At 37.0% G+C, this 72,089-nt stretch overlaps 3 protein-coding genes across 3 annotated transcripts; 2 read left to right on the top strand and 1 right to left on the bottom strand.

The window, feature by feature from the left end:
- Positions 1–59,685: 59,685 nt before the first annotated feature.
- Positions 59,686–62,974, top strand: LOC150037573 (Pentatricopeptide repeat (PPR) superfamily protein). Its single transcript, XM_090310950.1, has one exon. The coding sequence runs from the start codon at positions 59,907–59,909 to the stop codon at positions 62,856–62,858; it is 2,952 nt and encodes a 983-aa protein (XP_090167076.1). The 5' UTR covers positions 59,686–59,906; the 3' UTR covers positions 62,859–62,974.
- Positions 62,478–65,827, top strand: LOC120071753 (uncharacterized). The gene is made up of 5 exons (XM_039024128.2): positions 62,478–63,401; positions 63,483–63,556; positions 64,860–64,963; positions 65,180–65,234; positions 65,320–65,827. Exons 1-5 carry the CDS (start codon positions 63,312–63,314, stop codon positions 65,450–65,452), a joined length of 456 nt encoding a protein of 151 aa, XP_038880056.2. The 5' UTR covers positions 62,478–63,311; the 3' UTR covers positions 65,453–65,827.
- Positions 65,828–66,545: 718 nt separating this feature from the next.
- On the bottom strand, positions 66,546–71,789 carry LOC120070802 (transducin family protein / WD-40 repeat family protein). The gene is made up of 12 exons (XM_039022685.2): positions 71,324–71,789; positions 69,972–71,080; positions 69,635–69,811; positions 69,383–69,496; positions 68,914–69,018; positions 68,532–68,666; positions 68,385–68,440; positions 68,190–68,292; positions 67,996–68,112; positions 67,654–67,780; positions 67,394–67,524; positions 66,546–67,279 (listed from the first exon to the last, which is right to left on the bottom strand). The coding sequence occupies exons 1-12, from the start codon at positions 71,601–71,603 to the stop codon at positions 66,830–66,832; spliced, it is 2,904 nt and encodes a 967-aa protein (XP_038878613.1). The 5' UTR covers positions 71,604–71,789; the 3' UTR covers positions 66,546–66,829.
- Between the last annotated feature and the right edge of the window lie 300 nt (positions 71,790–72,089).

The raw sequence follows: 72,089 nt of genomic DNA, 5'->3' as shown, positions 1-72,089 counted from the left end.
ACACTTCAAATATACAAGATTAAATTTGAGAAAGGAAGAAGTACGAATTAGTTTCCACCCGACCTAACAACACATGAAAGAAAAGATTTTAAATCTACCAACCATAGAAATAAACAAGAAGGACACAAAAGAAAAGAAAATTGAGACAAAGAAGAGTACCACTTTACGGAAGTGTGAAGCTTCACTTGTTCTCTAATAAGTTGAACACTATGACAATCAATAAACAGATGCTTTAGTAATAATATAAAGAAAAAAATGAAAGTGACTTAAAGGAGATATGATAAACAACACAAAAGAGAGGGAGGGGGAAGGGACTTACCAACAATGGTGTGGTAAAGATGGGGTTGTCCTCGTGGTTGTAAGGAAAAGGTCTCATTTATAAAGAAGAGAAATAAAGTACACCTTGGAAATAAGTAGGTCTCATTCATGGGTAGGTCATGGGTAGGAAAAGAGGTGTACCTTGGAAATAGTTCTCATTCATGGGTAGGTCAAGTTTAGGTGTACCTATGGTAATAAATACACCTTCAAAACCCCACCTAGTGAAATAAAGTGAATAGTGTACTATTGAGATTGGGAACCAAACACTTCAATTTCATTATTGTCAATCACATCAACAACGTACTTGCAACTTACAATCAAACTAAAGTAAATCAAACAAGAACAATTTGGGAACCAAACGAGAGTTATGACATAGTTGCAATGAGATTGGAAAAAAAAAAAAAGAAAGCCAACAAACAATCAACTATCCTAGTATTATGCTTAGACAGTAAGAACTAGCTTCAGAGCAACGAAATACTTTCTTAAGTCATTCTAAATTTCAGATAATATGATGTATCATGGTAAATCAAATACATTGATCATTAGAGTCAATGAAAAAAGAGTCACTGAAATAGTAGCAAAATTATCGAAGACTGATAATAAAAGACCAATAATCAAAGATCAAGAACAGTAACAATGCAAAAAGAGTCATTGAAATAGTAGCAAAATAATCAAAGACCAAGAACAGTAGTAATGCAAAAAGAGTCATTGAAATAGGGGCAAAATAATCAAAGAACGATAATCAAAGACCAAGAACAGAAGCAATGCAAAAAGAGTTATTGAAATAGTAGCAAAGTAATCAAAGACCGACAATCAAAGACCAAAAATAGTAGCAATGCAAAAAGAGTCATCGAAATAGGGACAAAATAATCAAAGACCGATAATCAAATACCAATAATCAAATACTAAGAACAATAGCAATGCAAAAAGAGTCATTGAAATAGTGGCAAAATAATCAAAGAACGATAATCAAAGAATAATCAAATACCAAGAACAGTAGCAATGCAAAAAGAGTGACCGAAATAGGGGCAAAATAATCAAACACCGATATCAAAGACCAATAATCAAAGATAGAATAGAACATAATACTGAAATTAAGCATAGAAACCGATAATCAGACAAAAAAATTCATTGAATAGAAATACATAATACATTGATCATCAGAGACCGATAATCAAAGACCAATAGAACATTAAAATCAAGCATAGAACAAAATAAGCTTACATTTGTCAAAAAAAAAAAAAAAAAGAAGGAAAAAATACAGTGACTCATCATCGGCCGGTGAAAAGAACGAAGACTTACCATTGGATTTGGTAACCCTACCAAGATCCGAACACCATCCTCCATCCCCTACCATGCTCCAAATGAGGATCTCCATCCCCTACCAAGCAAGATCTGAGCTCCAACATGATTGTACGATTCAGACTAAGATAGATAGGAAGGACAACACAAAAGATTGGAGAACCAAAAGAAGCGGCAAGGGGAAACCCTTGTTTCGAGCAAAGAAAACCGAAAGAAGTGACAAGATAAAGGAGGAATGGGAGTGGCGTTCGAACAAGATGAAAGAGGACGAATTACGAATCTAGAGAAAAACACAGATCTAGACTACCAAACATACTACCCCAAGGAGAAGAGATGGAAGGAAATAGAGCAAAATAATCGAGCGCCAATCAGAGTAAGAAAAACGAGGGAGAGCAGAATAATCTACCCACTTCATTTATACTTAAGTGAGATTTGGGCTCCAACTCTAAATAGGGGGCCCAAATGCTCCCTTAGATTTTTGTCAAAAGAAACACTTAAATCTTTGATTTTTATGGATTTAGGGAGAGAAATTTGATTTTTTTTTTAATTGAATCTTTAATTTGTATCCATTCTAGGAAGATGAAAACAAGAGTTCATTCTCATATTCTCTCTTTGTTTCCTTATTCACACAAATCATTTGTGGAGTCATCCCGCTATTTTCTTGATTGATCGATAAGTTTTTAGTTTTTCTTGATTCAATTTTGTTTAATTTTTTAGATTTTTATCAAGAGAAACACTTCAATCTTGGATTTACTAGCCATTGAATAAAATATAGTTTGATATGTGAGATTAAGATATTTCTATGAATATTTTTTTTGGTTCCTTCAGGGGACATTTGAAAAAATTAATAAATAATTAAATATCCAGTGAATACAATCAATTGAAATTTTAAAAGGAAGATCATCAAAATCAAAATTTAAAATAAAAAAAATAAAGAGAGAGAGAGAGAAGAAAAGAAAAACTAAGATACAGTTATCACAAAATTTTAAAAATAATAAAGAAAATTTAAAACTATAAAAATTAAAAGCTAGTCGTTATCTAATTATTTGACAGATATAGATCCAAACAAAAAATTACAATTTTGTAAAAAAAAAAAAAAAAAAAAACAATAGATCTCTTTAATGGAGTAAACAGTCATGTTTTTCTTAAATTATTCAAATATTTATTTTATTTAGCATTTAATAATAGACATATATTTTTCTTCAAATTCAACTTATAAGTATGTATTTGATAGTTTGATGGATACATGGAGCAATTTTATTGTAATTGTAAGATTAAATTATTTGTAATCGATGGTTAAAATCTTGATTTTTATTATTTTTTTTAATCATTTTTAGATTTATTGTTTAATCTCCATATTTTTTTTAAATTTTTTTACTTCGACTTTACATCAATCAATTCAAAAGATTTGTCATTTGTCCATTTTATTTGATGTTATTTGAATATATGAAGTAATTTTATTTTAGTTACAAAGATTAAATCATTTGTAACTCCCCCTAATTATCATTTTAAAATCATAATTTTTATTGTTTTTCATTTTTATCATTTTTAGATTTATTTTTCAATCTTCATATTATTTTTTTATCAACCATCACATTAACCAATTTAAAAGAATGGTAGCTAGCACATTAACTCATTAAAAATATTTGATTCAAAATAAGATCAAATTAGTATTTAAAATCTAATTTGACTAAATTAAACTCATGATTTTTCATTAGCTATCTCATCTTCTTTTATTCATATAAATTAAAGTGCTATTATTAAAATCTTATAATTTTCTTTTTTAACTCTACACAAAACGTGAAATACACATATTATCAAACTAGTGTATCTAAAATTCCAAATAATACAATACCTATAAAATTATAAGGGTATTCCATTTTATTAATTCAATAAAAGTTAAAAGGAATTTAATGTTATTGTAAATTTATTGTTGAGAACAAATACATGAAAGAAGTAATGTGTTCTCAAAAATCAATAATTGGTGGCTAGATTTAAATTACTTTTAGAAAAATATTTCTTCCCCTAGATGAGACACTCCTTTCTCTTAGATTTTTTTTTTTTTTTTTAAATATATAAGGAAACAAATAAGCAATCCTAACAAATGTATTTTAAAAACATAAAATATAACTATTTTGATATTCAATTCAATTGTTTCATTTAAGTAACAAAATCAAACTTGAAGTTTAAACATCTTTTCACTAGAAGAATTTCAGGTTTTAATGTCGGTTGTCAACCGATATTAAAGATAGTGTTATTAAAGCCCTTTAATGTAGGTTGTCTTTAATGTTGGTTTTAAACTGACATTAAAGGGCTTTAATAACATTGTCTTTAATGTCGGTTGCAACTGAAGCTCAAGAATCAAATGAAGCCCTTTAAACCGACATTGAAGCCCAGAATCTGTCCTTTTATCAATTATTGTCCTTTTTTTAAATTCCGTTGTCGAATCCATTTTTTGGGTCAAAAAGTATAACATGACACATCATCATCAAACACTGTAGCTATGATATATTATTTATGTATGGATAGCAAATCTATTACATTTAATCCACAAATCCTACTATAAAATTATAATTTAAAAGGCCATACAATAATTTAGCTCTTGAAAACACAAATTACAAGTAATACAAACATTATGAGTTTACTGTCCCTCTCCACTTGATAAGTATGGATCCCTTCATAATTCTTCTTGAACAGACCCCCCCCATCTTCAGTAGTGTCTAGTTATAGACATCTTTGTCTGACTACTATTGTTCAAAGGATCACAAACAAAAAAGGTTTAAGACAAAGGATTGAAAGTGAAAATGTGATCAGAATTCATATTCAATTAACCCTGTTTATTAGGAATGTGTATAAATGGTACATTCAAGGCAAAATTCTTGTAGTGAATGTGTTGGATCTAGAGTTCCCCAAGAAAAAGCATACGAAGACGATGGAAAATTTTCGGCAGCATAACGATGAAGTTGGACTCATCAACTAAAACTTATTAAAATTGTGAGTCAAACATTCTTTTAGAGTATTTAATTAACATAATGCACATGTTCTCAAGCCAATCAATTGTTTAGTTCTTGCATCTATCGCTTAGCTCCAGCGGCCCATCGTTTACCTCCATCGTTTAGCACTGACGCCTTATCGTCTAACGCATCTGCCTATCGCTTAGTATTCTGTCTATCGTGTAGCGCGTCTGCTCATCGTCTAGTGCAGCACGACTATCGTCTAGCGCTCACGCCCATCGCGTAGAGCCATCGTGTAGTCTATCGCTTAGCGCCCGCGCATCGCTTTAATGCTCAACGCTATCGTCCAGCTTCTACACTTATCATCTAGCGCTTACACTGATCGTGCAGTACTTTGCCTATTGTATAACTCGATCGTCTAGCGCATCACTCCTCATTGTTTAATGCCGTGTGCATATCTACATGATTGTCTAGCGCATTGCTTAACTCCGCGCATCTGCTATATGATTGTCCACCTCATCGTTTAGCTCCCCCGCATTGCTACACGATCGTCCAGCGCCAACCCACACGATCGTCTACCTCATCGTTTAGCTCCCCGCATTGCTATACGATCATCCAATGCTCGCCTACACGATCGCTTACCTCATCGTTTAGCTCCCCGCATTGCTATACAATCGTCCAGTGCCCACCTGCACGATCGCCTACCTCATCGTGTAGCGTCGCTCACTTACTAGACGATCGTCTACCTCATCGTATAGCGCTGCTCATTTGCTACACGATCATCTACCCAGCGCCTTGCGCTCAACATTTCGCTTTCACTACTTTTGCTCATGCATACCCAACACATGAGCAACTCTGGGCAACGCCTCTTGCCAATACTTCAAAAAATGTATCATATACAAAAAAACCATTAATCAAATCGAATTTCAAAAGCCATAGACACATAAAAAGGCCCAAATTTAGGAGCAGAGAGACATATTGGAGTGAAACCGCAGCTAACTTCATTGAGACATTTACACAAACAGTTGAGAGGCATAAACATAAGAACAAAAATTGATGTGAGTTTAAGAGAAGAAAGAGAAGAAGAGCATACTGATCTGGACGGCAGTGCGGTGGACAAAGAAGAACGACAACAGATCTGGAGACACGTAGCGAGGGAAAATCGAATGACGAACGACGATGGGGGAAAATCGAACGACGAATGGTGGCACACACCATGTGGGAATATGAACTTCAGATCTGGAGACACATGATTAGCGTATCAAGTTTGGGTGCTTATTTATCAAACCGAGAGTATAAGACAGAAAAATAATGGAAGAGGAAGCATCAGATCCGGGCTGTGGTGCTTCGACAGAATGAGCTTCACCCACGATTAGATCCAGGCGATTGAGTGCGGTGGCGCGGGTTGCACGACGAACAGACATGCACGGAAGTCAGATCTACACCACGACAGACTCTTCACCCACGATCGACGGACGAATGGCAAGGGTTTGGAAGAGAGAAGTGAGAAAGAAGAGGGTCTGAAGAGGGAAGTGTGAGAATGAGAGGAAAAAGAAAATAGGGGGAGAGTGAAGAGGGAAAAATGAAAAAAATGGGGGGAAAATAGAAAATAGGGGGAGAATGAAGAGGGAAAAATTAAGCGGGTCTTTAATGTCGGTATAAAACCGACATTAAAGGTACCCCTACAATGTCGGTTTAAAACCGACATTAAAGATCCATTTTTTTTTTAAAACGATATTATACACCCGATTTCACTTTTTTCAACCGACATTAAAGCCGAAAATTCTTGTAGTGAAACATTGGGAAAGATATTGCTATTAACGAAGTTAAAAAAAATATATATATCTAGAACAAAATTTCTAATTTCTTGAAAGCTAAGAAGTTAAAGAGAGTTGGTTAACAATTTTTTTTTTAAAAAAAAGAAAAGAGAGAGGAGATACTGATGAAAACTTAGGTGTTGAATTTAGCTATTTATAGATAAAATTTAAATCTCAAATCATAATTTTATTTTATTCTTTTAAAAAATATCTTTATTTAATGTGAAGATATCATTAAAGGTAAAATGCAATTTAAAAAAATTCGTGAACTAGAGTAAGGGTGTTCAAAAAATCCGACAACCTAAACAACCTGGACTACCCAACCCAAACTATAAAAATTGGGTTGGGTTAGTTTTATTCAAATCGGGTTGATCCAACCCAAATTACATATACAATAATAAAATGAATATATATATTTCTCTTTGATTAAAGTTTGACTATTGTTTTAAGAATTTCTAATATTTTTTCTTTTAAAATGTTTAAAGTTTGTAATAAATATCTATGATAGTATTTGATATTTAACTTTTGAATTTTATGAGATTTTAATTATTAGTCATGTGTTGTAGATAAATTTACATATTGTAAATTAATTAAAAAAATAAGTTATAACCCGACAACCCGACTCAACTCGAATAAGGCTTGGGTTTGGTTGGAGACTTTATTTGGGTCTTTTAGATTGCCAATCCAACCAACCCGGATTTTTGGGTTGGTCCAAAAAAACACCCCCAGCCCAGCCCAACCCAACCCAACCTTGGATTTTAGGCTTTACAAGTACAATTTACATATTCAATAACATCTTTATTGAATAAACCTCAATAAAAACTTTATTGTAAATTGAATATGTTTAATTTTACAAACTGTGAGTTTTAAGACATACAACCCAACAAACTCTCACTTGAACTAAAACTCCATTGGGTTTACATATATAATGTTGAGTATGAGAGAATACAATAAACTAGGGTATCAGATACCTATTATATCTCCCACTTGCCCTAGATTTATCTATCTCATAGTCCTAGTCCAACTAGGTGACTCTCAAACACTTTAGCTGCGAGGGCCTTTGTAAATGAATTAGCTAAATTTTCTTATGAGGCTATCTGTGTGACGATTATGTCTCATCAGTGTACTATCTCCCTGATGAGATGGTCTTTGCACTCAATGTGTTTCTCGTGCTTATGGCTTCTTGGTTCTTTGGAATTTGCAACTACTCCACTATTATTACAGTAGAGGGTAATTGAGAGATGCATATTTGGAACTACTTCCAAATCGGTTAAGAACTTTCTAAGCCATACTGCTTCATTGGCTTCTTCACATATAACTACATACTTTGCTTCCATGGTGGAGTCAGCAATACAACTTTGCTTTATACTTCTTCATGCTATAGCTCATTCTTTCAGAGTGAATACCGATCCTGAAGTTGATTTTTTAGAATCTAAATCAGTCTGAAAATCAGAACCAGTGTATCCTGTAAGGATCAGATCCTAAACACCATACACAAGCATATAGTCCCTCGTTCTCCGAAGATACTCGAGGATGTTTTGAATGGCAGTCCAGTGATCATATCCTAAATTGGACTGACATCTGCTAACTATTTCAACTGCATAGCATATATCTAGGCGTGTACACAACATGACATACATCAAGCTCCCAACTGCTGATGCATAAGGAGTTCGTTTCATAACCTCAACCTCTTGAGGTGTCTTAGGATATTTTTCCTTAGACAAATGAATTCCATGCCTGAAAGGTAACAAACCTCTCTTGGAATTTTGCATTTTATATCTAGACAACATCTTATCTATATAAGATGCTTGAGATAACACTAGCGTTCTATTCTTGTGATTCTGAACTATTTGGATTCCAAGAACATTTTGTGCATCTCCCAAATATTTCATTTAGAATTGCGATGCTAGTCATCTCTTAACGTCAGCCAGAAATTCTACCTCATTTCAATGAGTAAAATATCATCAACATAAAAAAAAAAAAAAAAACTACAGTTTTGTTGACAATCTTCTTGTAAACACAAGGTTTGTCAACATTTTGTTCAAAGCCATAAGATTTAATCGCAGTGTCAAATCTTATGTTCCAGGATCTAGATGCTTGTTTCAACCCATAAATGGATATTTTAAGCTTGCAAATCTTTTGCTCTTGACTTTATTCAATGAACCCCTCTGGTTGAGACATATAAATACTCTCCTCAAGATTGCCATTCAGGAAGGTTGCCTTGACATCCATTTACCATATTTCATAATCATAAAAAGCAACAATAGATAAGATTATTCTAATAGACTTGATCATGAAAACTGGAGATAAGGTTTCTTCATAGTCCACCCTTTTGTTTGGGTAACCCTTTTGCCACAAGTCTAGCTTTGTAGGTCTATAACTTACCAGCATGGTCTCATTTTCTTTTGTAGATCCATTTGCAACCAATAGGTTTTATCTCATCTGGTTGATCTACAAGTTTCTAGGCTGAATTGACGTACATAAACTCTATTTCGAGGTCCATGGCTTTTATCCATTGCTCTCAATCCATATATTCCATTGCTTATTTAAAGGTCAATGGATCCTCTAAGCTATCATCAGGTAATATGATCTGAGTTTCTATTAAACTCATGTAACGATTAGGCTGTTGAACAACCCTCCCATTACATCGAGGCACTATCAACTGTTGAGAAGGATATAAAGAACCAATTTCATCAACAACTCTTGATGAAGGTCCAGCCTGATAAAAAACCTATATTGATTTGTCTGTAGCTTTTGTAGACATTTCACTCAATATTAGCTTGTTGCGAGGTTGATGATGCCTTATGTGGTCATCCTCTAAGAATGTAGCATTTGTTGATACAAATATTTTATCCTGTTGAGGATCATAAAATAGACCACCTTTTGTTTCTTTGGGGTTTCTTACAAATAGACATACTTTTGAATGCGTTCCAGTTTCTTCGAGTTCCGAACCAATACATGTGTTGGATATCCTCAAATTCTAAAGTTACGTAAACTACTTTACGCCCTCTCCACGTAAGGTGTTTCTGAAACACTTTTCAAGGGAACCATGTTCAAAATATACACAATAGTCTCTACTGCATGTCCCCAAAAAGAATTAGGCAACTGAGCATAACTCATCATCGAACGGACCATATCCAATAGGGTTCTATTTCTCTTTTCCATTACACCATTCTGTTGAGGTGTACCGGGTGCTGTGAGTTGAGATTGAATTCCATGTTCTATTAAATAGTCGTAAAATTTTAGGTCCATATACTCACCACTTTGATTTGATCGAAGTGTTTTAATCGTTTTACCTGATTGGTTCTCAACCTCTACCTTATGTTCCTTAAACTTTTCAAGGGTTTCAAATTTATGATGCATTAGGTAAATATAGCCATATCTGAAATAATCATTAATAAAACCGATGAAATATTCATACCCTCATCGTACTTTAACATTCATCGAACCACAAAGATCAGAATGTACGAGCTCTAAGGGTTCTTTGACTCTAAAACCTTTTCCCGTAAAAGATCTTTGGGTCATTTTATCCTCAAGATAGGATTCACATGGTGGTAGAGAGTTGTCTTCTAACTGATTTAGGAGTCCACTCTTAACCAATCTCTCAATCCTATTCAGATTAATGTGGCAAAGTCTTAAGTGCCAAAGATAGGCATTGGGAGAACTTTTTCGTTTCTTATTTTTCGTTTCAGCTGTTTTAAACATCTCTATATTTAAAACAGCTTTTACCTCAATTGGTTTTTAACACATATAAGTTATTTTCTAATTTTTCAGAACATATTTTAATACCTTTTGAAATAATGAACACTTCATTAGCTTCAAAAGAGACTTTATACTTTTATTCTAGCAAACATGAGATAAATATTAAATTCCTCCTCATGGCAGGAATGTAATAAACATTTTCAAGTAAAATGAATCTAGTTTTAATAAATAACTTCATATCTCCCACTGCTTTAGTTGAGACAACCTCTCTAGTCCCTACCTTAAAGGTAGTTTTGCCTTCTGCAAGTTGCCTCCAGGAACTAATTTCCTGAGCGAAAGCGCAAATATGATTAGTGTCACTTGAATCTAATATCCAGGTTAATTTATCATTTTTCACTAAACATGTCTCAAAGATAAGTAAATCATATTTACTTTGTTGTACTTTCTTAGTTTCCTCATCTATGACGTTCGTGTTCATTACTTTTAACATATCTAGAACATGTTCATTAATAGAGGTTCTATCCTTTATGTCATAGTTATAAACTTCTTCGAAAATATCGTTCCTGACAGTTTTTCCAAGCAACATCTGTAACGAATCCATGATTTCTTTAGCAGAAACCATGTTCTCGAATTTCTTAGCTAGTATATAGGGTATATTTTCTTGGATATGAATTTGGGCCTTTTGATTTTTCCTAATCCATCTATCATATGCATTCCAAACTCTTTGGTTTGCAGATGAGCTGGGAGAGGGAGGATGTTCCTATGTTAAAACAAACCTTAAACCATCAATTGCTAGTACTGCATTTAATATGATTTCCATATTTAAAAATTATGACCGAGTAAATTAGAAGAATTCAACATGATGAAAAAAAATAAAAAAAATTCTAATCAGTAAATTGTTTTTAAACCCAATATAATTTTAACAAAAGTGATAAGGTGCCCAAATTTCATTATTTATTTGCAACGATACTTTAGTGAGTCAGAATAGATGCTACTGAGGGGCAGTTAAATATTCCTTCACTGAAGCAAGACATTCTTGACTAAATACTAACTTCAAAATGACTCTTATTCCTATAGTTATTTAGTTACCGTTTTTGGTCAAGAACTTATTAACACTTAGTAACTCTTGTAAGTATTACCCTCCATTTTCAAACCTTAGATGTCGGCCCCAACAATGCTTCCAAACTGGAGAGTCAAGGTTGGGAATGGACCTAAGAGAACCTATCCATTTCTAGAGTTTGAGTTGTTCTAAATCCCATGTTACTACCCTCTGAGGGGATAGTCGCTGAAAATATGACTAGCTTATGTCGCTTAAAAACGACAAGTCGGCGCAACATAGGAATCTCACGGTCCAAACTATTGGAAAAGACTACAGGATAAGTTGACACACATCCTTCACCCATTTACTATGAACTACTTCCCCTATTCACTTTGCTATTGACCCATGCAAACACTTTCTGAATGGAGGTCACTCCAAGGGTGACACGAAGCTGAGCATGAATCTCATGGTGTGAACTCGTGGGGACGTGATGTTGGGTTGAATGTCCTAAAACTCATAGTTTGTAAAGTTAAACATATGGGACCTGTCTCATTTCCTCAACTTCTTGAGGCGTCTTAGGACACGTGTCCTTAGAAAAAGTGACTCCAATGGCAGTAGGCCTCTTTTGGAGTCTTGCATCGAGCACTTGAGCAACATCTTGTCAATGTACAATGCCTGAGACAGTACTAGCACTATTTTCTTACGATCCTAAAAGATCTGTATACCCAGAACAAACCGAGCCTCTCCTAAATCTTTCATTTGGAATTGAGTCACTAGCCAGTTCTTAACTGCAATCAGTAGACCTACATCATTCCCAATGAATAGTATATCGTCTACATACAACACTAGGAAAACTATTGAAGCGTTGACGATTTTCTTGTAGACACAAGGTTCATCAACGTTTTAGTCAAAGCCATACGATTTGATCACAATATCAAACCGAATGTTCCAAGATCTAGACGCCTGTTTCAGTCTATAAATGGACCGATTCAGTTTGAAAACTTTTTGCTCTTGACCTTGGGCAATGAATCCGTCGGGTTGCACCTTGTAAATGGTCTCCTCAAGGTTTCCATTCAGAAAGACCGTCTTGACATCCATTTGCCAGATCGTATAATTATAATAAGTTGCAATGGATATGAGGATGCGGATTGAATTTAACATGGCAACAAGCGAGAAATTCTCCTCATAGTCGACTCCCTCTACCTGGATATAACCCTTTGTCACAAGTCGAGCCTTGAAGGTTTGCACCTTCCCATCAACACCCCGTTTGCACTTGTAAATCCATTTACGACCTATAGGTCTTACCCCATCAGGCTGATCTACAAGATCCCACACTGAGTTGATGTACATTGACTCCATCTTGAGATCCATGGCCTTGACCCATTCATCCCGGTCAACATCCTCTATTGCCTTCTAATAAGACAACAGATCCTCAATGTTTCCATCTACTACCATAGCAAAGATTTTCGTGAAACCCAGATAGCAAACGGGCGGGTTCGCAACCCTCCCATTGCGTCGAGGTTCCCTCAACTCTTGAGGTGGAATTGACCGACTAGATGAACTATCATCAACAACTCTTGCTGATGAAGTAGGCCCTTCAACAACTCTTGTTGAAGTCTTAGTAGTTTCATTGGAAAATTCACATAACACGACTTTACTACGTGGACTGTGCTCCCTAATATGATTCTCCTCCAGGAAAGTAGCGTTCGTGGAAACAAACATCCTATTTTTCGTCGGATCATAAAAATAACCCCCTCATGTACTTTTAGAGTAGCCTACAAAGAGGCATAACCTTGACCGTAGTTCCAAATTCTTGGGATTTGCCTCAAGCACATGTGCTGGGCAACCCAAAATGAAGAAGTGATGTAAATTAGCTTTACACTCGTTCCACAACACCAGAAGTGTTCTCGCAACACTCTTGGAAGGAACACAGTTAAGTATGTATGTCGCAGTCTCTACTACGAAACCCCAGAACGAGTCCGATAAGGAAGCGTAACTTATCATCGAACGAACCATGTACAACAAGGTTCTATTTCTCCTCTCCGCTATACCATTCTGTTGAGGTGTACCCGACGCTGAGAGTTGGAAAATGATTCCATGTTCTATCAAATAGTCTTAGAACCCAGAATCCAAAAACTCTCCACCTCGATCTGATCAAAGTGTTTTAATCCATCTATCCAAGGTACTTTCAACTCCAGCCTTGAACTCTTTGAACTTTTCAAAGGATTCAGACTTCCATTGCATTAGATAAACATACCCATACCTAGATTAATCATCAGTGAAACTGATAAAATACTCATAGCCACCTTGGATTCGCACATTCATAGGACCACAGAGGTCAGAATGTACTAACTCAAGAGGCTCTTTGGCTCGATAACCTTTTTCAGTAAAAGGTCTTTTAGTTATCTTACTCTCAAGGCAAGATTTGCACACTGGTAAAGAATTTTCTTTTAACTCACTTAGAAGGCCATTCTTCACCAATCTATCAATCCTATTGAGATTGATGTGCCCTAATCGAAGGTGCCAAAGTTGGGTATTTTCTTTTGGAGAGATTCATCGACGTTTGGATTGAGCTACGGTAGATTTAAACAACTCTGTGTTATGGAGGGAACTTAAGGCTAACGGTCTTAGCACATATAAGTTACTTTCTAGATTAGCTTTACAAATTTCAACACCATCTTTATGAATAAACACTTTATCCACATTAAAAGAAAGCGTATATTTACATTGTAACAAACACTTTAAAGAAATAAGGTTCCTCTTTAGTTCAGGAACTACATACACATCTTTTAAAACTAGAAACCTATTCTAAAAAGATAACTATATGCCTTCCACTACCATAATTGAGATGACATGGCCAGTGCCTACTCGCATCGTCATCTCACTAGCCTCTAACCGTCACTAGGATCTAATCCCCTGAAAAGAAGAACAACGTGATTAGTGGCGCCCGACTCAATTATCTAGGCCGAATCATCATTCTTCACTAAACATGTTTCTAGTACAAGTAAATCATATTTACCTTTGTCTGCCTTGGCGGCCTTCCTTTCCTTCAGCCAGCGAAGACAATTCCTCTTCCACTGTCTGTCCTGGTTGTAGTGGAAACATTTTCCCTTTTCAAGCGGTGGCGGATGCCTCCTTGGGGTGACAGGTGGCGGGTTAGCAGGCGCTTTCCCTTTCCCCTTACCACCCCTCTTCTTCTTCCCCTTTGCAGAGTTAGAAGTAGAAGGTGCAAACTTCATTCTTGAGGTTGAACCTCGATGGAACGTCCTAGAGGATGAACAACATTTTCCTCACCCCTTTTACTCTCCTTACTTTTCAGTAAAGATTGGTATGTCTGCAACTCGTTGAGGAGAGTTGTAAGGGTGTATTTCACTTTGTTAAGAATCGCGTTGCTAACAAAGTGGAGGAAGCTCTCCGGAAAAGAATGTATGATGATGCTAACCTGACTGCCCTCATCGGTTCTAGACCCATTCATCTCCGCCACATTGAAATGGACCATCATGTTAAGCACATGTTCACGAACAAAGGTGCCTTCCTCCATTTTGGAGTTGAAGATGTGTTTCAGAGCCTCCTGCTTGAGCTATCTAGACGGTTGTTCGAACATCCCCCGCAAGGACTCCATGATGTCACACACTTAGACCATAGGCTCATGCTTCTTGGCCACACGTCACTAACAAATTTGGCATTAGATTTTTCTTCCATTCATTGTTAATTGTTGTAATTGGCTCCTTGTTTATGGGCCTTAATGTGTGATTAAGTGTCTGTAAATTTGTTAGAGTAAATAGAGTTGCAATTAGGTTGTAATTGAAGAAAGAAGCAAGAAAGGTCAGCTGCAGAAAACCTGTTTTGAAGCTACTGCAATTCAATGTTGCAACGCTACCTATAGAGCATCGCAATGCTGCTCTTCAGACAGCCCAAAAATGAGGCAAATTCCCGTGGTGTCGCAACATTGAGATGAAGCATCGCAAAGTTGTTCATCCCTGCCCAGAATGTGCATGCGCAACCTGACGGGCAGTTCAAGTGAATCGATTTAGCCGGTTCAGGTCTTGGAGGTTCGGTTTAGCCCAATTTTGGATGGTTCAACCCTTTTTGGAGCCTTGGAGGTCTAGTTCGGGCGGTTCGGGTCCATTTCGGGTCGGTTCATGATATCCAAAAGTTGGTTTTTTTATTGTAATAATTTAGGCTGCTTGCTTGCTTAGGATACCAAAACTGGTCCATATCAGCGTGTGTTTAATTATTTATGCATTATGAATACATGTTATAATTAAATAAATCTTGTATGTGCATATAATATGCCGTGTACATTTAAAATTCCACCATAGGAAGCATGTAGCATACATCGAAAGTATGTTATAAATGGTTATTATATATAGTATGCATGTGTTAGGGTTTCATGTTTAATATAAAATGTTATATTAAATTGTGAAATGCTTGGTGTATGTTATGGATTGGAAGTATGTCTATATTTTTATAAAGTGTTATAAAATGAATTAGACATTTAAAATCTATAACAAAGATAAGATGCATGCTCACTTAGGGTTTACAAATAACAACTTGTTTTAATAGTTAAGATAGGTCGTTATCTTGTAAAATTTTGGTTACAAACTCAACCGGTCTATAATCCTGTCTAAGGATGGAGTTACTTAAGTTAACGGTTTATGAAAGATCTCCTACTTAGGGATTATTGCCGAATTATTGAGTGTTGTTAACCCGATTTTATGAGCATATGTGAGTGGTTTAAGGTTTTAAATTGGTTTATCACATAGACATCGTAGGTTAAATCCAAATATAAACGGCATACTTGGAAAATAACCTAGACTTAGGTTGTGGAATATACCTAAGTAAATATTTATCTTAGAAAAATAGAACACTTTAGTTTTGTTCGATGATGAGTTATGCTCAATTGTTTAATTCTTTTTGGGGACATGCAGTAGAAGTTATTGTGTATATTTTGAACATGGTTCCCTCGAAAAGTGTTTCGAAAACACCTTACGAGTTATGGAGAGGGTGTAAAGGTAGTTTACGTCACTTCAGGATTTGGGAATGTCCAGCACATGTGTTGGTATAAAACCCAAAGAAACTAAAACATCGTTCAAAAGTATGCCTATTTGTAGGTACCCCAAAGAGACAAAAAATGGTTTATTCTATGATCCTTAGGAAGATAAAGTATTTGTATTGAAAAATGAAACCTTCTTAGAGGAAGATCACATAAATAATCATCAACCTCGCAGTAAGCTAGTATTAAATAAAATGTCCACAGAAGCTACAGACAAGTCAGCAGAGGTTGTTGACCAAGCTGGTTCTTCTTTAAGAGTTGTTGATGAAACTGGTACTTCACATCCTTCTCAATAGTTGAGAGTGCCTTGACGTACTGGGAAGGTTGTTCAACAGCCTAACCGTTACATGAGTTTGACAGAAATTCAGGTCGTCATACCTGATGATGGCTTAGAGGATCCTTTGACTTTTTAAACAAGCATTGGAAGATGTGGATAAAGATCATGGATAAAAGCCATGGATCTCAAAATAAAGATCCTATTGGTTGTAAATGGATCTATAAGAGAAAACGAGACTAAGCTGGTAAGGTACAAACCTACAAAGCTAGACTCGTGGCAAAAGGGTTTACCCAAAGAGATGGGGTGGACTATGATGAAACCTTCTCTCCAGTTGCCATGATCAAGTCTATTAGAATACTCTTATCCATTTCTACTTTTTATGATTATGAAATATGGCAAATGGATGTCTAGACAACCTTTGTAAATGATTATCTTGAAGAGAGTATCTATATGTCTCAACCAGAGGGGTTTATAGAACAGGGTAAAAAAAACAAAAGTTTAATAATCTTGCTTTTGTTTCTCAAATTGATCCAAAAAGTTTTAAAGATGCTGAAAATGATGAATTTTGGATTTAGGCTATGCAAGAAGAATTAAATCAATTTGAAAGGAATAAAGTTTGGGAATTAGTCCCAAGGCCCTCTTATGCTTCTATAATTGGAACTAAATGGGTCTTTAGAAATAAAATGGATGAAAATGAAAATATCATTAGAAATAAATCTAGACTTAGCTCAAGGTTATTGTCAAGAGGAAGGAATAGATTATGAAGAAACTTTTGCACTCGTTGCTAGATTAGAAGCTATTAAAATGTTGCTTGCTTTTGCTTCTTATAAGAATTTCATTTTGTATCAAATGGATGTGAAAAGTGCATTTTTAAATGGTTATATCATGGAGGAAGTTTATGTAGAACAACCTCCGGGGTTTGAAAGTTTTGATTTTCCTAATCATGTCTATAAGTTGAAAAAGGTTCTTTATGGCTTAAAACAAGCTCCAAGAGCTTGGTATGATAGCCTTAGTAATTTCTTGCTTGAGAATGGATTTAAAATGGGTAAAATTGATTCTACTCCTTTTATTAAGACTAAAGAAAATGATATGCTTTTAGTACAAATATATGTGGATGATATTATTTTTGGTTCTACTAATCCATCTTTGTGTGAAAATTTTTCTAAGTGTATGCATAGTGAATTTGAGATGAGTATGATGGGAGAACTTAGTTTCTTCCTTGGACTCCAAATCAAACAACTCAAGGATGGTATTTTCATAAGTCAAGAAAAATACACAAGGGATTTGCTCAAAAGGTTCAAATTCAATGAAAGTAAAATTGCAAAAACTCCTATGAGCACTTCCACTAAGCTTGAAAAGGATGAAAAAGGTAAGTGTGTGGATATAAAAACTTATAGAGGTATGATTGGATCTTTACTTTATTTAACCGCTAGTAGACCCGATATTATGTTTTGTATATGTCTTTGTGCTATATTTCAATATTGTCCTAAGGAATCACATTTACATGCCGTTAAAAGAATTTTTAAATATTTGCTTGGTATTATTGATTTAGGCTTATGGTATCCTAGAAATATTGAATTTAATTTGGTAGGATATTCCGATGCGGATTTTGCGGGTAGTTTACTTGACCGTAAGAGTACTAGTGGGACTTGCCAATTTCTTGGTAGTTCCTTAGTTCCTTGGTTTAGTAAAAAGCGAAATTCGGTTGCCTTATCCACTATCGAAGCGGAATATATTGCAGTTGCTAGTTGTTGTGCTCAAATTCTTTGGATGAAACAAACTCTTTGTGATTTTGGATTAAAGTTTGATAATGTGCCTATATTTTGTGATAATACTAGTACTATTAATTTGACTAAAAATCCTATACATCATTCTAGGACTAAGCATATTGATATTAAGCATCACTTTATTAGAGAGCATGTGCAAAATGATAATATTACTCTTGAATTTGTAGGCTCTAATAATCAATTAGCGGATATTTTTACCAAGCCTTTGAATGAAGAAAACTTTTGCAAAAATAGGCTTGAGCTCGGTATTATTCGTTGTGATGCCTCTTGATTTTATAATTTTACTTGTTAAATCTTTTAGAAGGCATTTTGATAGGGGGAGATATGGAAAGCATGTGTTAATATTCTTAGGGGGAGTTGTGCTAAATTTATGTTCATGTTTTTAAGGGAAACATTTATGTAGTTCAAAATTTTTCTTAATTATTTTTTTTTATGATTCCAAAGGGGGAGAAAGTTTAAGAAAAATATGCTATACATTTGTTATGATTTTGATTGTATTAATTAGGGAGAGAATTTATTTTTTTGGGTGAATTTCAAGAATGATCTTTATGGTGATATGTTGAATTTTATTATGTGCTACATATGATTTATATGTATTTCAAGCTATTTTTCTTGAATGGTTTGTCATCATCAAAAAGGGGAGATTGTTGGCTTTTGGCCCTTAATCTCAAATTAATTAATTAATCAATGTTTTGATGATAACAAACTCAATTTTTAATTACTGAAAATTTTAGTGTTTTAATATGTCCATAGCGTAGAGCTCGGAACAACGGTTCCAACACCTCTTGAATCACTCAAATCGGAGCTAAAATGAATACGATATGACCGAAACAAGTCTATCGAGAAAATATCGTGGTGGATGACGTGGCATAACCAGACCATTTGCATGTAGACATGTGGTAGCATATTGGTTAAATGGTGGATCATTAAGAGATTAACATATGATGGACTTTTGTTTTTTGGATTAATTTAAAAAAAATGAAATTTAAAAGAAAAATAAATTTAATATTATTTTATGTTTGTGTCTGACGACTAGTTTTTTACACATGGTATGTTTTTTATTTTTGGATTGACTTTAAAAAGAATCAATTTAAAAAAAAATGAATTAAAAGGAAAATAAATTTAATATTATTTTATGTTTGTGTCTAACGGTTAGTTTTTTACACATGGTATATTTTTTATTTTTTTGGATTAATTTTAAAAAGAAAATGAATTTCAAAAGAAAAGGAATTTAATATTATATTTTGTTTGTATCTAACGACTAGTATAGTTTAAAATCTCCACCATTGATTTTTCTTTTCCAAAATCCAATGGTCCAAATTAATTGTGGTTTCTAAAAATTTTTCCATCTCTATATAAATCATCTTCCTCTCCAAATTTTGTACTAACAAATTTTACATTTCATAATGCTCCAAAACTCAAAAGTTTCCATTGTTGCTCTCTCTAAGCTCCCAATTTTTTTTTTCTTTTCATCTTATTCTTGAGAGAGTGTTATTGTATTGTGAGGATAAATTTGTTGAGTGCTTAAACTTATAAATCCACTCTAGTGAGAGTTGTATTGTGTTCTTAAAAAATTCCAACATTTGTAACGGTTTAATCCTAAACCGTGGAAAGGATCGGGTTTGCTCTTGAACCCGTAAAAAGAGCGGTGGTGTAACGGTTGGGCTCTAATCCATGGAAAGAGTCGGAAAGATTATATTCAAATTCCCAAGAGGTGCTTGGGGAGTGGAGTAGGTCGAGTTTGACCGAACCACTATAAAAATTATGGTGTCTTCTTCTCTAACTCTTTCCTTTTTATTTTTACAATTAATTTAAGCAATTTATTGTATGTTTTAGTTTGTTCTTATTTATTTGCTAAAATTTGATAGAATTAAATTATCACACTTTTTGTCATCTTATTTGTTGCATAAATTGAATTTTCCTTATTATTTTTAAAAAGTGTATTAATTAGTTTAATTGGGTTAATTTAGGAAAAAAAAGTTTAATTAAACCCTATTCACCCCCTCCTACCCCCCCTCCCCCCTCTAGGATTGCCATATCGATCCAACACAATTGGTTTAAGGTCCAACCTATAAACCGAATCCCTCTCGGGCCAAGGAGAGGGTAGGACCCCTTGTTCAAGACCTGGATTCAGTACTAAAGGGAACAACTTATGTACTATCCCTATAACGAGTAGGAATGAATTCCGTCTTGCACCCTATGTTCCTAGCTATCCACCCGATCATACCCCTGAAATGGGAGGCTTATTGAGCCAGCGATATTGAGCTACCCTCACTTATGCAGATCTAAGGATAATTCCGAGTGAACAGGAGTTCATAGTTAGCTCAGGATTAAGATTAAGTTACCTAGGTCATCAATTAATGAAATAGTCAGTTTTATACATAAAACGGCGTTTAGAACGTAAAAAGTGACTATTTCATGGTTCAGTCTTATGTAAACTCTTTACATAGGATGCCCCTACTCAAATATCTCTATATGAATAATTCAGGATCACATCGTTTGTACTAACTACAAAGTGGGCCGCATCCATGGTGTCCCTAGAATAAGGCGCCCAATCTTATTCATATACTATAGACCATGTCACTACATAAAGTTCAAACTACATTAAATAGCCTCAGGACCTTAGTTTATTGGATTCAAGATTACAATTTCAATAACAACTTTATCGAAAAACAAAAACAGAATATGTTTATTAATTTACAAACTATGAGTTTTAGGACATAAAATCCAACACTCCCAATTGGACTAAAACTCCTAGTGGAGTATCACAATGTTGAATTTAAGTGAGAAACATATGAGTACAATAAACATATGAATACTATAAGCTAGGGCATATACCCAAAAGTTCTCCCACTTGTCCTAGTTTACAAACTTCGTAGACCTAGACTCTGTAGGTGACCTTCAAACACTTTAGCCGTGAGGGATTTTGTAAAAGGATCAGCAATATTTTGTTCAGAAGATATCTGGGTCACTACAACATCTCCATGATGTACAATGTCCCGGATCAGATTGTAATTGCGCTCAATATGCTTGTCACGCTTGTGGCTACTTGGTTCTCTTGAATTTGCAACTGCACCACTATTATCACAATATAGGGTGATAGGCAGATGCATATTTGGAACGTCTTCCAAATCTGTTAAGAATTTCCTCAACCAAACTGCTTTCTTTGCTGCTTCACAAGCAGCTACGTATTCAGCTTCCATTGTGGAGTCCGCAATACAGTTTTGCTTCACACTTCTCCACACTACTGCTCCTCTATTCAGAATGAACACTGATCCCGATGTAGATTTTCTTGCATCTTTATCGGTTTGAAAATCAGAGTCAGTGTATCCAGTAAGGATCAAATCCTTAGTACCATACACGAGCATGTAGTTACTCATTCTCCTAAGATACTTGAGGATATTCTTAACAGCAGTCCAATGATCATATCCAGGATTGGATTGATACCTACTGACTATCCCTACTGCGTAGCATATGTCAGGCTTAGTACATAACATTGCATACATGTTATCTATATAAGTTGCTTGAGACATGGCTAGTGTTCTGTTTTTGCGATTCCGAATAATCTAAATCCTAAGAACATATTGCGCATTCCTCAAATCTTTCATTTGGAACTACGTTGCTAGCCATTTCTTGATGTCAGTTAGGTAATCTACTTCATTCCCAATGAGTAGAATATCGTCAACATATAAAACTAAGAGCGCTATAGTAGAATTGACCATCTTCTTGTAAACACAAGGCTCATCAACATTCTGTTCAAAGCCATAAGATTTGATCGCAGTATCAAATCTTATATTCCAAGATCTAGAAGCTTGTTTCATCCCATAAATAGATTTTTGAAGCTTACAAACCTTTTGTTCTTGACCCTGTGCAATAAATCCCTCTAATTGAGCCATATAGATACTCTTCTCAAGATCGCTGTTTAGAAAGGCTGTCTTGACGTCCATCTGCCAAATTTCATAGTCATAAAAGGTGGCAATGGATAAGAGTATTCTAATCGACTTAAGCATGGCAACGGGGGAGAAAGTTTCTTCATAGTCCACTCCCTCTCTCTGAGTATAACCCTTTGCCACAAGTCGAGCCTTAAAAGTTTGTACTTTACCGGCTTGGTCTCGTTTTCTCTAGTAGATCCACTTATAACCAATTGATTTTACATCATTTGGTTGATCTACAAGTTCCCAGACAGAATTGAAGTACATAGACTCCATTTCGAGGTCCATGCTTTGACCCACTGATCATAGTCCACATCTTTTATCGCCTATTTATAGGTCGATGGCTTCTCTATGTCATCATCAGGTATGACGACTTGTGTTTCTGTTAAACCCAATTAACGGTCAGGCTGATGAACAACCCTCCCACCACGTCGAGGCATTCTCAACTCTTGAGAAGCATGTGACTGGATGTACTAGTTTTATCTACTACTTTAGTAGATGAACTAGCTCTATCTGTAGCATCTTTGGAAATTTCATTCAATACTAGTCTACTGCGAGATTGATGACTTCTTATGTGGTATTCCTCTAAGAATGTGGCATTTATCGATACAAATACCTTATTCTCTTGAGGATCGTAAAATAGACCACCTTTTGTTTCTTTTGGATAACCTACAAATAGGCATAGTTTTGAACGACGTTCCAATTTTTTAGGATTTTACACCAACCCGTGTGCCGGGCATCCCCAAATCCTAAAGTGATGTAAACTGCCTTTATGCCCTTTCCATAGCTCATAAGGTGTTTTTGAAACACTTTTAGGGGGAACGTTATTCAAAATATAGACAGCATTCTCTAATGCATGTCCCTAAAGGAATCAGGTAACTCAGCAAAGCTCATCATTGAGCGAACCATGTCCAACGAGGTTCTGTTTCTTCTTTCATATACACCGTTCTACTAAGGCATATTAGGTGCAGAGAGTTGTGACTTGATTCCGTGTTCTATCATATAGTCCTGGAATCTTAAGTCCATGTACTCCCACCTCGATATGATCGTAGTGTCTTAATTGTTTTACCTAACTGGTTCTCAACCTCAGCCTTATATTCTTTGAACTTTTCAAAAGAATCAGACTTGTGATGCATTAGGTAAATATGACCATATCTTGAATAATCATCAATAAAACTGATGAAATATTCATATCTACCTCGAGCTTTGACATTCATTGGTCCACAGAGGTCCGAATGTACGAGCCCTAAGGGTATTGTGGCTCTAAGACCTTTTCCAGTAAAAGTTCTCTTAGTCATTTTTCCCTCAAGACAAGACTCACATGGAGGTAAAGAATTGTCTTCTAACTGATTTAGGAGTCCATTCTTAACCAATCTCTCAATCCTATTGAGATTTATGTGACCAAGTCTTAAGTGCCATAGATAGGCATTAGAAGAAACTTTTTGTCTTTTATTCTGAGTTTCAACTGTTCTAAATATCTCAGTATTTAAGTCAAATTTTGCTTTAGTTGGTCTTAACTTATATAAGTTGTTTTCAAGTATAGCAGAACAAATTTGAATACCTTTTCTGAAAATGAACGCTTCATTAACTTCAAAAGATATTTTATACATTTGTTCCATAATACAAGCGATAGATATTAAATTCCTCTTCATAAGAGGTGCATACAAAACATCTTTAAGTATGATATATCTATTGTTGAAAAACAACTTCAAGTCTCCCACTACTTCGGCCGAGACAATCTCTCCTGTTCCAACCTTAAGGGTGATCTCGCCTTCACCAAGCTTTTTCCAGGAACTAGTTTCCTAAAAAGAGAAGCAAATATGTTTAGTGGCTCTTGAATCCAATATCTAGGTTGAGGTATCATCCTCCACTAAACATGACTCAACAACTAGTAAATCATGTTTACCTTGTGCTTCTTTCGAGGTAGGGGCCTGAGGACATTCCTCAGCTAAGACAAATCTCAGGTTATTTATTACTAGTGTTGAATTCAGATTTGTTTTCCATGTTGAGTAATTATCGTCGTTTAGTTTCTCAGAAGCTAAGAGTTGATCTAGAGAGCTAGTCATGCTGAAAAGAAAAACATATCCTTTTTAGTAAAAAAACATTAATCTTTTAAATCCAATCAAGTTTAGCAAAAAAACTAATAATGTACCCTTCATTATTATATTTTGCAACGATATTTCAATGGTTTAGAATAACCTCCACCGAGGGGTGATCGACTATTCCTCCGTTGAACCAAGACTATCTTGACTAGATACTATCAGCAGAATAACTCTTATTCCTATAGTAACTCAGTTATCTCTATGTCAAGAATTTACTAACACTTAGTAATTCCTGTAAGTTTGACCCCCCATTTTCAGACCTCAAAGATCGGAATCATTATGCTCTCGAATTTGGAAAGACAAGAATGAAAACGGACCTGAAAGACCCTATCAATTTCTAGAGTACGCGGAGTTCCAAATCCTATAATACAACCCTCTGATTGGTAAGGTCGCTCCAGGGCAGACATGCAAGCGCATTATAGGAATCTCACGGTACGACCTAATGGAAGAGACCGTAGGATGTGTTGACACACTTCCTTCTCCCACTTACTATGAACAACTTCCCCTATTCACCTTAGTATTGACTCATGCAAACACTCTCCGAATGGAGTACACTCCCAGGGTGGCCCAAAGCCAAGCATGAATCTCACGGTGTGAACTCTTAGGGACGCTAGAGCTAAAAGTACATTACTTCTCTCCAGCTGAAGTGTTCTAGACGGTTAGGGTATAAAATACTTAGCGATACGTTTCAGCTAACTAAGCATATCCTAAGTCTAGGTGATTCATCCAAGTATAACTTTTATACTGGATTTTTAACCTACGATGTCTAGGTGATAAATAAATTTTATTACCTCACACCGCTCACGCATGCTCATAAAACTGGTTTAACCTAACTCAGACGCCGGCTCGATCTCCAGGTAGTAGGTATTCCATGAATTGTCAACAAAAACCTTTAACCTTAGTCATCTTATTTGACTTTTTGCCAAGATCTTGTCGGGCGAGTTTTCTTGTAACTTCAGTTTTACAAGATATCGACTTATTTTCTATGAAAATTGGGATTGCTCGATGGTTAACCCTAAGTGAGCATGCATCTTATCTTTTTTATAGATTTTAGAAGTCTAGGTTATTTAATAATAATTATAAAATAAATTATAACAATTATAACCCTAGAGCATTCATCTATAACATGCTTCATTCAATCAAACATGCTTTAATATAACACTTATATTAAAACTAAGCATGCATAGTATATATTTTATAACACTTATAAGATATAACAAATGCATGTCACATGCTTTTACTATGGTGGGGTTTTAAAACTATATGGCATACTATATACACACATAATCAAACAACATTATATATCACATGCATAATAGGTAAATAATACTAAAGTGGACCAATTTTGGCATTAAAAACAAACAAATAATAAATTTATTACAAAATTCAGCAACCAGCTTCCTAGAACCGGCCAAAAACCACTCAAATCGGCCCAAAAACTCCAAAAAACCAAGTTGAACCGGTCAAACCGGCTCAACCAGGTCAAACAGACTAGTCCAAACCGTCTGGACCAGCTGGTCAACGAACGTTGGCGCAGTCAATGGAGGCTCAAGTCGGGTCGGGTCGACGGAACTCGCAGGTCGCGGAGCAAGTGAGAGGTGCGCAGGCGGCTTCGAACCAGGTCGCGCGAATCGGAGCTGGCTGGCGCTCAGGTCGGATTCGGCCAAGCAGACGTGCAAAGCCAGGCACGCGTGCGAGGCTTCTCCAAATCGGGTCGGATTGCTCGGACTGGGGGTCGGGTCTGGGAGGCTTCCTCAGGTTATGTGATGCATTTTTCTTCAATTTTGCTGCTGTCCTCTTTCCCAAAATTAAGAAATTACACAATGCATGGATGATTATAACGCAAGTTTAACAAAAAATGATGCGATACTACTTCTAAATGTATGCGTTATTAATGGAATGCTTGTAGTATGCTCTGCGTTGTCATAAGTTTCCTTGCGTTGAAACCAAGTATAATTTCACCCAAGTTTCTCGGAGTGAACTGAGGTCGAACACAGGGATTGCGTAGTTAATGCGTTACATTCGTGATATATGCGACCAGGGGTTTTTTAATTAATAAAAGATTGGTTTATACAGGTATTTAAACATTGCAGTAAAGTAAAATATGCGGTAAAGTAAAGTTGCAGTAATACAATAAAAGTGCATAAAAGTAAACCTAAGCTATTATGATACAAGATACAAGATACTGATATATGATACTGAGTTTGAGACTGACTGTGAAGATTATACAAAGGGTCGTGTTATGCGGTGGTAAGTCTTTATGTATGAAACAGAGATAGAAAGGGTAATTAATATAAACATCGCAAGTTCATTAATTACGTTAAAGATATAACTAGAGTTCCACTTTCCCTTAGCGTACACCTTTCGGTGATCGGTCGTGTTCCCATATTTCTGTGGTGAAACAGGGGTGAATGTAATGAACGCAAGGTTGCTTCCATCTCTGGAAGTACATAGTTAATGCATTTTTCTAACCTTCTCTCGACAGGCAGAATGGCATCTTCACTTCTGCTCTCACAGGTGAAGATTTCGTCTAGCATGCTTTAGCTAAACATCTTTATTTCTTTAGCACAAATTAATTTACTTGTTTAATTCATTCTAATTACCAAGGGATTAAGAAAACATCATGGAGAAAGTGATTAATGAAGGAACAGAAATAGACAGAAAGATGGAGATGAAAATGATCATGACATTCAATATTAATATTTAGCGTCTGATACATGGTGTGAATGATAGAGATTAAGAAGATGAATACAATTGATGATAAGAGATAGAAACAAATACAGAAGAGTGCCAACATCTCGACACAGATCTGGAGGGTGGATTTTCTTGCCGACGAATGGGGTGAATGGAAGGAAGAGCTTCCCTCTCAGGCTTGCTCGTCCGGTAGAGGTGACCTTGGTACAGAGCTTCACGGTGGGGATTGAAAGGATTTGTCCTAAGACTCACCTCTCGGCCTTATCTCTTAAATCTTCCCATATCTTTTTCGATCAGAACTCAGACCAGTCTTTCTCTCAATATATAAATACCAAAATATGCCCTTATCAAGTATCTTTTCTCATAGAATTTCAGAGGCTATTTATAGGCTTAGCTTTAACTCTCTGACTTGTGGACCCCACTTTATTGTTGTGGCAATTTCGGAAATGGTGGAATGAATATTCCTTCTGTTACGCGATCAATCCCGTCAGAAATGCACAACGCTCAGCTGTACACGTGTCTGGATCCTCCACAATTGCGTTGGTCTTTTGTATCTTCGATCGTTTGCCCACATGCGGTTGAAGTTGCGTTGATCGCAAAGCTCTTGATCGATTGTCGCATGCGCCGTCATTACGTTGATCGTCTATTCATTCCTGAATGATTGGCGCAATGCGACGTAGATGCGTTGTTCTTTTTCTCTTGAGCCATGAACGCATGGGGTGACTTGATTTCCTGTAAAACATACTTGAAATATTCTTTTCTACCATCACAATGGTGTCAGTGGTTGTATTGACGACAATTTATAATTCTTGCATTTCTTAGCTAATTTCTTTATACTTAGCGCAACTTTCCTTTCTTTTGGTCGCAATATCTAAATAAAGCAGTATAAATAACTTGTATTTCTACAAGTTATCACACCCCCAAATTTAGATATATGCTTGTCTTCAAGCATATCTTCTACTAAGGCAATAATGCTCAATTCCTATCCTAAATTTTGCATTGATTGGTTACTCTGAATGCTCCACTTGGACACATTACTTAACATCGCAATTTTCTTTCTATCCTTGAAAATTCATAACAAAACCCTACTTTATTCTTCTATACAATAAATTTCTGCTCAAAAATGCTTTTCTAGTTTTAAAAAGAATGTTTACCTCTTCTTGTCAAAACAACTTGATGCGTCTGAATGCGGTGGTCAAACCTTGCGTCATTTATTAAAGACTATTGATCATGGTTACATCCTTCGTTTTGGCTTGTTCCCACAAGTGTCATGCGAACATCCAACTACAGGTGTGCCAATCTCAATTTTAACTCATGAATTTCAGAGGAGTTGTCTCTTGTTTCTTTTATTTATTTTTCTTTCTCATTTTTTTTTCTCTTTTCATATTGCGTTGTTCTTGGAAACCCACCTTCGTTTTGGCTTGCTCCCACGGGTGTCATGCGAATATCCAACTACGAGCAGGCTTCTTTCATAACTTAACTCTTATCAGGTGGGAAATATTTTTGAGGTTTCCCTTTCGCTGACATTGGAGTTTATATGAATTTTTTTTTTTTAGATAAGCGAATTTTTCTTAATGACCGCATACTCTTGATCTCATCTGCTCAAACCTTTCCCACCCCCAAATTTAGAGATGTGCAAGGTTCTCATTGCGTTGTTTGGACAAAATAGACAAACACTTAGACCAAAATGAAGGTTTGAGCAGAATTTTGAAGGATAAAAGGTAAAGTAATGCTAAGCTACGAATTAACTAACTGTTAGTCAGAAAATACAAAGTGTGGGAAATGTTACTAAGTGTATGCATATTGTACATCATGGCAGCGCAAGGAATAACGCAAAAAGAAAGATTAGGAATATCGCAAAGTTAACACAGGATGATAAAAGAGAGAAATGGGCATATGGATAGAATTGTTACTTAGTTGGAACTAAGTAGACAAGTAATTACAAATAACGCAATACAAAAATTGTTGCCTGTACAAAGAATCAAAGAATTTAGATGAGCCTGGAAAAATAATGAATTTGCAGTTATCTTTTGACTTTGATTCAGACAGGTGCACGATTTAAAATTTACAATGCGCTTCCATTAACGCAAATACATTTTTGCTGAGGACAGGCAACAAAGCATGTAGTCCCGCAACACACCCCTTAACTCAACGCATTTCTGAAGGATGGGCGCACGGTATTTCTACCAGCGCAACACTACCTCAACATAGTGCATCTTCACTAAGGATGGGCAGAGAACGCATATGAGCGCAACACACCCCTCAACGCAATGCATTTGGGTGTAATGGACGCAAAGTGTATCTGTTATCATGAAATGCACCCATCATCTCGTTGTATACCAATTTTTATTTTTCTTTTTAATTCATCAATAACGCAAGTTGAAAAGACTTTGCGGTGTTCAACTTTTCATCCAGTCATTCACAGAAATTTTAAGAACATCGCTACTAATGCCTACGAATTAAAGGAATTAAACATGACATGGAAAGATACTAATGAATTAAATTGAAGGAAAATACAGAAAGCATGAAAGGCTAATTCTAATACGCAGTAAATCACGTAATTTTAGAAAGCAGTAAATAAAAGCTGTAAAGAAAGCAAGTAAACATAGATAGGGATACTGATTAGAGAAAGTTTTCAGAATTACCGCAATAGCATCCTCCCCCCGCAAGCGGTTAATCCTGCTTGCCCAAGTTAATGGTATCCATGCGTCGATCCACGTCGCCTCTGTAATAAGGCTTAATCCATTACAATTGACTTCAAACGCGTTGTTCCCGTCTTCCGTTGTCAGTTTCACTGCACCGTGGGAAAAGATAATCTTGATTTGGAATGGTCTAGACCAGCGAGACTTCGACTTCCCTGTGAACAATCGCAAACGTGCATTAAATAATAATACTTGTTGACCTTCGACGAATGTTCGGTCGTTTATGCGGTCGTCATGCCACTTCTTGGTTTTCTCCTTATAGATCTTGGCATTTTCATAGGCGTCCCTTCGCCATTCGACCAGTCGGTTCAGTTGCAGCTTCTGGACTTTCCCCGCACTTGCTAAATCAAACTTCAACTTCTTGCATGCCCACATTGCCTTATGTTCCAACTCAAGTGGCAGATGACAAGCTTTTCCAAAGACTAGGGCATACTGGGACATGCCAATTGGTGTTTTATAGGTTGTCCTGTATGCCCATAGTGTTTCGTCAAGCTTAGGCGACCAATCCTTCCTGGAGGTATTAACTACCTTCTCCAAGATAGTTTTGATCTCTCGGTTAGAAATCTCTGCCTGCCCATTAGTCATTGGGTGATAAGCAGTTGCAACCCTATGGCTGACGTTAAATTTAGTCAACAGGTTGGTGATTATGCGGTTGATAAAGTGAGAGCTCTCATCGCTGATTAAGGCCCGTGGTGTCCCATATCAAGCAAAAATATTCTTCTTGAGAAACTTTGCCACTTTGGCCGCATCATTCTTGGCACATGTGATAGCCTCAACCCATTTTGAGACGTAATCAATCGCGACCAGGATGTAGTGATGACCTTCTGATGGTGAAAATGGACCCATGAAGTCGATTCCCCAAACATCAAATAATTCAACCTCTAAGATTGACGTCAAAGGCATTTCATTTCTTTTAGACATATTTCCCGTTATCTAGCATCTGCCGCAATGCACAACATAGGCATGGGCATCCTTAAACAGTGTTGGTCAGAAATAGCCACACTGTAGGACCTTTGCGGCAAGCCCCCCAAAATGCCCTCCGTAAGGGGACTCATGGCAAAGCTCCAGAATGTGCTTGACTTTGTGCTAAAAAACGCACCGACGTAGAATATGATCAGGTCCAAGTTAGTATAGGAATGGGTCGTCCCATAAATAAAATTTGACGTCATGTCTCAGTTTCTTCTTCTGCTAGTAAGTATAGTCCTAAGTATAGTCCTCCAATACTTGGCCGCAAACTATGAAGTTCATAATATCCACATACCATGGAACACTAATGCCTACCGACATCAGCAGTTCATCAGGGAATCATTCTTCAATATTTTTTTCTTTCCCTTAAACCTCGCAATTTTCCAATCTTGACAGATGATCGGCGACTTGGTTCTCAGTGCCCTTCAGATCTTTGATTTCTAGGTCAAACTCTTGAAGGAGAAACACCCATCGTATCAGCCTCGATTTTGCATCCTTCTTTGTCATCAGATATTTAATTGCAGAGTGATCGGTATACACCACAACGTTTGTTCCGATCAAGTACTGTCAGAATTTCTCCAGTGCAAATACCACTGCGAGCATTTCCTTCTCTGTGGTTGTATAATTCTCATGCGCATCATTCAACGTTTTACTCGCATAGTAGATAGGATGCAATACCTTATCCTTGTGTTGACTCAACATTGCGCCCACTGCATAACCACTAGCATTACATATCAACGCAAATGGTTGCGTCCAATCCGGCGCAATCAAAATGGGTGCGGTGATGAGCGCATCTTTCAATGTGTTGAACGCTTCAGTGCACGCATCATCAAAATTATATTCACGGTCAGCTTCAAGGAGCGCACTTAGGGGCCTTACGGTCCGAGAGAAGTTGCGAATAAATCTTCGATAGAACCCAGTGTATCCCAAGAAACTCCTAAGTGTTTTCACGTTCACTGGTGGGGGTAGCTTGGAAATTGCGTCGATTTTTGTCTAATCAACTTCCAATCCTGCCTTCGAGATTTTATGACCCAGTACAATCCCTTCCTCAACCATAAAGTGGCATTTTTCCTAGTTCAGAACAAGATTCGTTGCCACACATCTCTTCAAAACTTTCTCAAGGTTATCTAAACAGAAGTCATAATTATTGCCGAAAACTGAAAAATCATCTATGAATACCTCGACTGACATCTCCAAGTAATCTGAAAAGATCGCCATCATATAGCGTTGGAAAGTACCTGGTGCATTGCAGAGTCCAAACGGCATGCGACGAAATGCAAACGTACCAAATGGGCACGTGAATGTTGTCTTATCTTGATCCTCCGGTGCAATTGCAATTTGGTTGTACCCTGAATAGCCGTCAAGAAAGCAGAAGAATTCATTCCCAGCAAGTTTGTCTAACATCTGATCAATGAACGGGAGTAGAAAGTGGTCCTTTTTAGTGGCCAAATTTAACTTGCGATAATTCATACAGATTCTCCACCCCATGGTTGTTCTTGTGGGAATTAATTCATTCTTGTCATTGATGACGACTGTCATCCCCCCTTTCTTCAGAACACACTGCACTGGGCTCACCCAGCTACTATCAGATATCGAGTAGATGAGACATGTGTGCAGCCACTTCACTATTTCCTTCTTTACAACCTCCCTCATTGCAGGGTTGAAGCGACGTTTCCTTTCTATTGATCCCATTTTTCCTTCTTCCAGACGAATCTTGTGCATGCAATACGGGGGACTGATTCCTCAAATGTCTACCAAGGTCCATCCTAAAGCCATTGCGTTGTTTCTCAGGATCTGGATGAGTGCATCTTCCTTCTCCTTACTCAGAAAAGCAGAAATGATAACCGGTAACGTGTTGTTACCCCCTAAGTAAACATACTTGAGGTGCACAGGTAACGACTTCAACTCTAGCACGGTGGTTCTTCCAAGGATGGCTTAGTGCATTGTGAGGTTCGTTCAAATAACTCGAATGGTTCAAATTTTGATTCAACGTGAATTGTGGCGCAATCATCCTCCCACATTGCACCGATTCTGAAATCTTCTTCCTTCAATTCTTCCAGGGGTTCGTGCCAAGGTTCTTCCCATAGTTCCTCAATATATTGGCAATTCTCCATATCACTTGGGTACTTCAACGCATTGAAAATGTTGAACTTCACTTCTTGATTTTCAACCCTGATGGTGAGTTCTCCTTTCTGCACATCGATCAGCGCTCGCCTTGTTGCGAGAAATGGGCGACCCAATATGATAGGAACTTCTCTGTCAGCTTCATAATCCAATATGATAAAGTCCATCAGGAAGATAAACTTATCCACTTGCACGAGTACATCCTCTATTTTGCCCTCAAGATGCATTATCGATCTATCGGCCAACTGTAGTGTAATCGTGGTTGGTCTTGCGTTGTCGATATCCAACTTATTAAAGATCGATAAGGACATTAGATTTATGCTCGCCCCTAAATCACATAGTGTGTTCCCGACCTTCTTCCCTCCTATTGAGCAGGGCAATGTAAAACTCCCAGGATCCTTCATTTTGGTGGGAATATTGTTTTGAAACAGTGCACTATATTCATATGTTAACGCAACTGTTTCATTCTCCCCGATCTTTCTTTTGTTAGCATGTATATCCTTGAGAAATTTTACATAGCTCGGCATCTGTTCCAAAGCTTCTATTAAGGGAATATTGATGTGTAATTGTCGGAGAATGTCCAGGAACCTCTTAAATTGCTTACTATCATCTTTCTTCTTCAGCGTGGACGGGAAAGGTGGAGGATCCCGCGTTACTTCTTGTTTAGTTGGCTGTTCATTGAGGTTCTGTTCTTGCTGTGTTTCATTAGCTGGAGGTTGCGTTAATTTAGAATTCACGTCCAGAGGAGCTTCATCTTTTTTAGGTATACTTACTCCTGGACTGGTAATTTTTGCACTACCGATTGATTGGTCATCATCGTCGGTTAGATCCACTAATCCTGTTGTTGAATCTAGTACTGGTGGCATAGGGGCTGTTGTTTTACCACTCCTCAATTTCACTGCATGACATTGCTCTTTACCTCATGGCCCCGATACTCCTGAACTGCTAGGCAGCATACCGTGCGCTTTATTTTTCAACTCAATCGCAAGCCGTTTAATCTGCTCTTCCAAACCTCTAAGGGAGGCAGCTTGCGATTGTCTAATTGCCTCGCTCTTTTCGATATAATGCTTCAATGAAGTCTCTAGAAACGAGGTACTGTAAGAGGTATCATATAAGAACGGTTGATCGTAGGGTGATATACTTTGAGAGTTACCTCTACAGTCTGGATTAATGAAGACCGGAGGGTTACCTTGATCCCCTTAATAACTATTCTGATAGAAACTATGGCTTCTCTGGTTGTGATTCCCGTCCTAACTTAAAGTTGGGTGATCCCACCAACCAGAGTTGTAGATGTTGCCAAATGATTCATTGTAGATAGAATATATGGGTTGTTGATTCCAAGGGCAAATTTTTACTGGATGTCCCTCTCCACATTGAACGCAATTCATTGCGGCCATTTGCGTCAACACATTAACTTGTGCTGAACCCTGAGAGAGATTTCTCTGTTGATTAGCCATCGTCTGAAAGAGCGAGGTCATCGTGGTCATCTGATCTACCAGTGTGCTCATTGTATCAGTTGACACATCGGCACTTTTTACTCTTTCTTGCTCTAGACCACTTTCCTCAAACCCGGCATCAATCCACTCATCAGAATGTTGCGAGATGCGATCTAATATGCTCTTGGCTTCCGTATATGATTTTTCCATTAATCCTCCTGCTGCAGAGACATCGGCAACTGCTTGCGCATCAATCCACTCATCAGAATGTCACGAGATGCGATCTAATATGCTTTTGGCTTCCGTATATGATTTGTCCATTAATCCTCCTGCTGCAGAGGCATCAGAACTGCTTGCGTTGATTGGTCTAAGCCATTGTAAAAAGTCTCCATCAGAATGCTATCGGGAATCTCGATATGCGGACAACTTTTCACTAACTGTTTGAACCGCACCCAGGCGGTGCTCAAAGTTTCATAACTCCTTTGTTCAAAATTCAACACATCCCTCCGTCTCCTTGCGTTGACAGCTGGAGGGAAGAATCTGTTCATGAACCTATCAACCAATTGTTCCCATGCGTTAATCTCATCCGACTCTAACGACTGAGTCCACCTCTTTGATTCATCCTGCAGTGTATACGGGAAAAGATATAACCTAAGTCTGGGCCCGCTTAGAATATATGGATCACTCTAGAGCTCATAAGTCGTCAGACTGCTCTTCGCGATAAACAGTCAGTACAAAGAGATCTGTCCTGCAAAATATCACAAACATATTCAACACTAACCGTTACCAATTCCCCAGAAATGGCGCCATCAACTTGATAACATAAAATTTATCTTATGTCACACAACGCATGGATGATTATAACGCAAGTTTAACATAAAATGATGCGATACTACTTCTAGATGTATGCGCTATTAATGGAATGCTTGTAGTATGCTCTGCGTTGTCACAAGTTTCCTTGCGTTGAAACCAACTATAATTTCACCGCAAGTTTCTCGGAGTGAACCAAGGTCAAACACAAGGATTGCGTAGTTAATGCATTACGTTCGTGATATATGTGACCGGGGGTTTTTCAATTAATAAAAGATTGGTTTATATAGGTATTTAAACATTGCGGTAAAGTAAAATATGCAGTAAATTAAAGTTGCGGTAACACAATAAAAGTGCATAAAAGTAAACCTAAGCTATTATGATACAAGATACAGGATGCTGATACATGATACTGAGATTGAGACTGACTGTGAAGATTATACAAAGGGTCGTGTTATGCGTTGGAAAGTCTTTATGTATGAAACAGAGATAGAAAGGGTAATTAATATAAACATCGCAAGTTCATTAATTACGTTAAAGATATAACTACGGTTCCGCTTTTCCTTGGCGTACACCTTTCAGTGATCGGTCGTCTTCCCACATCTTTGTGGTGAAACAGGGGTGAACGTAATGAACGCACGGTTGCTTCCATCTCTAGAAGTACTTCTCGCTTTAGTTAACGCATTCTTCTAACCTTCTCTCGACAGACAGAATGGCATCATCACTTCTGCTCTCACAGGTGAAGATGTAGTCTAGCATGCTTCAGCTAAACATCTTTATTTCTTTAGTACAGATTAATTTACTTGTTTAATTCCTTCTAATTACCAAGGGATTAAGAAAACATCATGGAGAAAGCAATTAATGGAGGAACAGAAATAGACAGAAAGATGGAGATGAAAATGATCATGACATTCAATATTAATATTTAGCGTCTGATACATGGTGTGAATGATAGAGATTAAGAAGATGAATACAATTGATGATAAGAGATAGAAACAAATACAGAAGAGTTCCAACGTCTTGACACAGATCTGGATGGTGGATTTGCTTGCCCGCGAATGGGGTGAATGGAAGGAAGAGCTTCCCTCTCAGGCTTGCTCGTCTGGTAGAGGTGACCTTGGTACAGAGCTTCACAACCGGGATTGAAAGGATTTGCCCTGAGACTCACCTCTCAGCCTTGTCTCTTAAATCTTCCCGAATCTTCTCTGATCAACACTCAGACCAGTCTTTCTCTCAATATACAAATACCAAAATATGCCCGTATCAAGTATCTCTTCTCATAGAATTTCAGAGGCTATTTATAAGCTCAGTTTTGACTCTCTGACTTGTGGACCCCACTTTATTATTATAGAAATTCCGAAAATGGTGGAATGAATATTCCTTCTGTTACGCGATCAATCCCGTCAGAAATGCACAACGGTCAGCTGTACACGTGTCTGGATCCTTCGCAATTGCGTTGCTCTTTTGCATCTTCGAACGTTTGCCTGCATGCGGTGTTGTTTTTTATTAACGCATGCGGTTGAAGTTGCGTTGATCGCAAAGCTCTTGATCGATTGTCGCATGCGCCGTCATTGCGTTGATTGTCTATTCATTCCTGAATGATTGGCGGAATGCAACGTAGATGCATTGTTCTTTTTCTCTTGAGCCATGAACGCATGCGGTGACTTGATTTCCTATAAAACAGACTTGAAATATTCTTTTCTACCATCGCAATGGTGTCAATGGGTATATTGACGACAATTTTTAATTCTTGCATTTCCTAGCTAATTTCTCTACACTTGATGCAACTTTCCTTTCTTTTGGCCGAAATATCTAAATAAAGCAGTATAAATAACTTGTATTTCTACAAGTTATCAGCAGGCGCGTGGGTCGCACGAGACAGCTTCGAATTAGGTCGGACGGAGCGGGCTGAGAAATCGGGCGGGTCGCAGAACGGGCCAAAGCACTGGTCGACAGCTGGCGCACACAGGTTACAAAGAATTGGATCGGATCTGGGAGTTTGTCTCGGGTCTGGGTGTAGCCTTCTCGGGTCTGGGGTAATAATCGGGTTTGTGAGCCGTTTTTCCTTTATTTTGAAGCTGTCCTCTTTCCCGAAACCGAGCAATTACAACCTAATTTCAACTCTAATGACTTTAGAAAATTTACAGACCCTTTTTCACACATTAATGCTTACATGTGAGCAATTACAAATAAATACTACAAAAAAACTTAATTTAATTGCCAAAACCTAAAAACCATTTTAGTTTCCAATCTCAATTTTATCTAATAAATTGATACCCACCACATGCAATTAAGTAAATTAAAGCATGCTCTGATACCACATGATGGAAAAATCGAAATGCGTAGCGGAAATAAGAATCGATTTTACTCTAATTGCCCAAATTAAACATGCAACCAAAAGAATTAATTAGAGTTATTTTGAAATAATACCTTTGAAGCTCCCGAAACTTGTCTATCTCCACTCGAACACGAATCGGACAACCACTAGAGCTGATCTACTATCCTCTAGACTCAGAACCGGGTTGTGGGACTCGATGGATGAAGAACCTGAGAGAGAGAAAAAAAGATGGAAATAGTATAGTGAAATTGGGTTAGGTTTTGTTTTTTTTTTTTTTTTTCAACCCAATTTTAAAAACTAGTTTTGCAAAATTTCCAAAGTCTTTAATCCAAAATCACAAGCCTATATTTATAGAAAAGGGCATGCAAAATTGCATAAAAAAATTTCACAAAATCCCAATACCTAGAATCCACTATCTAAGTGGGTTTAATGTCTCCACTATAAGCCAACACCTAGCCCACTATTTTGTTAGTGGAATTATCCAACAAAAGTTTGGATTTTTCCACTAACTTTAGTCAAAGGGCAAAATAATCATTTGATCAAAGTCAAACTTTGACCAAAAAGTCAACATTTTGACTTTTTATGATTTTTTTCCGTGTTGACTAATTTTAACCTCCCGAGCATGAATTCGCATTCAATTACTCGAATTCAAATCACAATTGAATATAAGGTCGGTCAAAGTTTGACTTTTCAAAGTCAAAAGTCAACTCTTTGACTTTTTACATCTTTGACCATTTTCATTATTTTCGAGCTTCCGAATATGAACGTATTCATATTCTTGATATTTAAATCACATTTAAATATTAAAGCTGTATCTCTAAACTAAAAAATCGATCACTATATCATATATACTTGTCGGTTTCTCTCTCTTCACTTAATTCGAACAATTCGAATTATTCTATCACACTATTCTAAGTTTATTCCATATGAGCTAGTAGGGGAACCTAATGGACCTATAGATCATGGGCTCCAACGATCTGAGATTAGCTGGCTAAACTCTTTAAACGGAGCTAATCACTATTCGTTAACTAACGGGTCATTCCACTATAGTTCCGTAGTTGCACTCCCCTCACTATAGATATATTTGTGTCCATTTGATATAACCATGATTAGTAATTTAATCCTTCACAGGTTGTTCGTAATCTCGGCTGAGTCATAAAAATCGTTTTACCCCCGAGACTACATCTTATTCCTTAAGTTCCACTGATCCTCTAATGAACAATTGGTTTAAGGTCCAACCTATAAACCGAACCCCTCTCAGGCCAATGAGAGGGTGGGGCCCCTTGTTCAAGACCTGGATTCAGTACTAAAGGGAACAACCTATCTATGAGTGAATTCCGTCTTGCACCCTATGTTCCCAGCTATCCACCTGATCTTACCCCTGAAATGGGAGGCTTATTGGGCCATCGATAATGAGCTGCCCTCACCTATGCAAATCTAAGGATAATTCCGAGTGAACAGGATTTCATAGTTAGTTTAAGATTAAGATTAAGTTACCTAGGTCATCAATTAACAAAATAGTCAGTTTTATACATTAAACGACATTTAGAACGTAAAAGTGACTATTTCATGGTTCTGCCTTATGTAAACTCTTTACATAGGATGCCCCCATTTTCATGTCTCCACATGAACGGTTTAGGATCACATCGTTTGTACTAACTACAAAATGGGTCGCATCCATAGTGTCCCCAAAATAAGGCGCCCAACCTTATTCATATACTATAGACCATTTTGGCTATATATATTTGAACTTGATCCACATTTATGTCACTACATAAAGTCTAAACATAAACTTAATAGCCTCGGATCCTTAGTTTATTGGATTCATGAATATAGAATTTAAATTTACTAAAGATTTTCAATAACAGCTTTATTAAACAAGAATATTATATAACAAACTATGAGTTTTAGGACATAAAATCCAACAAAACAACGCAACCTTCCCTAGTGGAGCCACCAACACTTGAATTAAAGACCCAACAAACCCATTTGAAGTACGCATTTTTGGGGCAGAATGAGAAACTGCCAGTGATCATTTCCTCTATGCTCAACAAAGATAAAGAGAATGTATTGATGAGCATTCTCAAGAAACATCTGCAAGCAATTGGTTGGACGCTCGCTGACATTAGAGAAATTAGTCCTGCATACTGCATGCACCACATTCGTCTTGAAGACGACCACAAAGCAACAATTGAACATCAATGCAAACTCAACCCTACGATGAAGGAGGTCGTCAAGAAGGATATTATCAAATGGCTAGATGCGGGCATTATCTATCCCATAGCAGATAGCACGTGGGTCGGCCTCGTGTAATGTGTGTCGAATAAGGGTGGAATGACGGTAGTCCCAAATGAGAACAACGAATTAATACCGCAAAGAACCATCACTGGATGGCGCATATGCATGAACTACCGCAAGTTGAATGCGGCCACAAAGAAAGATCATTTCCCTCTGCCATTCATCGATCAAATGCTAAACAGACTAGTAGGGAATGATTTTTATTGCTTCCTGGATAGGTATTCCGGATATAATCAAATCATGATAGCTCTTGAAGATCAAGACAAGACCACATTCACCTGCCCATATGGGACGTTTTCTTTTCGTCGCATGCCATTTGGCCTTTGCAATGCGCCAAACATGTTCCAAAGGTGCCTGATGGTGATCTTTTCAGATTATCTCGAGGATTCTGTAGAAATATTTATGGATGACTTCTCCGTCTATGGAAACACTTATGAGTCTGCTTAGCCAACTTTGAGAAGATTCTAAAAAGATGTGAAGAGACGAATCTGGTGCTCAATTGGGAAAAGTGTCATTTCATGGTTAAGGAGGGCATAATGTTGGGACATAAGGTCTCCCAGGATGGATTGGAGGTGAACAAAGCAAAGATTGAAGCAATTGAAAAACTTCCACCTACAACCAGCGTAAAGGCTATGCGAAGCTTCTTAGGGCACGCCAGATTTTATAGATGATTCGTCAAGGACTTTTCTAAGATAGCATGGCCACTGAGTGCGTTGTTAGAAGCAAACAGAAAATTTGAGTTTGACAATAGTTGCCTCAACACATTCAAAGTTTTAAAAAATGTGCTGATTGCGCCGGACTGGACACTGCCATTTGAAATCATGTGCGACGCAAGCGGGTATGCGATGGGAGTGGATCTAGAACAAAAGAGAAAAAAAATTTTGCATCCCATCGCATATGCGAGTAAAACTTTAAACCCTACTCAAACAAATTATAACACTACGAAAGAACTCCTGGCTGTGATTTTTGCATTGAAAAAATTCCGGCATATCTGTTGGGAACCAAGGTACTCATCCACACCGATCACTTGGCAATCAAATACTTAATGACAAAGAAGGACGCAAAGCCGAGGTTGATCAAATGGGTTCTTCTCCTTCAAGAATTTGATATCGAAATAATATCGGAAGGGGACAGAGAATCAAGTTGCGGATCACTTATTTAGACTGAAAAATCCTAAAGTTGACCGCAACGAGTCTGAGGTGAGTGTCGTATTCCCGGATGAGCAGCTGTTCCATATAGAAGAATTTTCCTGGTATGCAGACATCGTTAACTATTTGGTTTGTGAACAATTTCCTGAAGATTACACCTATCATCAACAGAAGAAGCTCAAGCACGAATGCAAACATTATTATTGGGATGAGCCAAATCTGTATAAGAGAGGTGCAGACTAGATTATTCGATTATGCGTACCAAATGCTACTTAACAACGCATATTGTCACAATGCCACGACTCACCATATGGTGGGCACTTTGGAGGGCAGCGCACCGCAGCCAAAGTTTTGCAAAGTGGATTCTTTTGGACTACATTATTCAAGGATGCGGCTGACTACGCATTAAAATGTGATCGGTGCCAACGCACAGGTAACATTTCCTAGAAGAACGTAATGTCAATGAACACTATCTTAGAGTTGGAATTATTCGATGTATGGGGGATTGATTTCATGGGACTATTCCCTCCTTCGAATGGTAAGCACTATATTTTATTACCCATCGATTATGTCTCCAAGTGGGTAGAGGCAATAGCATGCACTGCAAGTGATGCGGCAGTAGACTCCCAGTTCCTGAAGAAATATATTTTCACTCGTTTTGGCACTCCTCGTGCCATCATAAGTGATGAAGGATCCCACTTTATCAATCACAATATCAAGAAGTTGCTGCGCAAGTACAATATCCTCCACAAAGTGGCCATCGCATACCATCCGTAAACAAATGGTCAGGCTGAAGTGTCTAATCGAGAAATTAAGTCGATAATTGAGAAGGTAGTAAAGCCTTCACAAAAAGACTGGGCGACAAAGCTTGATGATGCATTGTGGGCATACCAGACCGCACTTAAAACACTTATAGGTATGTCCCCATATGCGCTGGTATTTGGTAAGGCATGTCACTTGCCTTTGGAGCTAGAATATAAGGCATTGTGTGCGGTAAAGAAGCTGAATTTTGATTTGAAGAAGGTAGAGGAAGCGCGAAAAATGCAACTGGTTGAGCTAGAAGAATGGAGGAACAACGCATATGAAAATGCGAAGATTTATAAAGAGCGCACAAAATGCTGGCATGATCAACGAATATGCGGTAAGAACCTCCAAGTCGGGCAAAAGGTCTTGCTCTTCAATTCACGTCTGCGACTCTTCCCGGGAAAGCTAAAGTCACATTGGTCCGGACCGTTCGTAATTAGACAAGTATTTTCGCATGGCGTGGTTGAATTATCAAATGACGACGGAACCAACATATTCAAAGTCAATGGGCAGAGAGTAAAGGCATATCATGGAGAAGGTTGGCATCGCCGAGTCGACTCCATGGAACTAAAGAACTTTGAATAAAAACGAAAGTAGGTGGTCCCTGCATTATTAAATGATCACAATCTATCAGGGATGCAAGTTTTGGGAAACATCAATTATTCAACTCTTTTCCACTATTCAAAATTTTCACTTTATCCTTTCAATCTTTACATATCCTTATTTTTCTAAAAAAAAATTGCGATAACGAGTTTTATTTTGTTTAAAATAATTTGACCCTCTCTTTGTTTTTCTTGCAACGATCAAGGCACTGGATTGCGAAGATGTTACGCGATGAAGTACTTATCTTACTCCATCACTACAACCCAAAGAAGAGAGATCGCCGCAAATATGGATGCGTCAATACAATGCGAGCGACAGCGCAAAATTTGGGGGTGTACTCTTCCTTATCTTTATTTCAAATTTTGCGCTATCACATCGCATGTTAATTTTACAAGTTTTATCACTGCATCCTCTTTAATCACCACAATCATTTGACATAGATAAATTTAGTGAGTTACCGCATTCTGCTTCTTTGCCAAGTATGATTTCAATGATGAAAAATATGCTCCTATTTCTTTCGTATATACTAGAGTCAACTTAGTCTTAAGATAGTCACCTCATAAAATATTTCTCGAAGTTAGGGGTTTGCTAGCTTTCTTTCAAACTCTCTTTATAACACATTCTAGAACATCACATGATTTATTTTAATCTTTTGGCAATGAGGACATTGCCGCATTTTAAATTTGGAGGTGAGGTATTTATTTTCGACCTTGCTATTTTCTCTAAAAAAAATATTAAGAACAACAACTCCACTGTCAATGCAATGGGAAACCCATGTTGATAAAAGTTAAGTTGTGAAAGGCACTCACCCGTAGTTGGATGTCCACATGGCACACGTGGGGGCAAGCCAAAACGAAAGTAAGTCACCAAGATCAACGCATAAATAAATGACCGCAACACCACTGCCAAATAGGTATGAGTTTAGTCTGAGAAAGAGTGCATTGCTCGTAGTTGGATGTTCGCATGACACCTCGTGGGGGCAAGCCAAAACGAAGGCAAGGCACTCGGATCAGCATAAGGTCAGAAGAAAAAAAATATCAATGAAGAAAATTTTTTGTGCAAGGATAAAATCATTTGACACCCCGGTAGAAATTTTTCTTTTTGAAATAAATCATACTATGTTCCGGAATTTAGTAAAGTCCTTTTGAAAGTTAAACTTGTAGTCCCTAGGTCTTAGAAATATTTTAAGAAGAAACTTGAATAAGACTTAAGGAAATTCTGGTATATAGGATTTAAATGAAGTATCCTTGAGAAGTCTAGGAAAAGAACATTGTGGTTGACTTGCTAAAGGAATCTTTAGCTTATGCTTGAGGACAAGCATTGTTTAAATTTGGGGGTGTGATAACGGGCAGAAATGCACGTTATCATAATGATAAATTCTTAAACAATGTTGGATTGCATTGATGAAATATGTTACTTTGCATCCATTAAGCATCAATTTCATAATATTGCGATCGCATGCGTTCAACGCATTAGAACATTTGATTTTTTTATTTTTGTGCAGAATATACGTTAACGCAATGCAAAGATTGCGATCATAAGAATTCAGTGGTCGAGCACAACTTCACCACAAGGCTTTGCGTTCATCGTGCTCGCAAACATTCACCCGAGAAGGATCGCCGCAACTTGGTCAGCGCATCTGGGTGAAAGGCCAATTAAAAGCGATGGGACAGAAAGCTAATGACAGTCGAATCCAAATTAAGTTAATAGCCGATAACGGTCACAAAGTACATTCAGCTTTATTGGTGATAATTATTCGGCGCATCAGTCAGGAATTAAAGTTGTCCCATCTGTACAACCAGGAGAGAGAAGCCGCCTTTCACCATGGATGCTTTATAAATACCAAGGGCATTCTTCAAAGAAGGGGATAAGTAGTTGATTAGTTCACCGTTTAGTTCACGCCTTTGTCCATAGTTTTCCTTTCCATTTTAAGGCGGAGCAAGAGAAGAGTGGTGGTGTCGGAGATTGCTCAGGGCAACTCGAGAGAGAACCTTAGGGCGTAAAAGCAGAGAGTCGGCCAACTCTCGTGAGAGTGAGATTATCCTTAGAGCACGAGTAGAAATAGTGTAAACGCCTGGCAGCAAGAAATTGCTACTAGGCTCTTTATTATACTTGCATTGTTATTGTGTACTTCATCTTCATATATATACAATGGAAGTTTTATTTCTACATCTGTTCACTCTCTTAATACGCATGAGTAGCTAAACTAGTCGAATGGGTTGAGAAGAACTAAGCTAACATGACCTAGGAAGTTCATTGCTTGCGATTGTCTTGTTTTATACTGTGCAAAACACCCTTTAAAGCTACTCGAGAGAGAGTCTAAAGAAAAAACCTAATGTCTCGAGAGAGCTAGGTTAGAATCTGAACTCGAGAGAGCAAGATTAGACTTTCATAAACAAGAGATAGGGACTTAGAGATAAGCTCTGTTTGTCAACTTGTATTGCATACATCCTAGGAATAGGTATGATGATATGTGGTCGCCTTGTTTGTGTGTCATCACATAGACAAGAATTAAAAGTTTATGTGTAGGCCCTATAGACACCTTTGCACATACATCGCATGCGTTCTATCATTAGAAGCTACTGTTGTATGTATGTTGCATGATCGCAAGCATGAATGCATTCTAGGGAGTGTTAGCCGAAACCTTTCGCAACCCGTTCACCGCATATTCATCGCATCTCCCGTTTACCAACTCTTTTCAAACTCCGTCGCATTTTTTATTTATTGTTCAACGCAAATAACAAACCCAACACTTTATTTATTTAATCGGTTACCACAAAGTCTTCATAAAAATCACCAACGCAATCTGTTTTCACAAGTCCCTGTGTTCGACCCTGGACTTACCAAGAAACTTAGAGAAATTTACACTTGAATTCCGTTGGGAAAACTTGAGTGCACAATGCAATTCCATTAACGCATATCATCCACATTTCCACTTCATAAATTACAAGCATCAAGTTTTCTGAACGCAATCGAAGTTGCCAGGATCAGCGCATAAGCGCAACTTCTCTATCTGGTGCAAGCCAAAACAAATGAGACAAGAGTTGAGTTAAATATGGAAAGCAACCGAAGTTGAATGCCCGCATGACACACGTGGGGGTAAGTCAAAACGAAGAGCGTAACCAGGTTCAACGCCGCATTTGAATAAGTCATTGCAAAGTTTTGAAGTATTTTTTAATGAACGCATTCTCAAAAGCTAAACACAAAATTGCGGTGAATTAATAAAAGTTTTTGAGAAAAGGCTTGTTGGATCTAAACTTAGACAATATCTTTTTGAAGAAGCAGCCAAAGTGGAGGAGAGCATTGCAGTAATGGTCAAAGGTGCGTGTAAATTATATTCTGAGAAGCTGGTCATCGCAAAAGAAAGCATGAAGGTGAGTTAGAATTTCTTGAGCATAACGCATGCTTGAGGACAAGCATGATTTTAAGTTTAGGGGTGTGTAGAAATGCATGTCATCTTAGGCCTTTTACTTAGAATTATGAAGGTTGTTAGACAGAATATGCGGCAATCATATTAGGAATTCATGAGAAAAAGAGTTTGCGTCAATCAGCATGTCGAATCTTAGATAACCCGTTATTTTGCGTTAATTATGCGTTCAATGTTCTATTTTTGTAGCCAATGCAGGAAATGAACGCAAACGCGAAAACTGGACCACCGCATAGACGATCGCATGCGGAGAAACACTCCATCGCAAAGGCAAACGCATTGATCAACACATGGATGTTGCGGTAATCAGCCGTATGCGTCCATCGCATGGGAGTTGTGCTTGTCAAGCGATTGCGGTCATCATGTAGAGTTTTGGTATTAAGCAAATGTGGCCATTTAATGATTGCGGCTACACGACAATGCAAACTAATGGGATCAACGCAAGGTTGGTGGAATGAACGCATCAACGCATCTACCTCGAGAAAATCCAAAGTTGATGTTGACATTTCACCTACCATGTCGTTGGTGGCAGAGGTTCAGAAAAGGACTAATGCCAAACGTCAGACTCAGAGTAGTCAAATTAATGTTATCGGTGACCCAAGCTCTATAAATAGAAGCCGATGAGCTGAAATTCAAGTGATCCAAAGATTATCCCTCAAATCGAGGATTTTCCCCCCAATCCAGACAAACGCGTGAGAAGATGGCTGAGAGTTCTTCACCTCCTTCATCAATTCCGAGTGACGATCAGAGCCTTCGACCGGAGCTAGATCTCAAGAGAGTCAGCTCCTCCGCCCATCCATGGCACCACCGGCAGCCTTGACGCACATCCGCTAGAAGCAAAGTTTTACTTTCATCCAGTCATTTCTTTTTCCTTTCTTTTCCTATATTGTATTGTATGACATTTTGAATTAAGTAATTAATACAATCTATTTTCAATGCATTTCTCTGTTTCCTTCGACTCCATCTCCATCTTCTTTGCTTAGCATCTTTACTTTCATTGCAACACTTAGTGAGATTGCTTGGGTATTGCATACTTAGTCAGGTGAATTAGGAATATGAAGCATGTAGCAACCAACCGAGAGGCGTGCGTTGTACTAGTGTGTGAGTAATCATATTTGCTTAGTGTAAAGCTGCTGCAACGCCTGTCTATAGGCTAATTCATTGCTTGTCTTTAAGTAAATTCAGCAACAACCAACTGCCCGAGAGGGTAAGTGGTTGGTCACATTAAGCAATGTATGCATTGTTCACTAGAGATAGGAATAATCTTGCGTCAACCAAGTTCATGCGGTTACCTTGTCCTATGAGCGCATCATTCATCATTTAGGCATACTCGAGAGAGTAGTCTAAAACCCAAATCTAAGACTCGAGAGAGTGGATTGGAACACATAGATAAGAACGGGGAATTTAGAGATAAGCTCTGTTTGTTAACCTGCATCGATGCACCCTAGGAATAGGAATGATATTATGTGGTCGCATATTTGTGTGGATGTCATTTTGTCATCGCATAAATAGAAATAGAGGCTTATGTGTAGGCCCTGTAGACTTAGTACATATATCGTATGCATTATAGTATTAGAAGCGTATCATTCGCACCGAGAGATGGTTTACTATTGTATGTGGGTTGCATGATCGCATGGCTTGTGTTGACTAAGGTTGCTCTTACAATCACTCTTAAGTATTGCAATGAAAACATCTCCGCATTTTATCTATTTTCCCACACATTTATTTCATATCAAGGTTTGTCACATCTCTACCTTTCATGCATATTCTCATTGCGTTGTATGTTAGATAGGAGTAGGAGTAGGATTAACTTAGCAATATCCCCTCCATTCTTTTATTTATACTGCCGCATGCACATCACCACAAACATATAGTTACAAGTCCCTGTGTTCGACCTCGGATTACTCGAGAAACTTGTGTTCGCATTATACTTGGCGTGAGTGCAAGAAAACTTGTGGCATGATGCATGGTCATTGCATACATTCATTAACGCATTATCAGTCCAATGCATGACCATCGACGCGTGACTATCAACGCATATCTTAGGAACATGCATTGCATAATGCGTCCACGGGATTTTGGTTGTCGAGTAAAATTGACTTCTAATTTACCGCCATCACCACTCTCACCCATACTAATCAGAGGACCACCCTCAAAGGCAGAAGTTCCCAAAACACTCAAGATTAAGGTTATGTCACCTATGGTCATTTAGGTGAGATGTAAGTTTCAAGTATCAACGACGTTATATAAAGAGACTAGTCATCCCGTGGTCCGATCTTATACAAATTCTTTGTATAGGACATCCTCACATGCATGTCTCCACATGAATGGTCAGGATCAACCATCTGTAGTAGTTCACAACACTTGTAAACCTCTACAAAGTGGGTCGTATCTGTAGTGTCATTAGGATCAGGTATCCCTCCTTAATCCTTATACTACATACCTTTTTTATGTTATCACTTAAGGCATGATCCACATGTATATCTCATATACATGCTTAAGTTTACATACAATAACCATGAAGCTTTGTTTATTGGATATGAGTAAATGCCAAATAAAATAACTCTTATTTTATTCAGAATAATGTGTACAGTTTAAAAACTACGAGGCTCCGAGAGAATTAGGACATCAATCCCAACAGTCTCTACATGAATGATTTATGGATCACATCATTTGTATCAGTATACGAAATGGGTCGCATCCAATAATGTTACCAGGATGAGATACCCAATTTTATCCATATACTTATAGGCCATTTAGACTATATACTATTAACTTGATCCTGTTTATGTCACCACATAAAGTTAAAGTATTCATACTGTAGTCATGGATTTGTTTATTGGATTTTCATTATAGAATGCAATATCAATGTCTTTATTGAATTAAAATACTCAATAATATTTTATTGATAAATAGAAATGTTTAATACAAAATTTACGAACTGCGAGTTCTAGGACATTCCCAACAATCTTCCATTTGGACTAGGCCTCCAGCGAGAATAAATATATACAATACAATGTTGAGAAACAAAAAAGGGAAATACAATAAACTAGGGCATTAATAATACCATAGATATTCTCCCACTTGCCCTAGATTACGTTGTTCGAAGTCCTAGTCCAACCAGGTGGCCTTCGAACACTTTAGACGAGAGGGCCTTCGTAAATGGATCAGCAAGGTTGTCTTCATAGGCTATCTTCGTGACGATCACGTCTCCTCAGTGTACTATCTCTCTAATGAGATGGTACTTTCTTTCAATATGTTTTCTATGTTTGTGACTCCTTGGTTCTTTTGAGTTGGCAACCGCACCACTATTGTCACAATACTGTGTGATAGGTAGGTGCATATCTAGAACTACTTCCAAGTCAGCCAAGAATTTGCGTAGCCATACTGCTTCTTTAGTGGCTTCACATGCGGCTACGTATTCTGCTTCTATCTTGGAGTCAGCGATATAACTTTGCTTAATGCTTCTCCAAACTATAGCTTCTCCATTGAGAGCGAAAACTGATCCTGAAGTAGATTTCCTTGAATTTACATCGGTCTGGAAATCAGAATCAGTGTATCCAATAAGCATCAAATCCTTAGATCCATACACAAGCATAAAGTCCCTCGTTCTCCTTAGATACTTGAGGATGTTTTTTTACAACATTCCAATGATTGTGTCCTAGATTGGATTGGAACCTGCTGACGATTCCAACTGTAAAGCATATGTTGGGGCGTGTACATAACATTGCGTACATCAGGCTTCCAACTGCATATGCATATGGAATTCTTGTCATTTCCTCAACATCTTGAGGTGTCTTAGGACATTATTCCTTTAACAAATGAATTCCATGTCTAAAAGTTAACATACCTTTTTTGGAATTTTTCATATTATATCTTGACAACATCTTGTCTATATAAGATGCTTGAGACAGTGCTAGGGTTCTATTTTTTCGATTTCGAAAGATTTGTATCCATAGAACATATTGAGAATCATCCAAATATTTCATTTGGAATTGTGTTGCTAACCATCTCTTTACATTAGCAAAGAAGCTTTTCTCATTCCCAATGAGCAAGATATCATCAACATAAAGTACTAAGAATGCTATAATCTTGTTGATTGGTTTCTTGTATACACAAGATTCGTCAACATTCTGTCCAAAACCATAAGATTTGATCGCAATATCAAATCTTATATTCTAGGATCTTGGAGCTTGTTTTAATCCATAAATGGATCATTTACTATATTTCACAGTCATAACATGTGGCAATGGATAGAAGTATTCTAATTTATTTTATCATGGCAACAGGAGAAAAAGTTTCTTCATAATCAACCCCTTCTCTTTGGGTAAAACCTTTTTCCACGAATCTGGCTTTGTAGGTTTGCACCTTGTCGTTTTCTTCTGTAAATCCATTTGCAACATATAGGTTTAACCACATGTGGTTGATCTACAAGTTCCCAGATAGAGTTGAAGTACATAGACTCCATTTCAACGTCCATGGCTTTTATCCATTGTTCCTTGTCAACATCTTCTATTTCTTTTTTAAAGGTTAATAGATCCTTTAATCCATCATCATGTATGATGTTTTGAGTTTCTGTTAAATCCATATAGCATTCAGGTTGCTGAATAACCCTCCCACTACGTCGAGGCATACTCAACTCTTAAGACGGACGTGACGGGACAATAACAGTTGTTGATAGACCAACTTGATCAACAACTCTTATTGATTTTTCTGTAGCATCTTTGGTCATTTTTTGTAATATAAGTTTACTGCAACGTAGATGATTTTTAATATGATCTTCTTCCAAGAATGTAGCATTTTTCGATACAAATACTTTGTCTTCTTGGGGATCATAGAACAAACCTTCTTTTGTTTCTTTAGGGTATCCTACAAAAAAGCATAATTTCCAACGTGTTTCCAGATTCTTAGGATTTTGTACCAACACGTGTGCTAGAAAACCCCAGATACGAAAATGACTTAAACTAGTTTTGCATCCTTTCCATAATTCATACAGTGTTTCTGAAACACTTTTTAAAGGAACAACGTTTAGAATATATACTGAAGTCTGCACTGCATACCCCCAAAAGGACTGAGGTAACTGAGCATAACTCGTCATAGATTTCCATGTCTAACAAGGTTCAATTTCTCCTTTCTGCAATACCGTTTTGTTTGAATTCCATGATTTACTAGATAGTTCTAGAATTTTAAATCCATATACTCACCATCTCGATTAGATCGAAGTGTTTTAATTCTTTTACTTAACAAATTTTTTGTCTCGATCTTAAATTCTTTGAATTTTTCAAAAGTTTTAGACTTGTGACTTATTTAGTAAATGTAACTATATCTCGAGTAATCATCAATAAAACTGACAAAATACTGATAGCCTCCTCATGCTTTTACACTCATCGGATCACATAGGTCTAAATGTATAAGTTCGAAAGGCTCTTTGGCACGAAGACCTTTTCCAAAAAAATATATTTTTTGTCATTTTTTCCTCAAGACATGATTCACATGGAGGTAAAGAACTATCTTCTAACTGACTTAGATACTATTTTTTACCAGTCTCTCAATCTTATTGAGATTAATGTGACCAAGTCTGAGGTGCCAAAAATAGGCAATAGGAGAAATTTTCCATTTTTTGTTTTGAGTCTCAGCCGTTTTAAACACCTCTATATTTAGAATGGCCTTTGCTTCAGTTGGTTTTAATATGTACAAGTTATTTTCGAGTCTTGCAGAACAAATATGAACGCCTCTTGAAAAAATAAACACTTCATTAGATTCAAAAGATATTCTATACATATTTTCTAGCAGACAGGAAATGAAGATTAAGCTTCTTTTCATCTTAGGTACATAATATTGATTACGGGCAGAAATATATATTATTATAAGCCTTTTATTTAGAATTATGAGGGCTGTTAAGTAGAATATGCGGTGATTATACTGAGAATTCTTGAGAAAGTGAGCTTGCATCGGTCAGCAATGAAAATCTCGGCTAAACCACTATTATGCGTTATTTTGCGTCTAAATGTCTATTTTTGTAGCTAACACAAGAATCGATCACATGAGGTGAATCTCGCCATCGCAGAGGCGTCGCATATGCGATTGCATACGTTCGACGCATGGATGTAGCGGCCATTAACCGCATGCGTCCATCGCATAGAAGTTGCAGCTACAGAGTAATAACCATAATAGAGGGATGAATGCAAGGGTGGTGGAATGCGATGGTACTTCGGAAACCAAGCATGAACGCATGAGTATCAAAAGATGATGTTGACATTTCACCTACCACGCCGTTAGTAGCAAAGATTCAGTGCAGGTCCATCACGCCATTAGCAGTAGAAATTCAGAGAATGACCATTAATGCTGTCGGCGATCAAGTTCTATAAATACAAGCCTTAGAGCACAACTTCAAATCATCCAAGCTTCTGTCTGAGGACAAATCTTTGTGATCCAGATGAAAAGCATGAGAAGATAGTCTTGAGAGTTCTTCATTCCTTCAACCATTCCGAGTGACGACCGGAGCTTCGCCGGAGATAGATCTCAAAAGAGGCTATTCCACCGCCCGTCCATGGCACCACCGGCAGCCTTGACACACATCTGATTGAAGCAAGACATTGCCCATCTGGCCCTTCATATCTCTTTTATCTCTATATTATATTACATTATGGCTTAAGAGATTAATACATTGTGTGATCAATGCATTTCTCTAATTCCTTCGATTCCATCTTCATTTACCTCTTCTTATTTTCCTTTACTCTCATTATAACGACTAAATAAGATTACTAGAGTATCGCATACTTAATCATGTGACATAGACATATGAAGAATGTAGCAAACCACCGAAAGGTGTGCGTTGTGCCGGTATTATGAGAAAATCATATTTGTTTAGTGTTAAGCTATAGTAACGCTTGTCTATGAGCTAATCAGTAGCGACTAGCTGCCCGAGAGGGTAAGTAGTTGAACGCATTAAGAAAAGTAAGCAGTGTTCCTAGAGATAGGAATAATCTTATGTCCACCATATTTTATGTGATTACCTTGTCTTATGAGCGCATCATTCATCATTTGGGCATACTTGGGAGAATAATATAAAATCTAGGCTTGAGAGAGTCAGATTGGAACGCATAAGCAAGAATAGAAGCTTAGGAATAAGTTCTACTTGCTATTACACAGTGTATGCACCCTATAGATAGGATATGAAAGTATGCAGTCACATTGCACGCGTCTAGAAGTAGGATACGGTAGTATGCAGTCACCTTGTTTATGTGTGAAGCACGTGAGCAAGAATAGAGACTTAGACATAAGTTCTATCGACACTATCGCATATGCATCGCATGCATCTTCATCAAGTGTATATAACATAATCGCATAGCTTGCACTGGCTGGGATTACCCTTGCGTTCAAGCTTATTGATGCGGTTAAGACATCCCCGCCATTTTATCTATTTTCCCATGCATCTTATTATGCGTTAACAGTTGCCGTGTCTCTAACTCTCATAGTCATACTTTCATTGCTTAATCTGTTAGTTAGGAATAGGAGTAGCGCATAGCCCTTAACTTCAATATTCTTTTATTCTTCGCCGCAAACACATTACCTCTAGCTACAAATCCCTGAGTTCGACCTCGGATCATGTCGAAAAACTTGCGATCTCGTTATAATTGGCGAGAGAGCAAGAAAACTTGTGGCAGGAAGGCATAGTCATCAGTCGCATATTGCATATCCTTTAGTCCAACGCATGACCAGCGACGCATGGAAAACGAATAATGAACGCATATTTATTCACTCCATTTTCCACACATCAAATATACATTCCTAAGTAAGATGAAAGATTCTCCAAAAAATAACTTGACATCTCCCACTACATGAGCTGAAATGACTTCACCCGTTCCCACCTTGAAAGTCATTTCCTGTTCAGAAAGTTATCTTCAAGAACTAGTTTCCTGTAGAAAAGTGCAAACATGATTAGCGGCGCCTGAATCTAATATCCAGGTTAGGTGAGTATTCTCCACTAGACATGTTTCAACTACTAGTAAATCTAATTTACCTTGTTTCGCCTTTTTCGCTTTCTTTTTTGCTAAATACTTTAGGCAGTTACACTTCTAGTACCCATCCTCTCTGCAATGGAAACATTTTCCTTTGGGAGTCTTGTTTTTGTTTTTATTTTTCTTAGCAGTGGTTTTCTTATTCCCTTTACCCTTCTTCTTCATTTGTACAGACTTGTCTTTTGCAAAAGAGGGAACAAAACATTCCGTACCTTGCTAAAAAACCCTTCTGGCCCAACCCTATACACTCTAAGATCCTTTTTCAAATCTCCTAGTCCCTGCGGAAGAAAGGAAAAAGAATTGTTATCAGTTGGTTTTGTTCCAGACGTCAACCCTAAAAAACTTCTTAGATCGAGAAATAACATTTACTTCTTTTTCTTTAAGTTTCATTATAGACTGATATGTCTGTAACTCGTTCAACAACATAGTCAAATTATAAGTAATTTTGTTCATAACAGCATTGGTTTTGAAAGGCAGATAACTCTTTGAAGAGATTCCAATATCATACTGACTTGACTTATCTCATCTATCATCGCCCCATGAGCCTCAGCAATATTAAAATGGACCATCATATCGAGAACATGCTCTCTAACGTTGAAACCATCTTTCATGCGAGTACTGTGAACATACTTAATGGCTTTATGTCGAACAAAGGATGACGGTTGCCCGAACATCTCCTGAAGTGACGCCATTATCTCATGGGAGATGGGCATTACCTCATGTTTCTTATTAAGTACATTAGATATACTTGCTAAGATGTAAGCTCGGGCTTTTTCGTTAGCCCTAACCCACCAATTATAGATGTTCCGAACATTTCGGTTCGCTGTTGTACTGGGAACCGAGGACATTACTCTGTCGACACAAACCTCAAATCATCCACAACAAATATCATATTGATGTTGGATATTCAATTTGAATATCCTTCACCGTTAAACTTATCGGAAGCTAGCAGTTGTATAATTGAATTCGACATTGCTGAAAAAATTTAAACAAATTCTATTAAACTTTATGCATCTAAATCCAAATTTAGCAAGAATAATAAAATACCCAAAAAAATCTTTATTTATTTGCAACGATACTTTAGTGATTTAGAATAGTTGCTACCTTGTGGCAGTCAAAAATTCCTTCACTGAAGTAAGACAATCTTGACCAAATACTATATCAGAATAACTCTTTATTCTTATAGTTCTTTTTTGTTATCATTTTCGGTCAAGATCTTTACTAACAATTAGTAATTTTTGTAAGTGTGACCCGCCATTTTCAAATTTTATAGAATGGTATAAATATGCCTTCGAAATGAAGACAATATCCAAGACGGAACTATAAGACCCTATTCATTTCTGAAGCTTGGGTTGTTTTGAATCCTATGTTATAACCCTCCATGGGGATCGTCGTGGTTAACGACTAGCTAATGCCGCCTAAAAACGACAACAGGTGCAACATAAGAATCTCACGGTTCAAACTAATGAAGGAGACTATAGGACAATGTTGACACATTTCCTTCACCCACTTACTATGAACTACTTCCCCCATTCACCTTGTTATTGACCCATGCAAACACTTTCTGTATGGAGTAGTCGCGGTAAAAGCGACATGAAGCCGAGCATGGATCTCACGGTGTGAACTCTTGGGGACGTGAGAGCTATTAACTTTATATCAAATATATTGTTAATCTTCTACTAAAGTGTTCTAAATGTTTGGGTATTCATTTACTTAGGTTTTATTACAGCTGATCTAAGAAAAACCTAAGTCTATGTGATTTTATCCAAGTATTAACCTACAATGTCTATGTGTCTGAACCAGTTTTAACCTTATACCGCTCACACAAGCTCATAAAATCAGTTAACAACACTTAATATTTCGATCATAATCCCCAGGTAGAAGGTGTTACGTAAACTGTCAACTTAAGTACCTCTAGCCTTAGACAAGTTTATGAACCGATTTGAGTTTGTATCCAAAATTTTATAAGGTAACAATCTATTTTAACCGTTAAAACTAGTTGTTAACCTAAGTGAGCATGTTGTTTATCTCTATTATGGATTTTAAAGTCTAATTTCATTTTATAACTAACTTATAAAACAAACATGCTTTAAACCAACCATAACATGCTTCAAAGGCAAAAAATTAACATAACAATTACATCAATTTTTAACAAACCCTTAAAATATGCATACTATGTATTATAACTAATTATAACATACAATAATGCATGTAACATGTTTGCCTATGGTGGGATTTTAAAGCTAAAATAGCATACTTTATGCACTAACATGTTTAATTCAAAAATAATACACATCAAATGCATAAAATAATTAAATAATACTAACATGGTTCAACTTTGGCATTCTAAACCAACAAATAAGCTAAATTATTACAATAATAGGTCAAAAATAACTTTAATTTGATGAAAAATCGCTAGACCGACCCGAACCACCTGAACCGGACCACCAAGGCACCAAAGGATGTTGAACCGGACTGGTTTGAAGGAGAACCGATCGAACCAGCTCCTTCAACTCACAAACCGACTGGACAACGCGGGAAGAAAAAAAGCCTTAGGATGAACAGCGTCGTGATGCTACATCCTAGTTGTAACGCTGTTCATCAGCAAGTCCGTGGCGTTGCAACGCTCGATGAACAGCATCGTGACGCTCCTAGGCAGAATGCTCAGTTCCAGTTTTTTGCTCGAACATGCTTGCTTGTATCTTCAAATTACAGCTTAATTTGGACTCTAATGACTCCAAATAAATTACAGACTCACAGCTTAATTGGACTCTAATGATTTCAAATAAATTACAGACTCTAGAGCATACATATAAGCTCATCAATCAAGACCCACTTACAAATTTAACTTGGAAATCAAAGAGAATTCTAGTGCCAAAGTTGAATTTAAACCATATCAGTCACATATTCAAACATGCTTAGAAATTCACCCACCAAACTCAAATTAATAATAGTTAAGCACTTAAATCATGCTCTGATACCAATTGAAGGAGTAATCTAACATGCAGTGAAATAAATCAGAATCAATAACTCTAACTATACTTAATTTGAGTTTTAAACATGCTATTCAAGTGAAATTCAAAGAGGGTTTGTAGAAAATATTGCCTTTGAAGATTTAATCCACGAATTCAGCAGAATGATTTCAAAAATGAGCTTGAAATTTCAATAAGACCACCACCAAGATCTTCTCTACAAAAGCTCAAGAAGGAATGTGTGGTGAAAACACTCAAATCAAGTTGAATTTGGGATGAACTTAAGTGGGTTTTGTAGGTTTTCACAGCAGCAGTTTTCTGGTTCTAAAAACACAGCATCTACTACAAATTCTCAGCATAGAACTTTAATTTATAAGCTGAAAATTACATGGAGATAGTGTTTACATGGAGGCCAGCTTCAACTATACCAATTTAATGAATCTCAAGTGGAATTTGGTGGTTAACCATTGGAAAAATCCACTCAATCCTATTTTATCTTTTTCTAATCAAAATGGTTAAAATCGATTTTACATCTAAATAAACTTATTTTATTTAAATATTTAGTTTTACAAAATTAATTCAAAATAATTAATTTTAAATAAAACTAATATTAATTTTAATTGAACTTTTTAATTAAAATATTAATTTAATATCTTAATATTAAATTAATAAAACCAATTCCACTAATATAATTCAATTTCATATAATTAATATTTAAGTCAACATTTTAATATTAATTGATTCTCCAATTTCGTCTAATTGCATCTAAATTAAACGTTTTATAATTGTATCAAATACAATAAATTGAAAACTCTAATAATTGAATTTGAACATTTCAAATTCATAACCCTAATTCTAAAATTCATCCAATTCAATACTCAATTTGTTATTCTAATTTATGTGCTAGTAGAGAAACCTAATGGACCTACAGATCATGAGCTCCAACAATTTAAACTCTTTGATCGAATTAATTACTATTTGTTAACTATCAAGACACATCACTATAGCTTGATAGTTACACTCTTATCATTATAGATATATTTCTGTCCATGTAAACCATAATCAATAAGTCGATCCTTCAGAGGTCGTTCGTAATTATAGCTAGGTCAAAATTACTGTTTTACCCCTGTAAATACATCTTGTTCCTTAAGTTCTCACTGACCCTCTAATGAACAATTTGATTCATAATACTACTTATGAATCATGTCCCTCTCTATCATGAGAAGGCGAGACCCCGATTGTTCAAGACCTGGAATCAGTACTTAAGAGAACAATCTATCTACTAACCCTAAAATGGGTATGAGTGAATTCCATCTTGCAGGGCTATGTCCCCAACTATCCATTTGGTCTTATCCCCAAAATGGAAAACTTATTGAGCAGTGTTGTTGGACTACTCTCACCCATGTAGATCAAAGGATAATCCCAAATAAACAGGAGTTCATAGCTAGCTCAGGATTAAGATCGAGTTATCCTAGGTTACTTTAGTATGAAATAGTCAGTTTTAACAGTAAACGATCGTTATAAAGAAAAGTGACTATTTTGAGGTCCAGTCTTATGCAAGCTCATTGCATAGGATGCCTCCACTCACATGTCTCTACATGAATGATTTATGGATCACATCATTTGTATTAGTACACGAAATGGGCCGCATCCAATAGTGTTACCATGATGAGATACCCAATTTCATCCATATACTTATAGACCATTTAGGCTATATACTATTAACTTGATCTTGTTTATGTCACCACATAAAGTTAAAGTATTCATATTGTAGCCATGGATTTTTTTATTGGATTTTCATTATAGAATGCAATATCAATGTCTTTATTGAATTAAATACTCAATAATATTTTATTGATAAATAGAAATGTTTAACACAAAATTTATGAACTGCGAGTTCTAGGACATTCCCAACAATATGATACCTCGTATTGTCTATCTACCCTTGTACCATTACAACTCATATTCACATTTTCGTCATAGTTCGATTTTAGGGTTACATATAGTTGAACTTTACAAAGATCTTCCTAAAAAAGAAGGAAGCAAACATCACCGTCATTTTGTATATACTATAGAGAGGCTTCATAGTCAAGCTTATATTTAACTCTCATAACAACATCAAACTTTGAGCAACTTACATTTGCAACCCTATAAATGTGAGCTTTGAGTTCTCTATACTTCAATGTATTAGGTACAATAATTCCTGTTAGCTTTCCTCCAAGATACAAATTTTGGTTTTCACCCCAATCACCTCTGTATCGAATTAGTAGACACTTTTTTGTCATCCTACAAAGCAAGAGAACATTTTTTATTAAGCAGATGAATATCGTCTAATACACATGGATCTCTCTCGCTATCGCTCCTAATTGCTCTCGCTCTCGTGACTCTCGTTGTCGCCTCTCGCTGTCACTCTCTCTCGCTCTTGCGCTCTCGTTGTCACTCTCTCTCCCTCTCGCTGTCGCTCTCACTTTCCACCTGGGTCATTGTCGCTCTTTCTCACACTCTTTCGTTATGCTATTTACATACCTTTTTTTAGACCACGTTTCTACAAACACCAATGAAACCACATTCAAGAAAAGTATGTTCCGTTCTAAAAACCCGTTTTGAAAACTCTGTTTGGTCCTGAAAAACTCCGTTCAAATGAAGTTTAGATTTTTAAGAATTCTCCATTACATGTTTGCTATGTGTTAACGATTTTAAGTTGTAGACATGATTTCGTGAAAATTGTCAAATCAATCTTACGGCGACAAACAATCACATCACGATGGAAGATAAACAGACAGTGAGAGCGAGAACCATGTAGCAAGAGCAAAATAATCGTCAAGGGAAATTCTTATAATCTCATACCATCATGACGTCAGCAGAAGGCCAATTGACAGTTTTTTAATAAATCAGATCATTTTACATTATAGACAAAGATATTAGGTCATTGGCCTAAATTTCTTGATAATTTTTCTTTCAAAGCAACAAACACAAGAAAAAAGTAAGGAGTGCCACGAGTAGCTATGTATGGAAGTTAGTTAAATGGGAGGAGAGAAGAAGAGCACGATGCAAGGAAGTGACACAAACAAAACGTCATACATTCTTATTTTCAAAATCTAGATCAAACCACATTTTAACGGTAGAGTTTGGATCATCTTCATAAAAATCTAATCCCATTCAAACGGAGGAAAGAGGGAATTTTGAACTCAGTTCTTGTACACTCTCATATCTATAAGAAAAACTCAAAAACATGTAACAACTTCCATCACTTGCTAACATCAAGGAGCTTTCTTTGATGGCTGTGGTGGCGCCGCCATTCTCCGGCCGCCACCGCCCTCCAATCATATATAAACCAACTCCAACTCCCACATCAATTTTCAAAAATTCCCTTCTTTCAACTTCAACTCCAAAATCGTACTTCTCTGTCTCTGCTCAAACTCAAACCCATCAATCCCGATCCACCAACCCGGTTTCTCAGCTCTCGCTTCTCGAAGAGATTTTCAAGCTCTGTGAAGCAAGTAATCTCAATGGAGCTCTCAATTTTCTTCAGAGAGTATGGAAGAACAATCCTGGTTTTGATTTGGCGCAGAGAAAAGAGGCCATGGGTATGTTGTTGCAGAAATGTGGGCAGCATAAAGACGTCGAAATTGGCCGGAAACTTGATGAAATGTTGTCCGTCTCCTCTCAGTTCTGTGGCGACTTCGTTCTCAATACCCGCCTCATCACTATGTACTCCATTTGTGGATATCCTTCGGATTCTCGATTGGTCTTTGATCGTTTGCAGAACAAGAATTTGTTTCAGTGGAATGCACTTGTTAGTGGGTACGTTAGAAATGAACTGTACGACGAGGCGATTCACACTTTCATTGAGTTGATATCGGTAACCGAATTTGAACCTGATAATTTTACGTTGCCTTGCTTGATTAAGGCCTGTACTGGGAAGTATGATGTTCATTTGGGGCAATCGGTTCATGGGATGGCGGTGAAAATGGGGTTAATCATGGATTTGTTTGTGGGTAATGCGATGATTTCGCTGTATGGCAAATGTGGGTTTGTAGACGAAGCCGTCAAGGTGTTTGACAAAATGCCTGAACGAAACTTGATCTCTTGGAATTCGTTGATTTGTGGGTTTTCTGAGAATGGATTTTGGCTGGAAGCTTATAGTGCTTTTAGGAGTCTTTTGGAGGGTGGTGATGGCTTGATTCCTGATGTTGCTACAATGGTAACTCTGTTGCCTGTGTGCTCAGGAGAAGGAGATGTAGATATGGGAATGGTAATTCATGGGATGGCAGTGAAACTGGGGCTAGTTCATGAACTAATGGTGTGTAATGCTTTGGTTGACATGTATTCAAAATGTGGTTGCTTGTCACAAGCAGTGATTTTGTTTCGTAAGATTGAGAACAAAAATATAGTTTCTTGGAATTCCATGATTGGTGCATATTCTAGGGAAGGATTCGTATATGAAACATTCGAACTGTTGAGGAAGATGTGGATGGAAGAAGAAATGATGGAAGTAAATGAAGTCACCATATTGAATTTGTTACCTGCTTGTTTGGAAGAAACTGAACTGTTGAGTTTGAGGGCACTTCATGGATATTCACTCAGATATTCGTTTCAATGTGACGAATTGATAAATAATGCATTTATAGCGGCCTATGCAAAGTGCGGATCATTGATTTCTGCTGAGCATGTCTTCTTTGGAATGAATACCAAGTCAGTTAGCTCTTGGAATGCAATCGTTGGTGGATATGCTCAAAATGGTGATCCAAGAAAAGCTTTAGATTTTTATTTTCAGATGACACGTTTGGGCTTCCTTCCCGATGATTTTAGCATTGCTAGCCTACTATTGGCTTGTGCCCGTTTGGGACATCTACAATATGGCAAAGAGATACATGGATTTGTGTTAAGGAATGGATTAGAGATGGATTCATTTGTTGCTGTCTCTTTGCTATCACTTTATATCCATTCTTCAAAACCTTTATATGCTAGAACTTACTTTGAGAGGATGGGAAACAAAAACTTAGTGTGTTGGAATGCAATGCTTTCTGGTTATTCTCAAAATGAACTTCCAAACGAAGCACTCTCTCTGTTTCGTGAAATGCTTTCTGAACAACTCGAAACTAACAAGATTTCCATAGTGAGTATTCTTGGGGCTTGTTCACAGCTATCAGCTCTTGGTCTAGGAAAAGAGGTTCATTGTTTTGTCTTGAAAAACTGTCTTATAGAAGACAATTTTGTTGCTTGTTCGCTCATGGACATGTATGCCAAAAGTGGCTGTTTAGGACAATCTCAACGAATATTTAACAGGTTAAACGCGAAAGAAGTGGCTTCATGGAACGTCATGATCACAGGATTTGGTGTTCATGGACAAGGTAACAAGGCCATGGAGCTATTTGAGGAGATGCAGAGATCAGGTAAGCAGCCTGATAGGTTTACTTTTCTAGGAGTTCTTCAGGCATATTGTCATGCTGGATTGGTGTCAGAGGGGCTATATTATCTTGCTCAAATGAAAAGTTTGTACAAACTAGAGCCAGAACTCGAGCACTATGCATGTGTGATTGACATGCTCGGTAGAGCAGGCCGACTAAATGAAGCATTAAACCTCATAAATGATATGCCTGAAGAACCGGATGCTAAAATCTGGAGCTCATTGCTCAGTTCTAGTAGAACTTATGGTGATCTAGAAATGGGAGAGAAATTTGCTGGAAAATTGTTAGCACTGGAAGCAAACAAAACTGACAGCTATGTTTCAATCTCTAACTTGTATGCCACAGCAGGAAAATGGGATCATGTGCGAATGGTGAGACAGAAAATGAAGGATCTCAGCCTTCAGAAAGATGCTGGCTGCAGTTGGATTGAACTTAGAGGAAAAATCTATAGTTTTATAGCAGGCGAAAACATAAATACAAGTTCAGACGAGATTCGAAAAATGTGGAACAGATTGGAGAAACAGATTGTGGAAATTGGCTACACACCTGATTCTAGTTGTGTTCTTCATGAATTGGAAGAGGTTGAAAAGATTAAGATGTTGAAGGGACATAGTGAGAAGCTTGCAATTTCTTTTGGCTTCTTAAAGACTAAAGAAGGCACTACATTAAGAATCTCCAAGAGTCTAAGAATTTGTAGAGACTGTCACAATGCAGCCAAATTTATAAGTAAGGCTGCTGAAAGGCAGATTATTATTAGAGACAATAAACGTTTTCATCACTTCAAAAATGGGTTTTGTTCATGTGGAGATTACTGGTAGAGGAAGATCATGAAACTATTTCTTGACTTTTCATCAAGATTCTCAGACCAGTACCCAGAAAAAGGAAATGGAGCAAATTGCAAAATGGCCCCTTATGAAAAAGTTATTTTCTTTGAGATGCTGTTATTAAATTGAAAATTGAGTTAACTTAAATCAACTTAGAATCATAGACCAACAACAAATAACTTGAAGATCGAATTTTTATCAATAGGTTCCTCAGTTACTGAAAGAAAACTCATACCCATCAATCTATATTGGGAGAAGACAATGAAAAAGATATTTTAAATTTTTATTTATTTATTTGTTTAAACCTTTATAAGGTTTGGCGAGAAACTGTTTGTAGCACTGTTATTTATTTCTTTCACAATTCGAAGTTTCGTCTTCTCTTTACTGATATTGTTCGCCGTTCGGAAAATCGAGAAGATAGAACAGAAAAGTGATTTGGAGAGCGGCATGCTGTCGTCTGCGTCAGCTCCGGCCTCTCCTCCGTCGGCGTCTCATTCACAGAATTCTGCTACCCAATCTTCCCCTCGCAAACACTTAGTATGTTTTCTTCTTTATTCTCTTTCTCGTTGTTTTTCTGCTGCTTGTGTTGATTCTTCTTGGGTTTCAATATCTTCGAAGGCCGAGGCTGCAACCAATAATGACGGACTTCTTAATGCCGAGGAGAAGAAACCCGATTTATCGGATCAATTTGAGTATGCCCTTTTCTTTTTCTTCCTCTCTGTGTTTGATTTGAAGTTGAAATTGGTACTGTTTCAATATCTCAACAGTTTTCTACTGCAGTTCCTTTCACTTTGCGATCTTTTTTATGGTTTTCCCTCTGATTTGTTTGAATATTCGATAGGAAAATTTTGTAAATTACGTACGTTTCTTTCCTCTAATTTTCTCTGCGAATCGAAATTGAACATGAAGTTTTGTACTCTGTACTCTGCTTCTTTTCAAAGTGAAGAAGATGAAACGAGTTCGTCATCGAGAAAATTTCAAGCTTCATATTTATTTATCTAAAACTCAAAATTTTCAATCCATTAGATGAAAAAAGAGATGTATTAGGAGGGAAAAAGAAAACCCTAGTTCGTTGCTTGCATTATCTCTAGTTTTAGTCGGAACTAATTTTCATGGATATCATCAATGAAAGACAAAATTCGAAAGCTTCGATTATTCTCAAGCGTAAGGATATAAAGTTACTACAAATGGAACCTGAGATTTTTTTTTTTTCCCCTTTTCCAATTTGTAGTGCTAGTTCTTGAGAATGGTAGGATGGGAAAATGAGACAGATGTTTGGTCACTAACTTCCCATTTTTCCAAATAAGACATGGAATCTCATAATCTCATTCAAAGGGACAAAATAGATTACCCCAAAATATAAGTAGTCATTATCAGGTTCTGATTGGGAATTTCTTTTGCTCATCATGAAATGTGAAGGTTTTCTTAACAGTCCGTACGTGTTATCTTTTATTAAAACCAAAATCGTCGAATTACCTTTCTAAACCTCAGAAGACAAGATATGAAGAATAACCTCTGGAAGTTGTTTAATCTTGTTCTTCTTCTTCACTCTCATGAAAACTTAGTTACATCCTCTGCTACATGATTGAATTTACTATTTTTATCTTTGTTATTCCCCTTATGGAGATGGGCTATTGTCTTATCATCTGTCATTGATTTTGGACTTCTGGGTCTAGTGAAAATATGGGAAGGAGACAATTGAGTGGTGAAATTTTCTTTCAATAACCGGAGACGTTCTGGACAACTCATGGCCTCCGCTCTCTCTTATCTCTGGAAAGACTTTACCTATCTGGCCTTCACCTGTAGAAATTATCTGTGTACTGCCTTGTTTAAGAACTCTTATTTACTTGCTTCCCAATTATCTGTATAGTATATTGAATGGATGTCAATAGTCTCCTTTGACCCCTTTTGACTACAAGAACTAAATTAACGAGAATTTGTTCTCCTTTAGATAGCGATAGTGGCTCAATGTCGTGCTATGTGTATTTTTTCCAGAGATTTTGATCATTTCAATTCCAGTCAGAAGTACAAGAAATATGAAGCTGACTTCGCTCAACGCCTAATGGCCAAATACTTTTCCAAGAAAAACCTCTATGGAGGTAGGTATAATTGGTAGATATCTCTCATTGCTTCTTTATAAATTTATCTCCGTAAATGATTTGGCTTTCAAGGTCTTATTTTATAACTATTTGGTCTTTTGGTTTTTAGTTTTTGAAAATTAAGCCTGGAAATACTTATTTCACATCTAAGCTTTTTGGTTTATTATTTATTGATCCCCCCATTCCTGCATGTGGAAACATCTACCATTTTTGCAGGAAACATCTTTGAAGAGAACACAACAATCGACGGCGAGATTATAAAGTCGAGCAAGTATAGTCCAAGAACTGGCTTTCATTTATCTTTTTTTATTGCAGTTGCGATGATATCATGAACTAAACTATATTCTTTGTTGCAGGTGGCCTTGTACAAGGTCTTTTGCAGATCCTTTGCAGGGTTTTGAAGATCACAGAAGCAGCTGTTCAACATCCGCCATGGAAACCCACGGTGCTATCTCAAATGGGAAGCATGCTGTGAAGAAGAATGGATGATATGTTTTAAGAATGAATAAGATGAAGCCTGGGGCATGGGACTGTGTAGCTCAGTGCAGATGATTTTTGGGTAAATTGCAAAAACCATAACTATAGTGGTAGTTGCAATTACCCTCGAACTTTCAATCGTAAAAATTGAGCTCTCAAACCTATATGCGTGTTAAAGTTGGACCATCAAACTTACAATAGTTCTAAAAATTGAACTCCCAAATGATAAAAATAGAACCAATTTGTACAATTGTTACAATTTCTTCAATTATGTAAGTTTGGAGGTACAATTTTAACACTTGTTTAAGTTTGAAGAGTCGACTTTTATAATTGAAATTTCTATATTATAATTGCAACTACCACCATAGTTTAAAGGTGGTTTTGCAACGGTGCAATTGCAATTTGCTTTAAATTGTTTTATACACTTTTTAGCTATAGCAAATAGTCGCATTTAATTTATTTTTAATCCTGATTTTAACCTAAACAAACATTCATAATGCTCTGCAGTTGCCTTTCTTGGCAGTATGTTATATATATTAGCCATTAGGAGCAGCAAATTTACCATTGATTTATATAAAATTATCAAACAGCAGTGAAAAATCAATTATAGCCAAAATTTGATTGAGGTATATACAATCAACTGGAGAGAATTTTTTTTGTTGGGTAGAAAATTTGAATATTTATATGCTCATCTGGGAGAGGTCAAAAGCTGAAAATTTTAGTCAAAACAAGCATACATCATATGCATAAACTAAAAGATTCGGATTTTAAATCCCTCACCCTCTACTGTAATAAAAAAAATATATCTTACATCTAGAGAAAATATCGATATGCATATGCATGAATATCTTCGAAAATTTTATAGAAGTCGAGTATTTAAATTAATACATAATTATTTCACATATTTTTTATATATTAAAATCACTTATTGATATTACATTCATAGTAATATTCTTTTTTTATATGTTTCATCATTCATCCCATGTAGATATTGACATGTGGACAAAAAAAATTCACATTTTAGATTCATATTAGTGATATTTTATTGTATTTTTTTCAATATAATGAAAATGTCAATGTCAGCTCACATGCACACAAAGCAATATTGATAATAGAACTGTACATTCTCATTGCTTGCGAATTCGTCACAACCAAAAAGTTGCAGGTCAGACAAATTAATATAATTACATTACATAAGGATTGTTTCTTAATTCCTACCACCTCATAATTTACACTGAACTAATCTTCCTAGAGATCCTAAACAACAAATTCAAGTATCAAAAAAGCAACAATGCGGTGGTTTAAGATCAACCAGCTCGAATTGAACAATATAACCCCATCTAACGAACTCTATATATAATGTGAATGAGGTTCTAGTTTAGAGGCAAATTACTTGATTGACGACTTCAAGAATGGATTCGAGGGGCGATTACTTGGAACTTGATTTACACCTCCTGGCTTCACATTCTGATTATTAGATGACTTGAAATGTTGGTTGGTTTCAAGGCTGGACTCTACCTTAATCAATGACACTGCATTTTTCGCATCTGCTACATTTGTGTTGTGCAATTTTGGTGTCTCGTTTACCCCTGAAGTTTGTTTATCTTCTTGTTTTCCAGAATTGGACTTTGCTCCTTCAGACTTGAGTTTCTTTGTAAACAAAGTTGCAGAGAGTATTGGGGCTTTAAGTGAGCATGGGACAGTAACTTCTGAAGTTTTGGCTTTTACTGCAGAATTTAGTGTATCGCTGGTTGCAACATTAGGTAAGACAGATCCATTGGAGGTAGGTCTTGAAAGGGTGGTTTCTACAGTCCCTTTGGTTTCATTAAGCAATCTTTCCTGAGATCAGAAAAAGAATAAAAGTTGATGATAAGCAAATACTTACGTATATAAAAATGAGACCCCATTGGTAAGATTAAAAGATTTAAGGCCGTTTCTGGAAGTTTTTCCTACCTCTAGTATAGCATTGAAACGTTCAGCTAAGTTAGGAAGTTTCAAAGCAGTAACTAGCTTAATTGCACCCTTAACTGATTTCTCCAGCGACAAAAGTTTTACGAGTTCGGTAGCCCTGACAAGCTTATCACCTGGCAAAATTCATCAATGACCAGTTAGATGAAATCTCAGATCGTTGGTTTTAATTCCTTGTCAAAGGCAAAAGCCATATAGGAAGATGAAATGTAAACTATCTGGACGTTAAAGTTAAAAATCCCAACCGTTGCAGCAGGAAGCAATGAGCCTTAAGATGCATCTGTCTTGAGCAGCTTCAATACTGAATGCCTCATCATCCAGTTCAGTGTCGTACAATCCAAGTAATGCCATTTCTTCCATTCTGCCATGGATCTGTAGCGTACATTCACATTACTTAGACAGCGAAAGCATATGAAAGGAGACGTATATTATAAAGAAAAATGAAAAAATGATATCAATTATCAAAGATTAGTTCCTATTGCTAAGAACTTCCTCGATAATTGAGGTTGCATAAATGATAATCTTGAGTAGCCGTAGAGAGCTAAAAGCTATAAAATTGGGACGAGATTGGAAAGCAATGGACAGACCTGTTTGAGATGCATATCATTCATCATGAACTCATTCTCGAGTGCTTCTGCGCCCAGGTCAGAGAGAGCAAGAGGAAACGAAAGGTTTAGCAGAGTAAGAACAGGTTTAGGTGTCACCTGAGGCAGAAAGAAATTAGACTCAGCAATTAATACAAGGTAAATGAGTTTCAGAGGGATGAAGTAATCTGTGTTACCTGTGGGTATGACTCAGGACTTCTGCATATCACACAAAACAACTTGTTAGCGTTCAACCCAGCCACCCAATAGTTTTCATCCGACTTTCTCTCTTTATTGGCACTGCACAACAAATCGTAATTTCAGAAGGGATGGCAAAAAGGACCTCCTACTTTTAATGGATATACAGAGAAAATTTTAGGCTGTAGATCAACCTGAATAATGGTACCCAGCTGCCACCATATTGACTTGTAAACACTCTGAGTACACCCTATAGATATATATAGGAATATAAGATCCTTAGTTCTGAAGAACCTACAGAAGTATATCAAAAAAATTACTTGACAGCTGAGCTAATGTACCTTAGAATCGTATGAACTCAATTTTCCTTCTTCACTATACCCAAACCATGTGAGATGTGAGCCTGGAGTTAATGGCAAACATCCTCTTAAGAGCTGTGTTCCATTAGAGATATTTAATATTCTGAACTCTAGCATCTGCATATTTAAAATGAAGTTCACATTAGAAATTACATCTTCAAGATTATAGATTCCATCGTATACTTTTACTAACTATAGCCGTGCTACTTCATATTATAAATGGTGCTAAAACTATGCTCACTCCAACCAATAACGACATTCCAAATTTCTGTAGAAATTTGTAATACTGACATCAGACATCCTAAGCATACATTCGGTAAATCAATCATGCTCAAAATAGAGGAAATAATAATCGAGTATAAACCTGGTCGTTTGAGGGAAGACAGGTTGAAGAATGAGTCACAAATGCAAGTTCATCCTTGAAGCCAGATGCGGTCACGACTGGCCCATCAAGGGAAAGAATATGTTTCTGCAATGAAATCATTCAGAAAAATTACTATTTTTGAATTAACAAGTATAACTACATCATCATTCCGAAATTTGGCTAGACTTTTTCATTCAATGATATTCAGGAGGAAAATCAATAGTTTCCGTAAGATTTTGTAGTTCTTTATAACTCATACTCAAGGAAATAATTGGCATTTAACTCAAGTCCCTAGCCTCATAAAGCTAACAAACAAATAAAGCTTCTTGTAATTGTGATATGCTTCTTAAATTGCTATAATAAAGTTTTCTGACAATGGGAAACACTAAAATCTAGTATTTAGATTTATGGTGAAAAAAGGTGCATAGGTTGCGAAGATGCAACTAGTTAAGAAATCTGCCCAACAGACCTGTAGACCACCGTCTGTGAATATGCGAAGATAATTAAGACTAGTAAATGCAGCCACCCATCTGCTACCAATTGCAACAACCTTAACTTCTTCTCCGTCAAATCTCATAGACCACTGATTTTTTACAATAGATATCCAAGTCAGCACAATTTTGTAGTCATAGCATATACAAAGGTATTTATAAGAAACGAAAAGTTGCATTATTAGTATGAAGCTGAGACACTTGTAAACTATGATTGAAAACAATCTAACCTCGCTGTTATTTGCCCAGCTACCAAACGGGCGATACATTAGAGTGCTCATATTCTTCTCACCCTTACGAGGGTTTGCAAAGACGCTACCATTCTCATCCAGTGCAGCCATTGTAAAACCAAAATGGTCATTCATTGAAGGAACTCTTGGGCCACTTCCAGTGTCATGAAAATCTATCTGAAAAGGGATGGCACCAGTCATTTAGAAACAGATAAAAATTGTTTCATGTCACCCATGAATATGATTTCTACGAAGTGTTATAGAACATAATCTATGGCAAAAGCAAGTGACGAAACGGAACAAACCTAATAGGTTTAAGTTAAAGGCTCCTTATTACCTCTATGTGGGAGTACCCATCATGTTCAAATGTTGTTATACTTCCAAGCATATTGTAACACAGAAATCGTTTCTTTCCTGGCTGCAAGGGAGTTGCTCCTGGTTGAAATGCTTCCTGTTGTTTCAATCTACTATATATTGAACTGCCTACAGTTCCCTCGTCAATATTAGCTGGTTTGTCCCTTTTAACTCGATGTGATGTTTTACGGGAGTCCAACTTTGGGAGCAAGGTAAGATCTCCGCTATCTGCCTCATCCAAGATTTCTTCATTAGTTGAATGTTTACGCAACCTTTTTCGAGTTGGAATTTCAGATTCATGATGGCTATCTTCTCCAAGGTCGCTTGAATTGCCATGTGCACTAGGCTCCTCATCCTCTTCATCAAACAAGAGCAAGCCGTTGCTATTCCTTGATTGCAATTTTGGGATGTCTTCAGTTGGAGGTTTCATAGAAGATGGAACAACTGATTCCCAAACACCATACTTACCCATGACATCAATAACAGCCAAGGCATTGCCAATTGGCTTCCAAGCCATGCAACATATTCTTTCATCAAATTTTTGTCTATCAATATCCAGCTTCTGATCAACATCCCATATCAGAATTTGCCTATCCAAGGAAGAAGTAGCCATGTATTTGCCATTTGGTGACCACGACAGGGAACAAATCGGCTGAGTGTGATCTCCCCTCAATGAAAACAGCTTTTCAGCAGTATCTCTGTCATACATCACAACATCATTTCTTAAACCTGGGACTGCTAACGTCTCTCCGTCAGGACTCCAGCTTAAAACATTCATAACGGAAGGATCTGAACCTGTGTGTGGAGCTATCCCTTTGAGGTTATGTATTATGCTTCCAGATTGAAGTTCCCATAAAATTACAGTTCCATTTGAATCCACAGATGCCAAGTATTCACTATTGGGGTCAAACGCCAGCCCAGTAACGGCTCCTTTATGTCCTTTCAAAACTCTCGCAATTGAACCATCGACTGTGTTAATTAGCTTAATGCCGTCATCATCTCCAGCAGCTGCCAAGAGGCTTCCGGATTTATTAAACCCAAGGATGCGTATTGGCAGCGTAAATCTTGTGATATTGGTCTCAAATTCTCCACCTGCAAACCATTTACCTTCTAAGATTAATGGGAAGAACATTTCCAAAGAATTATAAAGTTAATAAGCCGATCCCAAATATACATTTCTGGGGGAAGTACACAAACTCAAAAGAAAAAGAAGCAGCCAGTCAAGATTTCGACAAATCTTATAACTATTATTCATATGTTAAAATTAATTGAAGCAAGAAAAACCAAAAAAAATCGTGAAACAGTTTCTGCGTAACAGGATGCCAGAGAAATTACCGGGAAACTTGTAGAGTTTGACGGATCGATCCATGGATCCAGAAGCAAGACACGTAGAATTAGGGCTAAGAGCCAGCGCAGTGACCCCTTCACGATGATGGTGAATGATTTTCGGAGTAGATGAAGGAAGAAGAGAATCGTGGATGGATATGGCGGATTCGGAAGAGGAAGCAGTAACAATATGGTAGGCTTGTTGATCCCAGAGGATGGAGCAGAAAGAAGGTTTGCCATTGCTGGCGGCTTTGTGGGCTTCTCGGAGCTTCACCGACCGGATTTTCATAGCAGCAAACAGTGAATTCCTTTCGATTAATAAACTGAGTATCTTATGGCTGTTCACCGGAGCGGCGAAGAATGGAAATGGAAACTTTCTGGTTGATGGTTTTCTATGTGTATCTCTTTTTTTTCCTTTTTTTTTTTTCTTTTTTTCCTTTTTTTTTTGGCGGGAAATTTGAGGAACATACTTTAGACTTCGCGGGAACCAGCGCCGAGAATTAGGTTTGATACCGTCCGATGGTAATGGGCCCGTGTCCAGTGGCCTTTTGGAGCAACTCAGCGTCTAAGCCCATTTCAATATGGGCCTACTTCATTGATGGCCCAATATGAGTTTTGGGCCGAGTATGTTAATAATCTCATCAATAATTTTCAGATTAAAATAAGTTTTTTTGTTTTATAATATTTTTGTCCCAACAATTTAGTCCTTAACTAAGGATTTAATCTTTATAATTTGAAATATGTAACAATATAGTATTTATTATAAAAAAATATC

This window comes from Benincasa hispida, chromosome 2, assembly GCF_027475165.1.
Source record: "Benincasa hispida cultivar pf3 chromosome 2, pf3_genome.v1.1, whole genome shotgun sequence".
Lineage (NCBI taxonomy): Eukaryota > Viridiplantae > Streptophyta > Magnoliopsida > Cucurbitales > Cucurbitaceae > Benincasa > Benincasa hispida.
The sequence above is the reverse complement of the archived record's forward strand: the minus strand, read 5'-3'. Positions and strand labels throughout refer to the sequence as shown.

Bases quoted from the DNA above. Each gene is read 5' to 3' on its own strand.
- LOC150037573 (XM_090310950.1), top strand. From the start codon at position 59,907: ATGGCTGTGGTGGCGCCGCCATTCTCCGGCCGCCACCGCCCTCCAATC.
- LOC120071753 (XM_039024128.2), top strand. From the start codon at position 63,312: ATGCTGTCGTCTGCGTCAGCTCCGGCCTCTCCTCCGTCGGCGTCTCAT. The intron at 63,557-64,859 runs GTATGCCCTTTT...TATTTTTTCCAG, and splicing joins GATTTATCGGATCAATTTGA to AGATTTTGATCATTTCAATT. The intron at 64,964-65,179 runs GTAGGTATAATT...CCATTTTTGCAG, and splicing joins CAAGAAAAACCTCTATGGAG to GAAACATCTTTGAAGAGAAC.
- LOC120070802 (XM_039022685.2), bottom strand. From the start codon at position 71,603: ATGAAAATCCGGTCGGTGAAGCTCCGAGAAGCCCACAAAGCCGCCAGC. The intron at 68,441-68,531 runs GTACATTAGCTC...ATATATCTATAG, and splicing joins TGAGTTCATACGATTCTAAG to GGTGTACTCAGAGTGTTTAC. The intron at 68,293-68,384 runs GTTGATCTACAG...TTTGTTGTGCAG, and splicing joins AGCTGGGTACCATTATTCAG to TGCCAATAAAGAGAGAAAGT.